A 72089-nucleotide genomic window follows, 5' to 3' on the forward strand; every position below is an offset into this window, starting at 1 on the left:
TGGCCAATGGCCAGCCAAGCTTCAGCAGGTGATCGTGGATCAACAGCGGGTAGATCAGGAACAGTAGCAGGTGGATTAGCTCCAACTAGCTTGCTCTTGATAACCAATTGCAAGCCTCAGTCCAAATGAATTTAGACATGGCTTTACAGCCAGCCAGGCTGCAACATATAATTACATGGGCTGGAGTGATTAGTTGAATACCAATCCCAAAGTAGTTTGGGTATGGCTTTACAGCCAGATATGATTCAACATATTTCATGAAACACTAGAATTCATTCTTAAAAATTCTGAAGCCATAGAATAATTTATTTTTGAAAACAAATTTTTTTTTTTTTCGAAAACAGATGAGAAATTTTTTGAAAGATTTTTGAAAATATTTTTTTTTTGAAAATAAAATAGAAAGAAAATTACCTAATCTGAGCAACAAGATGAACCGTCAGTTGTCCAAACTCAAACAATCCCTGGCAACGGCGCCAAAAACTTGGTGCTGTTGCCGGATCAAAAGGGAATATGGCACTGATGTTACCGGACCAAAAGCTTGCCGAAGACTTAAACAATCCCCGGCAACGGCGCCAAAAACTTGGTGCACGAAATTGTGATCTCCAGGCTCAAACAAATCCTGGTAATGGCTCCAAAGCTTGGTGCTCTGATCTTAATTCATAATTGTCACAACTTCGATACAACTAACCAGCAAGTGCACTGGGTCGTCCAAGTAATACCTTACGTGAGTAAGGGTCGAATCCCACGGAGATTGTTGGTATGAAGCAAGCTATGGTCACCTTGTAATTTTCAGTCAGGCGGATATAAAATAATTATGGAGTTTTCGAATAATAAATAATAGAATAGGGATAGAGATACTTATGTAAATCATTGGTAGGAATTTCAGATAAGCGAATGGAGATGCTTTTCGTTCCTCTGAAACTCTGCTTTCCTGCTATCTTCATCCAGTCAGTCTTACTCCTTTCCATGGCTGGCTGTATGCAAGGGCATCACCGTTGTCAGTGGCTACATCCCCTCCTCTCAGTGAATAATATGCTCACGCACCCTGTCACGGCACGGCTATTCATCTGTCAGTTCCCGATCATGCTGGAATAGGATTCACCCTCCTTTTGCGTCTGTCACTAACGCCCAACAATCGCGAGTTTGAAGCTCGTCACAGTCATTCAATCATTGAATCCTACTCAGAATACCACAGACAAGGTTTAGACCTTCCGGATTCTCTTGAATGCCGCCATCATTCTAGCTTACGCCACGAAGATTCCGGTTAGGAGATCTAAGAGATATTCATTCTAGCTTAATTCATGTAGAACAGAAGTGTTTGTCAGGCACGCGTTCATAAGGGAGAAGGATGATGAGCGTCACACATAATCATCACCTTCATCACGTTCTTGAGTGCGAATGGATATCTTAGAAGCGAAATAAGAAGAATTGAATAGAAAACAGTAGTACTTTGCATTAATCTTTGAGGAACAGCAGAGCTCCACACCTTAATCTATGGAGTGTAGAAACTCTACCGTTAAAAATACATAAGTGAAGGTCCAGGCATGGCCGAGATGGCCAGCCCCCTAAAACGTGATCAAAGGATCATAAGGTAATCCAATGATGCCTAATACAATAGTAAGAGGTCCTATTTATAATAAACTAGCTACTAGGGTTTACATGAGTAAGTATTTGATGTATAAATCCACTTCCGGGGCCCACTTGGTGTGTGTTTGGGCTGAGCTTAAGTGTTGCACGTGCAGAGGCCATTTGTGGAGTTGAACGCCAGTTTTTGTGCCAGTTTGGGCGTTCAACTCTGGTTTTGGCTCCTTTTCTGGCGCTGGACGCCAGATTTGGGCAGAAGGCTGGCGTTGAACGCCAGTTTACGTCATCAATTCTTGGCCAAAGTATGGACTATTATATATTGCTGGAAAGCCCTGGATGTCTACTTTCCAACGCAATTGGAAGCGCGCCATTTCGAGTTCTGTAGCTCCAGAAAATCCACTTTGAGTGCAGGGAGGTCAGAATCCAACAACATCAGCAGTCCTTTTTCAACCTCTGAATCTGATTTCTGCTCAAGTCCCTCAATTTCAGCCAGAAAATACCTGAAATCACAGAAAAACACACAAACTCATAGTAAAGTCCAGAAATGTGAATTTAACATAAAAACTAATGAAAACATCCCTAAAAGTAACTAGATCCTACTAAAAACATACTAAAAACAATGTCAAAAAGCGTATAAATTATCCGCTCATCAGGGGTGTTAACATTTAGTGAAAGTATAAATTCGAGAACGTTAGTGACACTTAATATTTTCACTAACGTTCCAATGTACCCCTTTGCCTCACGTTAGAGCCCACGTTAACTATGTTAACGTGGCTTCTAACGTGGCCTTGCCAAACTTCGAGAACGTTAGCGACACTCAACATTGACTAACGTTCCAGTGTGCCCCTTTTTGCTTCACGTTAAAGCTCCACGTTAACTAGGTTAACGTGGCTTCTAACATGGCCTTGCCAACTTTCGAGAACGTTAGTGACACTCAACATTGTCACTAACGTTCCAATGTGCCCCTAGATCTCACGTTAGAGTCCATGTTAACTAGGTTAACGTGGCTTCTAATGTGGCCATTCTTAGCCATCCCAACGTTAGTGACAATGTTGAGTGTCACTAACGTTGGCTCATCATTCATTCCTCATCGTTAGCTTCCACGTTAACTAAGTTAACGTGGAAGTTAACGTGGCTCCTTGGGGGGTTGTGTGGTTGCTTCCAACGTTAGTGACAATGTTGAGTGTCACTAACGTTGGCGACAACTCTCACTTCTTACGTTAGCTCCCACGTTAACCAAGTTAACGTGGGAGTTAACGTGGTGTGTTGCATCCTTAGGCCAACGTTAGTGACAATGTTGAATGTCACTAACGTTGGCTTCTCTTCCCCCTTTAACGTTAGAGGCCACGTTAACTAGGTTAACGTGGGCTCTAACGTGGCCACTCATGAGTGTTTGCCAACGTTAGTGACAATGTTAAGTGTCACTAACGGTAGCTCAACTTCCCTTTTCCACGTTAGAGTTCACGTTAACCTATGATATCCTATTTCCTCATGAAATAATGTAAAATGCACAATGTATGCTTGAGTCAAGGTGTAAGTGAATATCTACCCAAAACTAGCTTATTTCCTAAGGAAATGCATGAAACTATCCTAAAAACAGTAAAGAAAAGGTCAGTGAAACTGGCCAAGATGCCCTGGCATCACTTTTCGGTGGTTGTGTAATTCTTCTCTGCGTCATTTAGAACACGACTGGCATAGTAAATAACGTGCAGAAGGTTGTTATGCCTTTGTCCCAACACTGCACGTATGGCATGGTCATTGGCATCACACATTAATTCGAATAGTAATGTCCAGTCAGGTGCAAAGATGACTGGTGCTGTGACCAGCTTGGCTTTCAGGGTCTCAAATGCTTGCAGACACTCTGTGTCAAACACAAATGGCGTGTCAGTAGCTAGCAGGTTGCTTAGAGGTTTTGCAATTTTTGAAAAATCCTTTATGAACCTCCTATAGAATCCTGCATGCCCCAGAAATCTTTTGATTGCCTTAACATTGGCAGGTGGTGGTAATTTCTCAATTACCTCTACCTTGGCTTGATCCACCTCTATCCCGTTACTTGAAATTTTGTGCCCAAGGACAATTCCTCAGTCACCATAAAGTGACATTTTTCCCAGTTTAAGACCAGTTTAGTCTCTTGGCACCTTTTCAGGACAAGTGCTAGATGATCAAGACAGGAGCTGAATGAGTCTCCAAATACTGAGAAGTCATCCATGAAGACTTCCAGGAACTTCTCTACCATATCAGAGAAGATAGAGAGCATGCACCTCTGAAAGGTTGCAGGTGCATTGCACAGACCAAAAGGCATTCTTCTGTAAGCAAATACTCCAGATGGACATGTGAATGCTGTTTTCTCTTAGTCTTGAGGATCCACTGCAATTTGGTTGTAGCCTGGATAGGCATCCAAAAAGTAGTAGTATTCATGGCCTGCTAGTCACTCTAGCATCTGGTCTATGAATGGTAAAGGAAAATGATCCTTTCTGGTGGCTGTATTGAGCCTTCTATAGTCAATACACATACGCCACCCTGTAACTGTTCTTATGGGAACCAGTTCATTCTTTTCATTATGAACCACTGTCATGCCTCCCTTCTTGGGGACAACTATGATAGGGCTCACCCAAGGGCTATCAGAAATAGGATAAATAATCCCAGCCTCTAGTAACTTAGTGACCTCTCTCTGCACCACTTCCTTCATGGCTGGATTTAGCTGCCTCTGTGGTTGAACCACTGGCTTAGCATCATCCTCCAATAGGATCTTGTGCATGCATATTGCTGGGCTAATGCCCTTAAGATCACTTATGGACCACCCAAGAGCTGTCTTGTGTGTCCTTAGCACTTGAATTAGTGCTTTCTCTTCCTGTGGATTTAAAGCAGAGCTTATGATCACTGGAAAAGTGTCACCCTCTCCCAGAAATGCATATTTCAGGGATGGTGGTAGTGGTTTGAACTCTGGTTTAGGAGGTTTTTCCTCTTCCTTAGGGATTTTTAGAGGTTCTTTTATTTCCTCTGGTTCCTCCAAATCAGGCTTAACATCTTTAAAGATGTCCTCTAGCTCTGATTCAAGACTCTCATTCATATTGATCTCTTCCACCAAAGAGTCATTAATATCAGTGCTCATGCAGTCATTTGATGTGTCTGGATGCTGCATAGCTGGTATGCGAAATTGTTACTCAGAGGTTGTAAAATTTGTTGTTCGTTCTCTCCTTGCCAATGGCGCCAACAAACTGGTGCACAATACCATGGTCCAAACATAACTTCACAACTTCGCACAACTAACCAGCAAGTGCACTGGGTCGTCCAAGTAATAAAACCTTACGTGAGTAAGGGGTCGATCCCACGGAGATTGTTGGTATGAAGCAAGCTATGGTCACCTTGTAAATCTCAGTCAGGCGGATATCAAATGGTTATAGTATTTTCGAATAATAATAATAAATAAACAGAAAATAAAGATAGAAATACTTATGTAATTCATTGGTGAGAATTTCAGATAAGCGTATAGAGATGCTTTCGTTCCTCTGAATCTCTGCTTTCCCACTGTCTTCATCTAATCAGTCTTACTCCTCTCCATGGCAAGCTTTCTGTAAGGGCATCACCGTTGTCAATGGCTACATCCCATCCTCTCTGTGAAAATGGTCGCCCAGCACTCGCGAGTTTGAAGTTCGTCACAGCCATCCCTTCCCATATCCTACTCGGAATACCACAGACAAGGTTTAGACTTTCCGGATCTAAGGAATGGCCATCCATGGGTTCTAACTTATACCATGAAGATACTAATAACTCGGACTTGGTCTCCTGTATTAGATATCTAAGAGATATTCATTCAAGCTTGTTTGCATGTAGAACGGAAGTGTTTGTCAGGAACGCGTTCATGAGTGAGAATGATGATGAGCGTCACATAATCATCACATTCATCATGTTCTTGGGAACGAATGGATATCTTAGAGGCGGAATAAGTTGAATTGAATAGAAAAACCGTAGTACTTTGTATTAAATCATGAGGAACAGTAGAGCTCCACACCTTAATCTATGGAGTGCAGAAACTCTACCATTTGAAAATACATAAGTGATAATGGTCCAGGCATGGCCGAATGGCCAGCCCCCATGAAAGTCTAAGATAGCATAAAACTGATCAAAGATCTTTAATACAATAGTGAAAAGTCCTATTTATACTAAACTAGTTACTAGGGTTTACAGAAGTAAGTAATTGATGCATAAATCCACTTCCGGTGCCCACTTGGTGTGTGCTTTGGCTGAGCTTGAAGTTTACACGTGGAGAGGTCATTTTTGGAGTTGAACACCAAGTTGTAACGTGTTTTTGGCGTTCAACTCTGGTTCGTGACGTGTTTTCTGGCGTTTAACTCCAGACTGCAACGTAGAACTGGCGTTCAATGCCCTTTTGCGTCATCTAAACTCGGGAAAAGTATAGACTATTATATGTTGCTGGAAAGCCCTAGATGTCTACTTTCCAACGCAATTGGAAGTGCAGCATTTTGAGTTTTGTAGCTCCAGAAAATCCTCTTTGAGTGCAGGGAGGTCAAAATCCAACAACATCAGCAGTCCTTCTTCAACCTCTGAATCTGATTTTTGCTCAAGTCCCTCAATTTTAGCCAGAAAATACCTGAAATCACAGAAAAACACACAAACTCATAGTAAAGTCCAGAAATGTAAATTTAACATAAAAACTAATAAAAACATCCCTAAAAGTAACTAGATCCTACTAAAAACATACTAAAAACAATGCCAAAAAGCGTATAAATTATCCGTTCATCACAACACCAAACTTAAATTGTTGCTTGTCCCCAAGCAACTGAAAATCAAATAGGATAAAAAGAAGAGAATATACTATAAATTCCAAACTATCAATGAAACATAGCTCCAATCAGATGAGCGGGACTTGTAGCTTTTTGCCTCTTGAATAGTTTTGGCATCTCACTTTATCCATTGAAGTTCAGAATGATTGGCATCTATAGGAACTCAAAGTTTAGATAGTGTTATTGATTCTCCTAGTTCAGTATGTTGATTCTTGAACACAGCTACTTTATAAGTCTTGGCCTTGGCCCTAAGCACTTTGTTTTCCAGTATTACCACCGGATACATAAATGCCACAGACACATAATTGGGTGAACCTTTTTAGATTGTGACTCAGCTTTGCTAAAGTCCCCAATTAGAGGTGTCCAGGGTTCTTAAGCACACTCTTTTTTTGCTTTGGACCTTGACTTTAACCGCTCAGTCTAAAGTTTTCACTTGATACCTTCACGCCACAAGCACATGGTTAGGGACAGCTTGGTTTAGCCGCTTAGGCCAGGATTTTATTCCTTTAGGCCCTCCTATCCACTGATGCTCAAACCCTTGGGATCCATCTTATTACCCTTGCCTTTTGGTTTTACGGGCTATTGGCTTTTTGCTCTTGCCTTTTGGTTTTAAGAGCTTTTGGCTTTTTCTGCTTGCTTTTTCTCTTTTTTTTTTCTATTTTTTTTTTCGCTATTTTTTTTTTCTTCAAGCTTTTGTATTCACTACTTTTTCTTGCTTCAAGAATTATTTTTATGATTTTTCAGATTATCAAATAACATGTCTCCTTGTCATCATTCTTTCAAGAGCCAACATATTTAACATTCTTAAACAACAACTTCAAAAGACATATGCACTGTTCAAGCATTCATTCAGAAAACAAAAAGTATTGTCACCACATCAATATAATTAAACTAAGTTCAAGGATAAATTCGAAACTCATGTACTTCTTGTTCTTTTGAATTAAAAACATTTTTCATTTAAGAGAGGTGATGGATTCATATTCACTACTTTAAGGCATAGACACTTAGACACTAATGATCATGTAATAAAGACACAAACAAAGATAAACATTTAACATAAGAAAACGAAAAATAGAAAATTTAAGAACAAGGAATGAGTCCACCTTAGTGATGGTGGTGTTTCCTTCTTGAGGAACCAATGATGTCCTTGAGCTCTTCTATGTCTCTTCCTTGTCTTTGTTGCTCCTCCCTCATTGCTCTTTGATCTTCTCTAATTTCATGAAGGATGATGGAGTGCTCTTGATGTTCCACCCTTAATTGTCCCATGTTGGAACTTAGTTCTCCTAGGGAGGTGTTGATTTGCTCCCAAAAATTCTGTGGAGGAAAGTGCATCCCTTGAGGTATCTCAGGGATTTCTTGATGATGAGCTTCCTCACATGTTTCTTGAGCTCCATGAGTGGGCTCTCTTGTTTGCTCCATCCTTTTCTTAGTGATGGGCTTCTCTTCCTCAATGGGAATGTATCCTTCTATGAAAGCTCCAGCTGAGTAACATAGATGGCAAATAAGATGAGAGAAAGCTAGCCTTGCCAAGAGGGAGGGCTTTTCGGCTATTTTGTAGAGTTCAAGGGAGATGACTTCATGAACTTCTACTTCCTCTCTAATCATGATGCTATGAATCATGATGGCTCGATCCACAGTAACTTCAGATCGGTTGCTAGTGGGAATGATGGAGCGTTGGATGAACTGCAACCATCCTCTAGCCACAGGCTTGAGGTCCAGTCTTCTAAGTTGAACTGGTTTGTATTTTGAGTCAATCTTCCATTGAACTCCTTCCACACATATGTCCATGAAGACTTGGTCCAACCTTTGATCACAGTTACCCTTCTAGTGTAGGGGCGTGCATCTCCTGGCATCATAGGCAAGTCAAACGCCTACCTCACATTTTCCGGACTAAATTCTAAGTATTTCCCCCGAACCATGGTGAGATAATTCTTTGGGTTCGGGTTCTTACTTTGATCATGGTTCCTAGTGATCCATGCATTAGCATAGAACTCTTGAACCATTAGAATTCTGACTTGTTGGATGGGTTTTGTTAGAACTTCCCAACCTCTTCTTTGGATTTCATGTCGGATTTCCGGATACTCATTTCTCTTGAGTTTGAAAGGGACCTCGGGGATCACCTTCTTCTTGGCCACAACATCATAGAAGTGGTCTTGATGGGCTTTGGAGATGAATCTTTCCATCTCCCATGACTCGGAGGTGGAAGCTTTTGTCTTTCCTTTCCCTTTTTTAGAGGATTCTCTGGTCTTAGGTGCCATGGTAATGGAAAAACAAAAAGCTTTATGCTTTTACCACACCAAACTTAGAATATTGCTCGCCCTCGAGCAAGAAAAGAAAGAATAGATGAAGAAGAAGAAGAAATTGAGGAGAGGGAGAGAGAGATGTGTTTCGGCTAAGAAGAGGAGGAGGGGGTTGTGTTATGTGAAATTGTAGAAGAATGGAGGGGTTTATATCGTGAAGGGAGAGGGGTTAGGTTCGGCCATTTAGGGAGGGTTTGGGTGGGAAAGTGATTTTGAATTTTGGAGGTAGGTGGGGTTTATGAGGTAGGTTTATGGGGAAGAGTGAATGGATGTGAGTAGTGAAGGGGTAGTAGGGAAGAGAGCTTGATGTGATTGGTGAAGGGTTTTGGGGAAAGGTGTTTATTGGGAAGAGAGGATGAATGAGAAGAGGAAAGAGTATGATTGGAGGTAGGTGGGGATCCTGTAGGGTCCACAGATGCTGAGATGATCCTGTGGGGTCCACAGATCCTGAGGTGTCAAGGATTTGCATCCCTGCACCAATTAGGCATGTAAAATGCCTTTGCATGCAATTCTGGCGTTTAAACGCCGAATTGATGCTTGTTCTGGGCGTTCAGCGCCCAGATGCAGCATGTTTCTGGCGTTGAACGCCAGTTCTATGCTTGTTTCTGGCATTCAGCGCCAGCTTTCCTCAGTGTGCATTCCTGGCATCTAAACGCCAGGATGCTGCTTGTTTTGGGCGTTCAACGCCAGATCCATGCTCTGTTCTGGCGTTGAACGCCAGCCAGATGCTCCTTACTGGCGTTTAAACGCCAGTAAGTCCTTCCTCCAGGGTGTGATTTTTTTCTGCTATTTTTGATTCTGTTTTTAATTTTTCTATTTATTTTGTGACTCCACATGATCATGAACCTAATAAAACATGAAAGAACAATAAAATAAAAATAAAATTAGATAAAAAATTGGGTTGCCTCCCAACAAGCGCTTCTTTAATGTCAATAGCTTGATAGTGGGCTCTCATGGAGCCACACAGGTGATCAGGTCAATTTATAGACTTCCAACACCAAACTTAGAGTTTGGATATGGGAATACAACACCAAACTTAGAGTTTGGCTGAGGCCTCCCAACACCAAACTTAGAGTTTGACTGTGGGGGCTTTAGTTGACTCTGTACTGAGAGAAGCTTATTGTGCCTCTTTTCCATGTTTACAGAAGGATGACCTTGAGTTTTAAACACAAGGGAGTCCTCATTCAATTGAAGGACTAGTAAACCCCTGTTAACATTAATCACAGCTCTTGCTGTGGCTACGAAGGGTCTTCCAAGAATGATGGATTCATCATCATCCTTCCCATCAGTATCTAGGATTATGAAATCAGCAGGGATGTAAAGGCCTTCAACCTTTACTAATATGTCGTCTACTTGTCCACAAGCCTATTTTCTGGAATTGTCTGCCATCTCTAATGAGATTTTAGCAGCTTGTACCTCAAAGATTCCCAGTTTCTCCATTACAGAGAGTGGCATGAGGTTTATTCCTGACCCCAGGTCACATAGAGCCTTCTCAAAGGTCATGGTGCCTATGGTACAAGGTATTAGGAACTTTCCAGGATCCTGTTTCTTCTGAGGCAATCTCAGTTGATCCAATGCATTTAATTCATTGGTGAACAGGGGAGGTTCATCTCCTCAAGTCTCTTTACCAAATAAATTGGCATTCAGCTTCATGATTGCACCAAGGAACTTGGCAACTTGCTTTTCAGTAACATCTTCATTCTCTTCAGAAGAAGAATACTCATCAGAGCTCACGAAGGGCGTAAAGAGGTTTAATGGGATCTCTATGGTCTCTAGATGAGCCTCAGAGTCCTTTGGTTCCTCAGAGGAAAACTCCTTATTGATCACTGGACGTCCCAGGAGGTCTTCCTCCTTGGGATTCACGTCCTCCTCCTCTCTTGTCGGTTCGGCCATGATAGTCAATTCAATGGCCTTGCACTCTCCTTTTGGATTTTCTTCTGTATTACTTGGGAGAGCACTAGGAGGAGTTTCAGTGATCTTCTTACTCAGCTGGCCCACTTGTGCCTCCAAATTTCTAATTGAGGACCTTGTTTCATTCATGAAACTTACAGTGGCCTTGGACAGATCAGAGACTAAGTTTGCTAAATTAGAGGTATTTTGTTCAGAGTTCTCTGTCTGTTGCTGAGAAGATGATGGAAAAGGTTTACTATTGTTAAACCTGTTTCTTCCACCATTATTAAAGCCTTGTTGAGGCTTTTGTTGATCCTTCCATGAGAGATTTGGGTGATTTCTCCATGAGGGATTATAGGTGTTTCCATATGGTTCACCCATGTAATTCACCTCTGCTATTACAGGGTTCTCAGGATCATAAGCCTCTTCTTCAGCAGATGCCTCTTGAGTACTGTTGGATGCAGCTTGCATTCCATTCAGACTCTGAGAAATCATATTAACTTGCTGAGTCAATATTTTATTCTGAGCCAATATGGCATTCAGAGTATCAATTTCAAGAACTCCCTTCTTCTGAGGCGTCCCATTACTCACAGGATTTGTCTCAGAAGTGTACATGAACTGGTTATTAGCAACCATGTCAATGAGTTCTTGAGCTTCTGCAGGCGTTTTCTTTAGGTGAATGGATCCACCTGCAGAAGTATCTAATGACATCTTAGCTAATTCAGACAGACCATCATAGAATATATCCAGGATGGTCCATTCTGAAAGCATGTCAGAAGGACACTTTTTGGTCAGTTCCTTGTATCTCTCTCAAGCTTCATAGAGGGATTCACCTTCTTTCTTCTGAAGGTTTGAACATCCACTCTAAGCTTACTCAGCTTTTGAGGAGGAAAGAACTTGGCTAAGAAAGCCTTGACCAGCTTATCCCAAGAGTTCAGGCTATCCTTAGGTTGAGAGTCCAACCATATTCTAGCTCTGTCTCTCACAGTAAAAGGGAAAAGCATGAGCCTGTAGACTTCAGGATCTACTCCATTAGTCTTAACAGTATCACAAATCTGCAAGAACTCAGTTAAAAACTAAAAAGGATCTTCAGATGGAAGTCCATGAAACTTGCAGTTTTGTTGCATCAGAGCAACTAGTTGAGGCTTAAGCTCAAAATTGTTTGCTCCAATGGTAGGGATGGAGATGCTTCTTCCATGTAAATTGGAATTAGGTGCAGTAAAGTCACTAAGCATCCTCCTTGCATTATTATTATTTTCGGCTGCCATCTCCTCTTCCTTTTCAAAAATTTCTGTAAGGTTGTCTCTGGATTGTTGTAATTTAGCTTCTCTTAGTTTCCTCTTCAGAGTCCATTCAGGTTCAGGGTCTGCTTCAACAAGAATGTTCTTGTCCTTGCTCCAGCTCATATGACAAAGAAGGGAATAACAAAGAAAATATGGAATCCTCTATGTCACAGTATAGAGATTCCTTTGTGTGAGTAGAAGAAGAAAAGAATGTAATGTAAAGAAAGAGAAGGGAGGAGAATCCAAACACAAGGGTGAGGGGAGCAGAGATATGAGATGAGGAGAAGTGTTAGTAAATAAATAAATAAATAGAAGAAGATGAGAGAGAGAAGTTTTCGAAAATAATTTTTTTGAAAAAGAGTTAGTGATTTTCGAAAATTAAAGGAGAATTAAAATTAAAATTTAAACAATTAATTAATTAAAAAGAATTTTTGAAAAAGAGGGAGGTATTTTCAAAAATTAGAGAAGGATAGTTAGTTAGGTAGTTTTGAAAGAGATAAGAAACAAACAAAAGGTTAATTAGTTAGTTGAAAAAGATTTGAAAATCAATTTTAAAAAGATAAGAAGATGAGAAGTTAGAAAAGATATTTTAAAAAGATAAGATAAAAAGATATTTTTGAAAAGATATGATTGAAATTAGTTTTGAAAAAAATTTGATTTTTAAAAATCACAATTAATGACTTGATTCACAAGAAATCACAAGATATGATTCTAGAACTTAAATTTTGAATCTTTCTTAACAAGTAAGTAACAAACTTGAAATTTTTGAATCAAAACATTAATTGTTGATGATATTTTCAAAAATATGATATAAAATTAAGAAAAAGATTTTTCAAAATTATTTTTAAAATTTTCGAAAATAAATAAGAAAAATGAAAAAGATATGATTTTTGAAAAATATTTTGAAAAAGATAAGATTTTCAAATTGAAAATTTGATTTGACTCATAAGAAACAACTAGATTTTAAAAATTTTTGAAAAAGTCAATCCAAATTTTAGAAATTTATGAGTGAAAAAAGAAAAGATATTTTTTTTTATTTTTGAATTTTTAATGATGAAAGAGAAAAACATGAAGAAGACTCATAACATAAAAATTATGAATCAAAACACACAATGCATGCAAGAACACTATGAATGTCAAGATGAACACCAAGAACACTTTGAATGTCAAGATGAACATCAAGACTTTTTTTTGAAAAATTTTCAAGAAAAGAAAACATGCAAGACACCAAACTTAGAAATTTTTCATGTATAGATACTATGAATGCAAGAATGCATATGAAAAACAAGAAAAGACACAAAACAAGAAAATATGAAGATCAAACAAGAAGACTGACCAAGAACAACTTGAAGATCATTAAGAACACTATGAATGCATGAATTTTCGAAAAAAAATGCATAAAGAATTTTAGAAAAAATGCAATTGATACCAAACTTAAAAATTGACTCAAGACTCAAACAAGAAATACAAAATATTTTTGATTTTATGATTTTATTAATTTTTTTTTGGATTTTTCGAAAATTAATGTGAAAAAGAAAAATAAGGATTCCAAAATTTTTAATATGAATTCCAGGAATCTTGTGCTCTTTAGTCTAAAGCTCCAATATGAGGATTAGACATGGCTTAATAGCCAGCCAAGCTTTAGTATGCTATTACATGCATTGAAGTGATTAGTTGAATCCTCAGTCCAAAGGAATTTGGACATGGCTTTACAGCCAGCCAGGATTCTACATGCTTCATGAAACTCTAGAATTCATTCTTAAAAATTCTGAAGAATAAAAGTATATAAATTTTTTTTTCAAAATATTTTTTTGGGAAAAACGAAAAAGAAGAAAATATTTTTGAAAAATTTTTGAAAACTTTTTGAAAATAAAATAAGAAGAAAATTACCCAATCTGAACAACACGATGAACCGTCAGTTGTCCAAACTCGAACAATCCCCGGCAACGGCGCCAAAAACTTGGTATGCGAAATTGTTACTCAGAGGTTGTAAAATTTGTTGTGCGTTCTCTCCCTGGAAATGGCGCCAACAAACTGGTGCACAATACCATGGTCCAAACATAACTTCACAACTTCGCACAATTAACCAGCAAGTGCACTGGATCGTCCAAGTAATAAAACCTTACGTGAGTAAGGGTCGATCCCATGGAGATTGTTGGTATGAAGCAAGCTATGGTCACCTTGTAAATCTCAGTCAGGCGGATATCAAATGGTTATAGTATTTTCAAATAATAATAATAAATAAACAGAAAATAAAGATAGAAATACTTATGTAATTCATTGGTGAGAATTTCAGATAAGCGTATAGAGATGCTTTCGTTCCTCTGAATCTCTGCTTTCCCACTATCTTCATCCAATCAGTCTTACTCCTCTCCATGGCAAGCTTTCTGTAAGGGCATCACCGTTGTCAATGGCTACATCCCATCTTCTCTGTGAAAATGGTCTAAATGCTCTGTCACGGCATGGCTAATCATCTGGAGGTTCTCGATCATACTGGAATAGGATTTACTATCCTTTTGCGTCTGTCACTACGCCCAGCACTCGCGAGTTTAAAGTTCGTCACAGCCATCCCTTCCCAGATCCTACTCGGAATACCACAGACATGGTTTAGACTTTCCGGATCTCAGGAATGGCCATCCATGCGTTCTAACTTATACCACGAAGATACTAATAACTTGGACTCAGTCCCCTGTATTAGATATCTAAGAGATATTCATTCAAGCTTATTTGCATGTAGAACGGAAGTGTTTGTCAGGCACGCGTTCATGAGTGAGAATGATGATGAGCGTCACATAATCATCACATTCATCATGTTCTTGGGAACGAATGGATATCTTAGAGGCGGAATAAGTTGAGTTGAATAGAAAAACAGTAGTACTTTGCATTAAATCATGAGGAACAGCAGAGCTCCACACCTTAATCTATGGAGTGCAGAAACTCTACCATTTGAAAATACATAAGTGATAATGGTCCAGGCATGGCCGAATGGCCAGCCCCCATGAAAGTCTAAGATAGCATAAAACTGATCAAAGATCTTTAATACAATAGTGAAAAGTCCTATTTATACTAAACTAGTTACTAGGGTTTACAGAAGTAAGTAATTGATGCATAAATCCACTTCCGGTGCCCACTTGGTGTGTGCTTTGGCTGAGCTTGAAGTTTACACGTGGAGAGGTCATTCTTGGAGTTGAACACCAAGTTGTAACGTGTTTTTGGCGTTCAACTCTGGTTCGTGACGTGTTTTCTGGCGTTTAACTCTAGACTGCAGCGTAGAACTGGCGTTCAATGCCCTTTTGCGTCGTCTAAACTGGGAAAAGTATGGACTATTATATGTTGCTGGAAAGCCCTGGATGTCTACTTTCCAACGCAATTGGAAGTGCGGCATTTTGAGTTTTGTAGCTCCAGAAAATCCACTTTGAGTGCAGGGAGGTCAAAATCCAACAGCATCAGCAGTCCTTCTTCAACCTCTGAATCTGATTTTTGCTCAAGTCCCTCAATTTCAGCCAGAAAATACATGAAATCACAGAAAAACACACAAACTCATAGTAAAGTCTAGAAATGTGAATTTAACATAAAAACTAATAAAAACATCCCAAAAAGTAACTAGATCCTACTAAAAACATACTAAAAACAATGCCAAAAAGCATATAAATTATCTGTTCATCACAACACCAAACTTAAATTGTTTTCTAATACAATAGTGAAAAGTCCTATTTATACTAAACTAGTTACTAGGGTTTACAGAAGTAAGTAATTGATGCATAAATCCACTTCCGGGGCCCACTTGGTGTGTGCTTGGGCTGAGCTTGAAGTTTACACGTGGAGAGGTTATTCTTGGAGTTGAACGCCAAGTTGTAACGTGTTTTTGGCGTTCAACTCTGGTTCGTGACGTGTTTCTGGCGTTTAACTCCAGACTGCAGCGTAGAACAGGCGTTCAACGCCCTTTTGCGTCGTCTAAACTCGGGCAAAGTATGGACTATTATATATTGCTGGAAAGCCCTATATGTCTACTTTCTAACGCAATTGGAAGCGCGCCATTTTGAGGTTTGTAGCTCCAGAAAATCCACTTTGAGTGCAGGGAGGTCAGAATCCAACAACATCAGCAGTCCTTCTTCAAACTCTGAATCTGATTTTTGCTCAAGTCCCTCAATTTCAACCAGAAAATACCTGAAATCACAGAAAAACACACAAACTCATAGTAAAGTCTAGAAATATGAATTTAACATAAAATCTAATAAAAATATCCCTAAAAGTAACTAGATCCTACTAAAAACATACTAAAAACAATGCCAAAAAGCGTATAAATTATCCGCTCATCAAGAGCTTTGACAGCATTTAACTTGAACTCATCCTCATTGACTCTCAGGGTCACTTCCCATTTTTGTACATCAATAAGAGTTTGTCCAGTTGCTAGGAAAGGTCTTCCTAGAATGAGAGTTGCACTCTTGTGCTCCTCCATTTCCAGCACTACAAAGTCAGTGGGAAAGGCAAATGGCCCAACCTTGACAATCATATCCTCAATGATGCCTGATGGGTATTTAATGGAGCCATCAGCAAGTTGAAGACATATCCGGGTTGGTTTGACTTCTTCAGTCAACCCAAGCTTTCTGATAGTGGATGCAGGTATTAGGTTGATACTTGCTCCAAGGTCACATAGAGCTGTCTTGGTACAAGCACCCTCTAATGTGCATGGTATCATAAAGTTTCCTGGATCTTGAAGCTTTTCTGGTAAGCTTTTCAGAATGACTGGACTGCATTCTTCAGTGAGAAACACTCTTTCAGTTTCTCTCCAATCCTTCTTATGACTTAAGATCTCTTTCATGAACCTAGCATAAGAGGGTATTTGCTCAAGTGCCTCTGCAAACGGGATCTTTATTTCAAGAGTCCTGAGATAGTCTACAAATCGGGCAAATTGTTTATCCTGTTCCTCTTGGCGGAGCTTCTGAGGATAAGGCATCTTGGCTTTATATTCTTCAACCTTAGTTGCTGCAGGTTTATTCCCTACAGAAGTGGTCGGAGAAGCCTTCTTAGAGGGGTTACTATCAGCACTTGTAGGTGTCTGATCCCTCATTGGCGTTTGAACGCCAGGATTGGGTGCTGGATGGGCATTTAACGCCAGCTTCCCACCCTTTTCTGGCGTTTGAACGCCAGAACTGGACAAGGAATGGGCGTTTAACGCCAATTTTTCCCCCTTTTTTGGCGTTTGAACGCCAGAGTTATTCCTCTCTGGGCTCTTGGTGTCCTCAGAGAGATTTTGGGCAGTGGTTTGGTCATCCTCTATCATTTGTTCCTTTCTTGACTTTTTGCTACTTTGAGCTGAGTTATTCAATGTCTTTTCGCTCCTTAGTTGGACAGCTTAGCATTCTTCTGTTATCTGTTTAGATAGCTTCTGTCTTGTCTGATTCAATTGTGCTTCTATATTCTTGTTAGCATTTTTAGTGTTTTGGAGCATCTCTTTGAATTCTGCTAATTGTTTTGTCATAAGGAGTAATTGCTGATTAAGTTCAACAATCTGTTCTTGAGGATTAGGATCAGTAGTTACTGCCATAGGCTCTTCTTTTATGGAGGACTCACTGTTTGAGTACAGATGTTGATTTCTAGCAACTGTATCTATGAGTTCTTGAGCCTCTTCAATTGTTTTTCTTATGTGTATAGATCCACCAGCTGAGTGGTCTAGAGACATTTGAGCTCTTTTTGTAAGCCTATAGTAAAAGATGTCTAACTGTACCCACTCTGAAAACATTTCAGAGGGGCATTTCCTTAGCATCCCTCTATACCTCTCCCAGGCATTATAAAGGGATTCATGATCCTCTTGTTTAAAGTCTTGGATGTCCAGCCTTAGCTGTGTCATCCTTTTTGGAGGGTAAAATTGATTCAGGAATTTGTCTGATAACTGTCTCCATGTTTTTATGCTTGCTGTGGGTTGGTTATTTAACCACCTCTTAGCTTGATCTTTTACAGCAAATAGAAACAGTAATAATCTGTAGACATCTTGATCCACTTCTTTATCACGTACTGTGTCAGCAATTTGTAAGAACTGTGCCAGAAACTCAGTAGGTTCTTCTTGTGGAAGACCGGAATACTGGCAATTTTGCTGCACCATGATAATGAGCTGAGGATTTAGCTCAAAACTACTTGCTTTGATGGGAGGTATACAGATGCTACTCCCATATGCAGCTGTAATGGGGTTAGCATATGACCCCAGAGTCCTTCTGGACTGTTCATTTCTACTTATGTCCATGAGGGAGAAAAGGGGATTGATATGAATTGCAAATAAATTATATTTTTATTTTTTATTTATTTAATTAAAAGTGACCGAAATTAAAATAGAATAAAATAAAATAAATGGAAAATAAAATAAAATAAGATTTCGAAAAAAAGAAAATAAAATAAAAGCAAATTGAAGACTAAATTATTTAATTAATTAAAAATATTTTGAAATTAGCAATCAAAAAGATATGATTGAAAATTATTTTGAAAAAGATTTGATTGAGAAGATATGATTGAAGAAATTAAAAAGATTTGATTTTTTTTTTTTTGAAAAAGATTTGAAAAGATCAATTTTTGAAATTAGAATTTTGACTTGATTAAAAAGAAAAGATATGATTTTAAAAATCTTTGACTACTTTAATGCTAAATTTCGAAAACTATGAGTAAAATAAGGAAAAGATATTTTTTTATTTTTAAATTTTAATGAGGAAAGAGAAAAACAACAAAACGACACTAAACTTAGAAATTTTAGATCAAAACAAAGAGAACAAACAAGAAAACTTTGAATGTCAAGGTGAACACCAAGAACACTTTGAAGATCAAGATGAACACCAAGAACAAATTTTTGAAAAATTTGTAAGTAAATAAAAGCACAAAAACACACCAAATTTAAAATTTTTAGAAAATAAAACACAAATTTTCGAAAAATTAAAGGAAAACACAAAGAAGACACCAAACTTAGAATTTTTTTTTAAAAATCAAGAAAGAACTAAGGACATGAAATTTTGAAAAATTAAAAGAAAATAAAAGCATGCAATTGACACCAAACTTCAAATATGAAACTAAACTCAAATAAAAGACTCTAAACCAACAAAAATAAAATATTCCTAATCTAAGCAACAAGATAAACCGTCAGTTGTCCAAACTCAAACAATCCCCGGCAACGGTGCCAAAAACTTGGTGCACAAAATTACAATCACTATTTTGCAACTCCGCACAACTAACCAGCAAGTGCACTGGGTCATCCAAGTAATACCTTACGTGAGTAAGGGTCGATCCCACGGAGATTGTCGGCTTGAAGCAAGCTATGGTTATCTTGTAACTCTTAGTCAGGATATCAATAATTCTTAGATTTAATTGTAAAAAGTAAAAGAACATGAAATAAATACTTCTTCTTCATGCACGCAAGGCTCCTTCCATAGCAAGCTTTATGTTGGAAATCAACGTTGTCAATGGCTACTTCCCGTCCTCTTAGTGAAAATGTTCCAAATGCGCTGTCACCGCACGGCTAATCATCTGTCGGTTCCCGATTATGTCGGAATAGGATCCATTGATCCTTTTGCGTCTGTCACTACGCCCAACACTCGCAAGTTTGAAGCTCGTCACAGTCATCCCTTCCCAGATCTTACTCAGAATACCACAGACAAGGTTTAGACGTTCCAGATCTCAAGAATGGCCGCCAATAATTCTAGCTTATACCACGAAGACTCTGATCTGAATCTTGAGGCTAAGAGATATGCATTCAATCTAAGGTAGAACGGAGGTAGTTGTCAGGCACGCGTTCATAGGTGAGAATGATGATGAGTGTCACGGATCATCACATTCATCACGTTGAAGTGCGAATGAATATCTTAGAATAGAAGCAAGCGTGATAGAATGAAAAACAGTAGTAATTGCATTAATTCATGGAGAACAGTAGAGCTCCTCACCCCCAACAATAGGGTTTAGAGACTCATGCCGTAGAGAATACAATATGAAACGTGTAAAGTGTCATGAGGTACAAGATGAATCACTAAAAGTAGTTTTTATAGTAAACTAGTGACCTAGGGTTACAGAAAATGAGTAAGCTAGGGTGTTTAGTGTAAAAATCCACTTCTGGGGCCCACTTGGAGTGTGCTTGGCTGAGCATTGAAGCTTTCATGTGTAGAGACTTTTCTTGGAGTTAAACGCCAGCTTTTGTGTCATTTTGGGCGTTTAACTCCAGCTTTTGTGCCAGTTCTGGAGTTAAACGCCAGAATTCTTGAGCTGACTTGGAACGCCTGTTTGGGCTATCAAATCTCGGGAAAAGTATAAACTATTATATATTGCTGGAAAGCCCAGGATGTATAATTTCCAACGCAATTGAGAGCGTGCCAATTAGGCTTCTGTAGCTCCAGAAAATCAACTTCGAGTGCAGGGAGGTCAGAATCCAACAACATCTGCAGTCCTTTTTCAGCCTCTGAATTAGATTTTTGCTCAGGTCCCTCAATTTCAGCCAGAAAATATCTGAAATCATAGAAAAACACACAAACTCATAGTGAAGTCCAGAAAAGTGATTTTTATTTAAAAACTAATAAAAACATAATAAAAACTAACTAAAATATACTAAAAACATACTAAAAACAATGCCAAAAAGCGTATAAATTATCCGCTCATCACACTCCTATCTTTGATCTCTAAATCAAACTCTTGCAATAGCAATATCCAACAGATTAACCTTGGTTTAGACTCTTTCTTAGCTAACAAGTATTTCAAAGCCACATGGTCTGAATATACTATAACTTTTGTTCCAAGTAAATAAGCCCGGAATTTATCTAAAGCAAAAACAATGGCTAACAGTTCCTTTTTAGTGGTAGTATAATTAGACTGGGCACCATCTAAAGTTTTAGAAGTATAAGCAATAATGTAAGGATCCTTACCTTCGCGCTGAGCCAGCGCTGCTCCTACCGCATAGTTAGATGCGTCGCACATGATCTCGAACGGCCTAATCCAGTCAGGCCCTCTCACAATAGGAGCTTGGGTCAAGGCAATCTTCAGCTTGTCAAATGCTTCCATGCATTCTTCACTCAAGTCAAACTCTACGTCTTTCTCCAGCAGACAGGAAAGGGGGTAGTGCAACCTTACTGAAGTCCTTGATAAAACACCGATAGAAACCTGCATGATCAAGAAAATAACATACTTCTCTCACAGAGGAGGGATAAGGTAAACCATAAATAACATCAACCTTTGCAGGATCAACAAATATACCAGTATTAGAAACAACATAGCCTAGAACAATACCTTGATTTACCATAAAATGTCATTTTTCAAAATTAAGCACAAGGTTTGAACTAGCACATCTTTCTGATATTCTAGCAAGATTATCCAAACAAAGGTCAAAGGAATCACCATAGACACTAAAGTCATCCATAAAAACTTCCATATAATGCTAAAAAAGATCTGAGAAGATACTCATCATGCGCTTTTGAAACGTAGCCAGTGCATTACATAAACCAAAAGGCATTCTTTTATATGCATACGTTCCAAAGGGTCATGTAAAAGTTGTTTTCTCCTGATCTTCTGAAGCAATATGGATCTGAAAATAACCAGTATAACCTTCTAGAAAATAATAGTGTGATTTACCTGACAGGTGATCAAGCATTTGATCGATGAAAGGTAGTGGATAGTGATCCTTGCGAGTGGCCAAGTTCAAGCGCCTATAGTCGATGCACACTCTCCAGGAATTCTGCACCCTTGTAGCCATGAGTTCTCCATTTTCATTCTTCACTATCATGACGCCGGACTTCTTCGGAACCACTTGAACTAGACTAACCCACTCATTATCCGAGATTGGATAGATAATGTCAGCTTCAAGCAGTCAGGTCACTTCCTTTTTTACAACTTCTAGAATTGTGGGGTTCAGCCGCCTTTGAGGTTGAGGGATAGGCTTGGCTCCCTCCTCTAGAAAAATATGGTGCTCACAAACTTGAGGGCTTATACCAACTATATTTGCCAAACTCCACCCAATAGCTTTCTTATTTCTTCTCAGTACATTAAGCAGTCGCTCTTCTTGTTGGGAAGTAAGCTCCTTTGCGATGATCACTGGGAGCTTCTGATTTTCTTCATGATAAGTGATGCATTTGCATCTGTGCTATATTAGCTAGTTAGTTTAAGTAGTTTTAGCTTAATTTCATTCACTTTCTTTGAAATAAACAAGCATTTGTGTGAGTTTTCTCTCCATGCATTCATGAACCAAGAACTAGGTGTAATTTGGCCATATTTGCGCAAAGAATTCAAGAAGTTGACAAATGAATTAGTATGAATGAATCTCTTGAAAATTGTTGCATAGAATGGCAAAACTTTGAAGCAAATTCTTTGGTTAATGATAGGTGATGAAACAAGAAGGCATTGAAGTAAGAATGAAGCAAGCAAGTGGCTAACAACTCCTTCAAGAAAAGCAATATGCACGATGCTAACTTGGGATTCAAGTTGGCAACGCCAATGAAGCCCCACTTGAGGAAGAGCACAAGCAACTTTGCAAGAAAGTGGTTTCCTATGAAGACTATGCACGTTGCTAACTTGGAGTTACATTGGAGTGTTTGGCAACAACTCAAGAAGCAAGTTGGGCAAGAAGAAGAGTAAATGTTGGCGTTGCCAACTTGGAGAAAGGGTGAGTTGTTGAAGGCAACGCCAAGCACCCTGGAGAGCAAATGTTGGCGTTGCCAACTTGGAGAAAGGAGTGAGTGTTTAATGGCAACGCAGGCAAGCAAGGAGCTGAGCCAAGGAGAAGGTCGAGGGCATTGCCAACGCCAGAAACAAGGGACGTGTTCCTTGGCAATGCACACAAGCAAGGCTTGGCCCAGGAGGAAGAGGAGCTGGCGTTGCCAACGCCAGGAACCATAGGCGTTATCCAAGGCAACGGCAAGCAACAAGAATGGAGCCTTGAAGAGTAGTCGAGCACGTTGCCAACTCCAGGGAGAGCTAGAGTGTTTGGTGACAATGCCCAAGCATGGAGGATGTCCAAGAAAAGGAAGCTGGCGTTGCCAACTTGGAATATAGGGGCGTTACCCACAACAACTCCAACAAGGCAGCCTGACCTTACCTCCTTCAATGGAGTATATCTTGAGTTACAAAACTCCAAATGAGGTGATTCCAACGGCATTTGAAAGTAGACATCCAGAGATTTCCAACCATATATCATAGTATGGGGTTGGAATTCATTTTGAAGCTTCAAAAGCTGGCGTTACCAACGCTGGAAACAAGGGCGTTTTCACCAAAAACGTGTGCGATTTTGGCAGCCTGACCCTGTCTCCTTCAAACGAGCATAACTTGAGCTACAGATATCCAAATTGAGTGATTCTAGTTGCGTTGGAAAGCTGACATTTAGAGCTTTCCAACCATATATAATAGCCTATAGTGAAGCATGAAATGGAAGCTCGAATCAGAGTCATCTTTAGGCCCCAAAAACAAGAAAATGAGGTTGGAATTGGAGGAAGCTAGAAAGCACCCTGGAGAGGAGCACGAGCACGTTGGCAACGTGCTAACAAGGAGGCGTGTTTGAGGACAACGCCAGCCCATTGTTGCTGCCTTGGGAGGCTTGGCACGTTGCAACTTGGGAAGAAGGGGGCGTTTTTAGCAACAACTTGGCAGCTTGACCTTACCTTCTTTGAGGAAGCATAACTTGAGCTAGAAAAATCCAATTGAGATAATTCCAAGTGCATTAGAAAGAAGACACTCTGAGCTTTCCAATGATGTATGATAGTATATATTGAAGCAGAGGATTGACACTCAAATTCTGGGCAACATTAGGCATGAGAGAAGAGTCAAGAAGAAGAAGAGCAAGTTGTTAGCAACAACTTGGGCCAACAACGCCCAAGTCTCAAAGCTCACTCCCAGGAAAACCACATGCACGTTGCCAACGTGCATTAAGCCTGGAGTTATTGCCAACAACGCCCCTCAATGGGCCAGAATTGATGACAACTTGCTCTGCTTCCTCTGTTCCTCACAAAGGCCAGCAACTTCTTCCATTGAGCCAAGAATTCAACAATGAGAAAGCCCACATTGCTAGCCCAAATTGAAGATCTCTGAAGAAGTTTTAGGAGTAGTATAAATAGAGAAAAGTTTGGTACTTAGAAGGACTCTTTTTACACTCCTTTTTGCTTGTAACTTGTTTTGAGATTTTTGGACACTTAGACATTTTCTCACCGGTTTTCTATTTTGTTTTTCTTGCAACTTTGAATTACGGTTTTAAGATCTTCTTCTTCTTCATCTTCTTCATTCTTCTCTACTCAATTCTCATGTTTACTTTTGCATTTGTTGTTGTATTTAGAGCTATGATTCACTAAACCCCATTTTCATTAGGGGGAGGAGCTCTGTTTATTGGATTGAATTGATAACTCTTCTTCTCCTTCTTAATTCAAGTGGTTGATCTAAGAGGAGACTCTTGTTCTTTAAAGATTCAATCACCATCAAGAGAGGGATTAATCTATGTGATTCATGTGGTGAATTTGGACAAGGAGCCACATAATTCAGTTTAGAGTTCATCCTCTCATGATTTCCTTAATCAATACACCTTGGTTGGTATGTGAGATGTAACCTCCTTTGGTTGAGATTATGGAAGTTGTGTGGCTTGGTTAAGGAAGTGAACTTCATCTCTTCTCATGAACAATTAGATCACGAGAGTGGCAATTGGTTGTGTTGAGAGAAATTGAGTTACCAAGAGATTGGGACTCAATTACCCACAATTTGCCATGGATTTATACCCATGATTGAGAAGGAATTGATCAACATCAATTCATGAAAATTTGCATCTCTGATCCCTAATGATCTCTCTATCATTACTTCTCATCTCTTTTGCTCTTTAGTTGTTTTGAATACCCATTACCCAATCCCCTTTTATCTTCTTGCAATTTATCATTCTTACCATTTACATTCTGTTTATCTAATTCTTGCAATTTACTCTTCTGCTCTTTATAATTCTGCAATCTTTACTTTCTTGCAAGCTATCTTTAATGTCATTTAAGTTTCTTGTATTTTAAATTTCAGTTATCTACTTTCATTGTTCGTCTTTATTATAGTTCTTTAAATTCTTTGTTATTTAACTTTCCGCAATTACATTCAAAAATCAAATCTCATGAATTCAAAACCATGTTTGCTTGACTAAATCTACCATTTAACTAAAGTTTCTTAATCTAACAATCTCCGTGGGATCGACCTCACTCTTAGTGAGTTTTATTACTTGATACGACCCGGTATACTTGCCGGTAATTACGTGAAATTAATTTTTTACGTATCAAGTTTTTGGCGCCGTTGCCGAGGATTGGCAAAGATTAACAATGATTAAGTGAATTGAAGATCTAGATCTAGCACTTTTTATTTTTTTTCTTTAACTTTTAACTAACACACTAACTGTTTGAATTTTTGCTTAAGCCAACTAACATTTCACTTCAGCCATGGATTGAAGTGTTATTGCCTTTCTGGCGTTGTGTGATTCTTATGCTTTGGTTGTATGTCAGGTACAAGGAGAATTATACCCACCTTTTGTGAACAAGACGAAAGAACCCTCAGAAGATTAAGAAGAGCTGAAAGAGGGAAAAACATAATTGGTGAGGGGGATTCAGAAGGAGAAGACCAAGTCATGGAGGGCAATTCACATAACCATGCTGAGGGAGTTGCCAACAATAACAACCCAGAGGGAGTTGCCAACAATAACAACCCACCTCAAAGAAGAGTTCTAGCTTCTTACACTCTCCCAAATCCAAGACACTATGGGAGCAGTATACTCGCTCCCAATGTTCATGCAAACAACTTTGAATTGAAGCCTCAGCTCATCACTCTCGTGCAAAATAATTGTTCCTATGGAGGAGGCCCCCTTGAGGACCCAAATCAACACCTATCTGTCTTCCTAAGAATTTGTGAAACTGTCAAGACAAATGGTGTGCATCCAGATGTTTACAAGCTGCTATTATTCCCATTTTCGTTGAGAGACAAGGCATTTCAATGGCTAGAGACATTCCCCAAGGAAAGTATCAACACTTGGGATGATCTGGTGAATAAATTCCTATCCAAGTTTTATCCACCTCAGAGGATCATCAGGTTAAAAATAGAGGTGCAAACATTCACTCAAATGGATGGGGAATCATTGTATGAAGCATGGGAAAGATACAAAGCCCTGATTAGAAAATGTCCACCTGAGATGTTCACTGAATGGGATAAACTTCAAAATTTCTATGAAGGGTTGACTGAAAAATCTCAAGAGTCTTTGGATTACTCTGCAGGAGGCTCGCTACAATTGATGAATACAGCCGAAGAAGGTCAGAATCTCATAGACATGGTGACAAATAACCAATACTTCTTTGCTCATCAGAGGCAATGCCAACCTATTCAAAAGAAGGGTGTATTGGAACTAGAAGGAATAGACACAATCTTGGCACAAAACAAGTTGATGCACCAGCAACTCCAGCAACAAATGGAAATGATGGCTAAGAGAATAGATGGCCTCCAACTAGCTTCAGTGAGCACAACAAATCATTCAATTAAATGGGGTCAAAATGAAGTGAGCAATGTTGAGCAGCAACAAGAACAGGTTCAATATATGCATAATACCTCAAATCCCTCTCAAAATGATTTCCATGGTGACACATACAACTCATCTTGGAGGAATCACCCCAACCTAAGATGGGGTGACAATCAAAATTCATGGCAGAGAAACCACAATTTCAATAACTCCCGCAACACAAACAACCAAAATCATTCACCCAGTAACACTAACCAATACAAAAACTCACAAAACACATATCATCCACCTCATAACAACTCACAAACTCACCAAAATAACTTTTCCACACTTCCATTCAACTCACAAAATAACCACCTCGATGCTCCAAACAACCTCCACCAGCAACCATCACCTACCATACAACCGCATCCAGACTCTCAGAGGATCTCTAACTTAGAGATGTTAATGGAGAAACTCATCAAGACTCAAGAGATGGCAAGACAAGATCAAGCCCTGACACTCAAAAACCAAGATGCATCTATGAAAAATCTTGAAAGACAAGTGGGACAAATGGCCAAACATATCACAGAGATAGGTGAGAAGCGAGCACTCCCTAGTACCACTGAAGACAACCCAAGGGACACAGGAAAAGCCATAAAATGGGAGGAGTGTAAAGCAATCACCCTGAGAAGTGGTAAGAAGGTGGAGACAGAAGCCATCACTTAGGAAGAGCACAACAAAGAAGGCTTGAAAGAAGAGGTGAAGGAGCAAAAGCATGAGCAAGAAACCTCTACACAAAGTGATAAGTCAACTAAGAAAGAGGCAGTGAGAGCATATCAACCAATGCTACCATATCCTCAAAGATTCAAGGGAGAGAACAAAGAGAAGCAATACTCCAAATTTCTGGAGATATTCAAGACACTGCACATCAATATCCCCTTCATAGAAGCACTTGAACAAATGCCATTGTATGCAAAGTTCATGAAGGAATTGTTAACAAAGAAAAGATCCTTGAAGGAGGGACAAATGGTTGTAATGACCACGGAGTGTAGTGCCATTATCCAGAAAGGATTACCAAGGAAGAGGAAGGACCCAGGGAGCTTTCATATCCCCTGCACCATAGGCAACATGACAATTGAGAAAGCATTTTGTGATCTTGGTGCAAGCATCAACTTAATGCCTTTATCCCTGATAAGGAAGCTTCAGATTCATGAATTGAGACCCACAAAAATAGCCCTTCAAATGGCAGACAAATCCATTCAGCAAGCACTTGGTGTTGTGGAGAATGTATTGGTAAAGGTGGACAAATTTTTCCTCCCAGCTGACTTCGTCATCCTAGATATAGAGGAAGATGACAACACTCCCATTATCCTAGGGAGACCTTTCTTAGCTACTGCCAGGGCATTGATAGATGTTAAAAAAGGAGAATTGATGCTAAGGGTGCATGAAGAGCATATAGTGTTCCATGTCTTCAAGAATTTGCAAGATTCTACCCAAGAGGAGGAGTGTATGAAGATTGATTCCATAAATCCAAACTTGAAAGAAGCACCTGATGAAACGCTTCCAATGCACCTAAGCTCATGCTGGAAAAGAAAGGAAGAGGTAGAAGTGTTGCAACAAGCTCAAAGAATAGAGGAGAAGCTTCAATCAAAGCATGCATTTGAGATTCTCAGCAAGGACATTCTAAAAATTGAGCCTCCAAAACCTGAACTACCTCCTGAAAAAGAAAAGAGCCTCAAGAAGAAAGTGCCAAGAGGATGGAGAAACAAGAAAATCCCCACGGAAGATTTCTCACCAGGGGATAAAGTGATGCTAACTTACCAACCAATGGAAACATCTCCACACTTTTCTGGATATTACACAGTGAACAAAATCCTATCACTTGAACATGTGGAAATCATCAAGAAGGATACTGGAAGGAAGCTCACGGTGAGAGGGGAAGGATTAAGGCACTATGATCATCACCCTCCCTAAAGAAGGACAACCGTCAAGCTAATGACGATAAAAGAGCGCTTGTTGGGAGGCAACCCAACCTTAGGTAACTATTTTTTTATACTCTTCTCAGAATAAATGGTTAGTTCAACTTCTATGTATTGTAAGGAATTAAGTTTGGTGTTCCACACCAATGTGATTGTATCAACAAAAAAAAAAAATTTAAGGGTGAATGCATGGTACTAAGTTTGGTGTTCCACCAACATTCATGAAAAACAAAGTAACCCTTGAGACAATTATGAATAATCACAAATCCCAAACAAGCATAGAAATTGACTAAGCCTGCAATTTCATTTGTTTACCTTTTAGTCCTGCATTTTATTTACTCATAGACTTAAAGCACATGATGTATTATGCATGCATGAAAGAAGCGTTCTGTGTTAGCATATAGAAGTAGGCAAGGAACTAAGTTTGGTGTTCCCACACTAACTTAAGTTCAAGAACTCACAAGCATAATTGCATGCTAACCATTTCTCAAGTGCTTGGGGACAAGCAACTTTCAAAGTTTATTATAGGCAGTCACTTCAATCTTGGGAAGGATTAAGCATCGTCAACCAAAGAGACAAAGAGGGATGTAAAGACCAACAATGATGATGATAAGGAGTAAAGCAAGTGAACTCCAAAAGGTTGTATTGTTAAGTGATTGTCTTGTACTTAAAACTGTTATGATTGAAAGTGATATTGTACCCCTGTTTATCTGCTTAGTATGACTTCTTTGTAGTTCAATAACTAAGACGTTTGATATATCATAACACCATACTCTTGAAATTGCTTGCACTCAATATCTATAAGAATGAAAACAGAGAACATTTCTTTGAAAAAGAATGATTGAGGAATCAAAAATTTGTTTTGAGGCAAGCAAAAGATTAAGAGAAGTGGTGGTTCTAGTTGTATGATTGTGTAATGAGGTTGCATGTTTGTGAAAACCTGCATGGGAGCTCATAGGCAGGAAATAGAGTTCAAAGAAGTATTATGGAGATTCTCAAATATCTTTTGATCCAAGAAGCAGCAAAAAAAAAAAAAAAAGAACATGGCAAAAGGCTCTGAGCATCAATTACTAGGAAGAAAAAGAAAGAAATAAGAACTCAAAGAGTTATTATCCTAGTTAAATGCTTGTGGTAGAATTGTGTCAGAGAGAGAGGCTTGAGCAAGTAAATCCTAAGGGGTGCTTCAACACCTAATACCTTAAAACCAACTGGTTTGGGAGTATTGATTGAAAGCTTATCTAAAGAGCCGCTTTGAGACATGACACTTAGAGTCAAGGCCAAGACACAAAAACTATAAGACTGCTTCAAGGTGATTACCCATAGAGAGATTTCCATGATATCATTTGAATAAAAGTCCTAAGATCTAAGACTTCCAAAATGTAGGGACTAATAAGCACTGGAATCCTTGCATGAGCATATAATTCAGAGTTCACCCCACTATCACTTAATCACTTCACTCACCAAGGCATTACAAGCTATCCCTCAACTTGTTCCAATTAAAAGAAACCTTTGTGCATAGTTCTTTTCTTGCTTGAGGACAAGCAAGGTTTAAGTTTGGTGTTGTGATGCATTTGCATCTGTGCTATTTTAGCTAGTTAGTTTAAGTAGTTTTAGCTTAATTTCATTCACTTTCTTTGAAATAAACAAGCATTTGTGTGAGTTTTCTCTCCATGCATTCATGAACCAAGAACTAGGTGTAATTTGGCCATATTTGCGCAAAGAATTCAAGAAGTTGACAAATGAATTAGTATGAATGAATCTCTTGAAAATTGTTGCATAGAATGGCAAAACTTTGAAGCAAATTCTTTGGTTAATGATAGGTGATGAAACAAGAAGGCATTGAAGTAAGAATGAAGCAAGCAAGTGGCTAACAACTCCTTCAAGAAAAGCAATATGCACGATGCTAACTTGGGATTCAAGTTGGCAACGCCAATGAAGCCCCACTTGAGGAAGAGCACAAGCAACTTTGCAAGAAAGTGGTTTCCTATGAAGACTATGCACGTTGCTAACTTGGAGTTACATTGGAATGTTTGGCAACAACTCAAGAAGCAAGTTGGGCAAGAAGAAGAGTAAATGTTGGCGTTGCCAACTTGGAGAAAGGGTGAGTTGTTGAAGGCAACGCCAAGCACCCTGGAGAGCAAATGTTGGCGTTGCCAACTTGGAGAAAGGAGTGAGTGTTTGATGGCAACGCAGGCAAGCAAGGAGCTGAGCCAAGGAGAAGGTCGAGGGCGTTGCCAACGCCAGAAACAAGGGACGTGTTCCTTGGCAACGCACACAAGCAAGGCTTGGCCTAGGAGGAAGAGGAGCTGGCGTTGCCAACGCCAGGAACCATAGGCGTTATCCAAGGCAACGCCAAGCAACAAGAATGGAGCCTTGAAGAGTAGTCGAGCACGTTGCCAACTCCAGGGAGAGCTAGAGTGTTTGGTGACAACGCCCAAGAAAAGGAAGCTGGCGTTGCCAACATGGAATATAGGGGCGTTACCCACAACAACTCCAACAAGGCAGCCTGACCTTACCTCCTTCAATGGAGTATATCTTGAGCTAAAAAACTCCAAATGAGGTGATTCCAACGGCATTTGAAAGTAGACATTCAGAGCTTTCCAACCATATATCATAGTATGGGGTTGGCATTCATTTTGAAGCTTCAAAAGCTGGCGTTACCAACGCTGGAAACAAGGGCGTTTTCACCAAAAACGTGTGCGATTTTGGCAGCCTGACCCTGTCTCCTTCAAACGAGCATAACTTGAGCTACAGATATCCAAATTGAGGGATTCTAGTTGCGTTGGAAAGCTGACATTCAGAGCTTTCCAACCATATATAATAGTCTATAGTGAAGCATGAAATGGAAGCTCGAATCAGAGTCATCTTTAGGCCCCAAAAATAAGAAAATGAGGTTGGAATTGGAGGAAGCTAGAAAGCACCCTGGAGAGGAGCACGAGCACGTTGGCAACGTGCTAACAAGGAGGCGTGTTTGAGGACAACGCCAGCCCATTGTTGCTGCCTTGGGAGGCTTGGCACGTTGCCAACTTGGGAAGAAGGGGGCGTTTTTAATAACAACTTGGCAGCTTGACCTTACCTTCTTTGAGGAAGCATAACTTGAGCTAGAAAAATTCAATTGAGATAATTCCAAGTGCATTAGAAAGAAGACACTCTGAGCTTTCCAATGATGTATGATAGTACATATTGAAGCAAAGGATTGACACTCAAATTCTGGGCAACATTAGGCATGAGAGAAGAGTCAAGAAGAAGAAGAGCAAGTTGTTAGCAACAACTTGGGCCAACAACGCCCAAGTCTCAAAGCTCACTCCCAGGAAAACAACATGCATGCTGCCAACGTGCATTAAGCCTGGAGTTATTGCCAACAACGCCCCTCAATGGGCCAGAATTGATGACAACTTGCTCTGCTTCCTCTGTTCCTCACAAAGGCCAGCAACTTCTTCCATTGAGCCAAGAATTCAACAATGAGAAAGCCCACATTGCTAGCCCAAATTAAAGATCTCTGAAGAAGTTTTAGGAGTAGTATAAATAGAGAAAAGTTTGGTACTTAGAAGGACTCTTTTTACACTACTTTTTGCTTGTAACTTGTTTTGAGATTTTTGGACACTTAGACATTTTCTCACCAGTTTTCTATTTTGTTTTTCTTGCAACTTTGAATTACGGTTTTAAGATCTTCTTCTTCTTCATCTTCTTCATTCTTCTCTACTCAATTCTCATGTTTACTTTTTCATTTGTTGTTGAATTTAGAGCTATGATTCACTAAACCCCATTTTCATTAGGGGGAGGAGCTCTGTTTATTGGATTGAATTGATAACTCTTCTTCTCCTTCTTAATTCAAGTGGTTGATCTAAGAGGAGACTCTTATTCTTCAAAGATTCAATCACCATCAAGAGAGGGATTAATCTATGTGATTCATGTGGTGAATTTGGACAAGGAGCCACATAATTCAGTTTAGAGTTCATCCTCTCATGATTTTCTTAATCAATACACCTTGGTTGGTATGTGAGATGTAACCTCCTTTGGTTGAGATTATGGAAGTTGTGTGGCTTGGTTAAGGAAGTGAACTTCATCTCTTCTCATGAACAATTAGATCACGAGAGTGGCAATTGGTTGTGTTGAGAGAAATTGAGTTACCAAGAGATTGGGACTCAATTACCTACAATTTGCCATGGATCTATACCCATGATTGAGAAGGAATTGATCAACATCAATTCATGAAAATTTGCATCTCTGATCCCTAATGATCTCTCTATCATTACTTCTCATCTCTTTTGCTCTTTAGTTGTTTTGAATACCCATTACCCAATCCCCTTTTATCTTCTTGCAATTTATCATTCTTACCATTTACATTCTGTTTATCTAATTCTTGCAATTTACTCTTCTGCTCTTTATAATTCCGCAATCTTTACTTTCTTGCAAGGTATCTTTAATGTCATTTAAGTTTCTTGCATTTCAAATTTCAGTTATCTACTTTCATTGTTCGTCTTTATTATAGTTCTTTAAATTCTTTGTTATTTAACTTTCCGCAATTACATTCAAAAATCAAATCTCATGAATTCAAAACCATGTTTGCTTGACTAAATCTACCATTTAACTAAAGTTGCTTAATCTAACAATCTCCGTGGGATCGACCTCACTCTTAGTGAGTTTTATTACTTGATACGACCCGGTATACTTGCCAGTAATTACGTGAAATTAATTTTTTACGTATCAATAAGCATATTTTAGGTGAGGTGGAATGGGCTTCAACTCTATGTTCAGCTCATGGCGTGGCACTTGATCATCTGGAACCATTGGAGGTGGCAATGTGTCTTTAGTATACTCATGGGGCTTCCCCACACTTGAACCCTTCACCATGTTCTTCTCATCAACTGTCTCTTGGTGAATTTCAGCCACAGTTTCATAAAAAATATCACACTGGAAGATAGAGTGGTCTTCCAGTAGATACTTCATAGCTTCATCAAGGTTAAAACTCATTGCTCTTCCATCAATCTCAAAGGAGTAGGTACCCGAGAAGGCATCCAATTTAAACCGAGAGGTCTTCAAGAACGGCCTTCCAAGCAAGATAGATGACGGTCTTCCTGAGTCATTAGGGGGCATCTCAAGAATGTAGAAATCAATAGGAAAAATCAACCCATTAATGGTCACCAAGACGACTTTCGCAATTCCAACTACTGAGATTATGCTCTTATCTGCCAAAACAAATTGGGCTGCCGACCTTCTCAATGGTGGAAGCTTCAAAGCATCATAAATAGATAATGGCATAATACTGACACATGCACCTAAGTCACACATGCAATCAACAAACTGTACACCACCAATAGTGCATGTAACCATACATGGACCGGGATCACCATATTTCTCCGGTATAGCACCCATCAAAGCAGAAATCGAGCTACCCAAAGAAATAGTTTCTAAGTCATGAATCTTCTCCTTATTCATGCACAAATCCTTTATAAACTTAGCATACATAGGAACTTGATGAATAGCATCAAAAAGGGGAATAGTTACTGATGAGCGGATATTTTATACACTTTTTGACATCATTTTCATATAGTTTTTAGTAGTTTTATTTAGTTTTTATTAAGTTTTTACAGGTTTTTGTGTTAAATTAAAATTTTTGGATTCTACTATGAGTTTTTGTGTTTTTGGGCAATTTCAGGTATTTTTTGGCTGAAATTGAGGAGCTGGAGCAGAAGTCTGATTCAGAGAGAGAGAAAGCACTGCAGATGCTATCTGAATCTGACCTGCCTGCATTCGCAAGAGCTTTTCTGGAGCTACCGACGTCCAAATTGAATGCTCTCAATGGCTATGGAAAGCTGACTTCTAGATCTTTCCAAAAATATATAATAGTCCATTCTTTATTTTGGATTAGAAGGCACAAAACTAGCATTCAACGCCAGCCTCCTGCTCCCTTCCAGGTGTCCAGCACCCAAAGAGCAGAGCCCAGCGTCCAAAGGCCAAAAGAGGACCCCCTAGCTGGCGTTCCACGCCCAAGGAGCCTCATAGCACGTGGATCTCATCAAAGCTCAGCCCAAACACTCACCAAGTGAGCCCTAGAAGTGGATTTTAGCACTAAATAAACTGTTTTACCCTTACTAGTCATCTGTTTTGTTTTAAAGTGTATTTTACATGATTTTGAGAGACATCATACACCAACCAGCCCTATTTTCATTTTCACCATTGTATTTTACTTTCAGTATGAGTTTCTAAACCTCCTAGGTTGAGGGGAGGAGCCTTGATGAGTCCTATGAATTAATAAATGTATTACTGTTTCTCATGGATTAGTGTTTGATTAATTCAAAGATGTATATTCGTTCTTCATCAATATGAATGTGTTGAACTGGCATAAGGTTATCACATTCTACATGAGTTCAGAGTGCGTCTTTCATCGGACAATGATGAACCACCAGCTTGAATACACGTCTCTCAGACGGCTAATACACGACTTCATTGGAGACTTCTCGAGACATTAGTTCAGCCGATTTATGGGGAGATTAGGGTCTCTGTGGTAGAGGCTAGAATCCTAAGAAGCTTCACCCTCAATTAGAATGGAACCGCACTAAACCTGGGGTTCAGATCTGGAGGAGTATTGGCAGCTGCTCAAACCAGTGTCAATCACATACAACTTGCCATTGAAGAAATCACACACAAGCAAAGGAAGCAGTAATACCAGAGTTAATTTAGAAAGACAAAGCAACTCCAACTCTCAACTCTATTCCTTTTACTTAATCCAATTGGTCTTACACCTTTCGGACATTATTCTTACAACTTTATTCATATTCCTATCCTTAAACTTTATTACAATTCGGTATTCCTTTTACAATCAACAACCTTCTGATTGCTTGACTAAGACCTGCAGAATAACCATAGATTATTTCAAGCCACAATCCTCGTGGGATCGACCCTGACTCACTCAGGTATTACTTGGACGACCTAGTGTACTTGCTGGTACACTAGTACGAAGGTGTGGGGATTTGTGCTACCAAGTTTTTGGTGCCATTGCCGGGGATTGTTGAGTTTGGACAAATGAAGGATTGTCTTGCTCCCTAGATCAGGTAATTTTTAATTTTGTTAGCTTTTCTACTTTTTGCTTCTTCTCAATTTTTCGAAAAATTTTAAAATTCTTTTTCAAAAATATTTTTCTTTTCTTTGTTCAATTTATGTTCTTGTTGAGTCTCTGATTTTTGTAAGAGTATAACTTTGATTTGAGTCTTTCAATTTTTGTTTTCTTCTTCCTTAAATTTTCAAAAACTTTAAAACTCTTTTTTAAAATATTTGTCTTTTCTCTGTTTGAGTCTTTGTGTTCGTGGTTTGAGTCGTTGAGTCTTTTATTTTTTATTTTCTTCTTTTATAATTTTCGAAAATCATAAAAACCTTTTCAAAAATATTTTTATTTTCTTTATTTAATTTTTGTTCTTTGTTTGAGTCTTATGTTCTTGTTTTTGTTGAATTTTTTGTGTTCTTGGAGTCTTTTTTTCTAATAATTTCCAAAAATAATTTTTCTTTGGTTAAATCTTGTTCAAATTTTTAAGTCTGGTGTTTTCTTTTTATTTTTCTTTCAATTTTTGAAAATCCTTGTTTAGTTTTCTAAAGATTTTAAGTTTGGTGTTCTTTATGTGTTATTGTGTTCTTTAAATTTCTTTGAGTCTTGTTCTTCGTGTTCTTGTTAGTCTTCAGAGTGTTCTTGTGTTTTATATGTGTTTTGATCTTAAAATTTTTAAGTTTGGTGTCCAATTTTGTTTTCCCTCCAAATTTTCGAAAATTTGGGTACACTAGATCTAAAAATTTTAAGTCTGGTTTCTTTTACTTGTTTTTCTCATTCCTCATTAATTTCAAAAACAAAAAATATCTTTTCTAACCAACTTTTAACTTAATTTTCGAAATTTCTTTTAAAAATTCAGATTTTTATTTTTAAATTTTTATCTTATCATATCTTAGTTGTCAAGTTTTCAAAAATTAAATCTTTTCAAAATTAAAAATCTTATCTTTTTCAAAAATCATATCTTTTTCAAAATTCTTATCTTATCTTATTTCAAATTTAAAATTTTAACTTTCAAAATTCAAAAATTTAAAATTTCAAAATCTAAAATTTCAAATTTCAAATTTCAAATCTTTTTCAAAATTTAAATTTCAAATTTCAAAATTCAAAATTCAAATTTTCAATTTTCAAATTTCATTTTCAAATTCAAATTTCAAAATTCTAATTTTTTATTTTTTCAAATTTCAAATCTTAAATTCAAATCTCTTTTAAATTAATTATATATCTTCTCTCTCTTCTTTTTCAAAACTACCTAACTAACTCTTCTCTCTCTAGTTTTTGAAAATTCTTTTCTTCTTCTCTCTCTTCCTTTTTTAGAATTAAATTTTTTTAATTAATTAATTTTAATTTTTGTTTAATTAAAAAAATAAATAAATAAATAAATAAATATTTTAATTATTGTTTATCCTCTCTACTTCTATCTCTTCTTATACTCCTTCTATCTTCTACCTATCTTAATCATGAACCCAAGTGGGAATGAAGAGTTCAAGAGAAGACTGGGATCTTATACAAATCCCTCTGCTGACTTCTATGAAAGAAGTATCAGCATACCTCATATCAGAGCTAGTAGCTTTGAAGTGAACCCTCAGCTTATTACGCTAGTGTAGCAAAACTGCCAGTATTCTGGGCTTCCTCAAGAGGAACCTAAAGAATTCCTGGCAGATTTCTTAAAGATTGCTAACACAATACACAGTGAGGGAGTAGACCAAGATGTCTATAGATTATTGCTTTTTCCTTTTGCAATAAAAGACCAAGCAAAAAGGTGGTTGCATAACCAGCCTAAAGCTAGTTTAAAAACTTGGAAACAGTTAGTGGACAAGTTTTTAAACCAATACTTTCCCCCAAGAAAGATGAACCAACTGAGACTGGACATCCAAGGCTTCAAACAAGGAGATGGTGAATCTCTTTATGATGCCTGGGAGATGTATAAGAGGACGCTATGAAAATGTCTCACTGAAATATTTTCAAAATGGATACAGTTAGACATCTTCTACTATGGGTTTTCAGAATGGTGGTTCCATGCACATGAGAAAAACCATTGGAGATGTTCGAGAGCTTATTGAGACAGTTGCCATTAATCAGCATCTGTACTAATCTCCTGAGACTTCTATAAAAGGAGAGGTTAAGGCAGTAGTTGTTGAACCTAACCCTCCAAAGCAGGATGGCCCATTGACTCAACAACTGTAAGTCCTTGCCCAACAAATGCTGGAACTACAAGAGGCTCTGCGAGAAACTCAGGCTTCTAACAGAAATGTAGAGGCCTAGTTGAGTCAAATAAGGCAGCAGTTATCTAAGCAGATAACAGATGAATGCAAGCCATTAGACTGAGGAGTGGGAAAACCTTAAGCTCCCAACCTCAGCCTAATAAGAACGAAAAGCCCATAGAGGATAACCAGATCTCTGCACAATATAGTTCTGGGCGTTCAACCACCCAGAGAGGTATCCCTTTTGGCGTTGAACGCCATGAATGGGCAGAGACTGGGCGTTCAAACGCCCAAAGAGGTATCCCTCTTAGTGTTGAATGCCAGGAAAGGGCAGAGAGTGGGCGTTTAAATGCCCAAGGGGGCAGCAGCCTGGGCGTTGAACGCCCATGCAAAGGAGGTCAGTCATAGACTAATAATAACCCTCCAAAGCAAGCTAGTAACCCCCCTTCCAACTCACATGGCATTCGGCCTTCATCAACCAAGGTTGATGAATACAAAGCTAAGATGCCATTTCCTCTAAAACTCTGTCAAGAGGAAAGGGATAAACAGTTTGCCAGCTTTACGGAGTGTCTCAGAACATTAGAGATAAAGATCCCTTTTGTAGAAGCTCTTGAACAGATACCTTCTTATTCAAAGTTCATGAAGGACATTTTAAGTTATAAAAAGGATTGGAGAGAGACAAAAACAGTCCTCCTCACTGAGGAATGCATTGCAGTCATTCAGAACAGTTTACCAGAGAAGCTTAAAGATCCTGGAAGCTTTGTGATACCATGCACTCTAGGTGATGCTTGTACAAGGACAGCTTTATGTGTCCTTGGAGCAAGCATCAACTTAATACCTGCTTCACTAATAAAGAAGCCTAGTTTGACTAATGAAGTAAAACCAACCTACATGTGCCTTCAACTTGCTGATGGTTCTATTAAGATACCATCAGGAGTAGTTGAAGACATGATTGTCAGGGTTGGACCCTTTGCCCTTCCCACTAACTTTGTGGTATTGGACATGGAGGGGCACAAGAGTGCATCCCTTATCCTAGAAAGACCTTTCCTAGTTACAGTTCGGACCTTCATTGATGTTGAAAAAGGGGAAGTAACCCTGAGAGTCAACGAGGAAAAGTTCGTACTGAATGCTGTCAAAGCTATGCAGCATCCAAACATTCCTAAGGAATGCATGAGCATTGACCTCATTGATTTCCTGGTGGAAGAGGTCAACATGGCCGAAAGCCTCAAGGAAGGGCTAGATGATATCCTTGATGATACTCATCCTAATTCAGAAGAACCTTTTGAAACCTCTGAGAAAAAAGAGAAGCCTCCAAAGCTTGAGCTTAAGCCACTACCATCCTCCCTGAAATATGCATTTTTGGGAGATGGAGATACATTTTCTGTGATCATAAGTTCTACCTTAGAGCCACAGGAAGAAGAAGCACTCATTAAAGTGCTCAAAGCAGATAGGACTGCCCTTGGGTGGACTATAAGTGACCTTAAGTGCATTAGCACTGCCCGATGCATGCATAAAATCCTTTTGGAGGATAATGCCAAACCAGTGGTACAACCATAGAGGCGTTTGAATCCAGCTATGAAGGAAGTAGTGCAGAAGGAAGCCACTAAGCTCTATGAGGCTGGGATTATTTATCCCATTTCTGACAGCCCCTGGGTGAGCCCTGTCCACGTTGTCCCTAAGAAAGAAGGGATGACAGTGGTTCATAATGAAAAGAATGAGCTGATTCCAAAAAGGACAGTTACAGAATGGCGCATGTGCATTGACTACAGAAGGCTCAATGATGCCACCAGGAAAGATCACTTTCCTTTACCCTTCATTGACCAAATGCTAGAAAGACTAGCAGGTCATGTTTTTTATTGTTTCCTGGATGGATATTCCGGGTACAATCAAAAAGCAGTGGATCCACAGGATCAAGAGAAGACAACATTCACATGTCATTCTGGTGTGTTCGCCTGTAGAGGAATGCCATTTGGCCTGTGCAATGCGCTTGTCGCCTTTCAGAGATGCATGTTATCCATCTTCTCTGATATGGTAGAGAAATTCCTTGAAGTATTCATGGATGACTTCTCTATTTATGGAGACTCATTTGACTCCTATTTTGATCATCTGACCTTGGTCCTCAAAAGATGCCAAAAAATAAACCTTGTTCTAAACTGGAAGAAATGCCATTTCATGGTAACTGAAGGCATTTTTCTTGGACATCGGATCTCAAATAAGGGTATAGAAGTTGATAAAGCTAAGGTGGAAGTAATAGAATGCTTACCTCCACCTACTAATGTCAAGGCAATCAGAAGTTTCCTGGGACATGCAAGATTCTACAAGCGGTTCATAAAAGATTTTTCCAAAATCGCCAAACCCCTGTGTAATCTCTTGGACACTGATGTTCCATTCGTCTTTGACCAAGAGTGCCTGCATGCATTTGAAACTCTGAAATCCAAGCTTGTCACTGCTCCTATCATATCTGCACCCAATTGGGACTTGCCATTTGAGCTAATGTGTGATGCAAGTGATCATGCAATTGGTGCAGTCCTAGGTCAGAGACATGACAAGCTTCTCCATGTCATTTATTATACTAGTCACATGTTAAACGATGCGCAGAAAATCTACACTACTACAGAAAAGAAGCTACTTACAGTAGTTTATACCATTGACAAGTTCAGATCTTACCTAGTAGGATCTAAGGTTATTATTTATACTGACCATGCTGCTCTAAAGTATCTACCCAGTAAGCAGGAGTCTAAACCCAGACTTATAAGATGGGTATTACTCCTGCAAAAGTTTGATATAGAAATTAGAGACAGAAAAGGGACAGAAAATCAGGTGGCTGATCACTTGTCCCGGATTGAGCCAGTAGCAGGGAGTTCTTCTCCCTCCATTGACATATTCGAATCATTTCCAAATGAGCAACTCTATGCCATCTGGACAGTACCTTGGTTTGTAGACATTGCAAACTACAAGGCTATACAGTTCATTCCAAAGGAGTTTACCAAGTAGCAGGCCCGAAAACTCATGCATGATGCAAAGTATTACCTATGGGATGAGCCATATCTCTTTAAGAGATGCTCGGATGGAATAATCTGACAATGTGTGTCTGAAGAAGAGGCACAGAGAATTCTATGGCATTGCCATAGCTCTGACTATGGAGGACACTTTGGAAGTGAGCGGACAGCTGCTAAGGTGCTCCAAAGTGGCTTTTACTGGCCTACTATCTTTAAGGATTCAAGAGAGTTCGTCCATAACTGTGATAATTGCCAAAGGGCTAGCAATCTTCCTCATGGCCATATCATGCCTCAGCAAGGAATCATAGAGATTGAGTTATTTGACGTATGGTGTAACACCCCAATTACCCTAAGCCTTACCTCTAGCCGTAAAGCAAAGGTTAATAAGAGATTACGACAGTCCTAAGGCTTTTACATATTTATATATAGAAGGAAATAACATATTCTAGAAGCTTGATGAAGAATTAAGCTCAAAAATAGAATTTCAGAAGTGCGAAACGTTCACACGAAACTAATGCACAAGACTCAGGGTTTAGATGAAAGAATAAAACATATATATAGGTACAATATTATTATAATCATAGAGAACTAGCCGCAGCTTGCGGAGTTTAAGCTGACTAGTTACAAATAGAAAGATACAGAGGTTTAGAATTAAAATAGCTTATAAAACCTATCTCTCAAATAAGCCTCTAAGGCCATAAAGATAAATACATAAAAGGTGAGAGAATACTATGACGAAAATAAAACAGAAATAAACAAGGAACGAACCATACTATGCTCTGTCACCATATCCGCAATCTCACCGAAGTAGATTACGACCTGCATCTAAAAAATAACGACAAAGTATGGAATGAGAACCGGAGGTTTTCAGTATGGTAACAGTGCCCAATGACGTAAGATGTAAGGCTCTGGGACTCCGAAGGCAATCCTAGAACTTCACATCACATACGGATATTCAAGCTTAGGATAATTATAAGTAAATATATACAGAACTTAAACCATAAACCACAAGCAGGGTTATCTAACTTAGGGGATTTCTAACTAATACTAATCACACCACTGTATCCCACAGCCCTTACCAACCTAACCTCCGTGCGATCCCATCGCCACCGCCTACCTAACCTCCTCAGCACCAGACAATCACAATTAATACAAACAAGTAAAACACAAATAATATTCATATACGAGAAGTAGTTCAAGAAGCAGAAAGGCATGTTATTCAATTAGGCAAGCCATTACAAGTAAACACAGCATACAAACAGATAAGAAATGCATATGATGAATGCCTGCCCTACTAGCTGTGATATCACATTGTCGGTTCAACTGCCAACCCGACACATCTCCGTCGAGACGTCGCCCTTCGGATTTTCTCATATAGGAACCCCCGAGATATAGTGCTCGGATCACTGTCCAGGTACCGGCGCCTGCACGCCCTATAGATCCGAAGGGATGCGAGCGGGATCTCTTGCCTCTGTCCTCACATCTAAGCGCAAGCGGGATTAACCACCGTCCTTATGCCACCGCCGCTACCTCGACAGGCGGGATTAACCACCGTCCCTGCCGAGCGCATAGCGTCTCATAATCACAGTAGAAATGACATATCAGTGGTTTTAGAAAACACTTTCAGTATACATAGATCCATCATCTCAATCCGAGTCCTCGACTCATCTCAACCACTGTCCATTCATAACTCAGTTTCCAAATATCAAAGTTCATCATTCCTCATCTCAGGTATCAATCATCCTTCACCTAACGTCAACCATTCTCAGCACACCAGAAACCTAGGCCTCCGTTTTCTAATCTATCATAAAATCATGTACAAGAACCCTTAAGTTATATCCCATGTTCTAATACTCAAAACTAGGCCCAAAAGTCTTTAAATAGTGTTATAGAAGCTTACAACCTTGTTGGGGAAGTAGAATAGTTGAAAACAAAGCAAAATTTGAAAAACAAGGCGTGTGCGTCCGTACAAGGGTGTGCGTGCGCACGCCCAGGAAATTTTTAAAGGTGTACAGGGGTGTGCGTACGCACAGGTGCCAAAACACAAAAGGTCTATTCACTCGCACAACCTGTGCCAGCGCTTTGATCTTTAGTTTTTCTTGTTTTGTGATTTTTCTTGTTTTTCTTGTTCATTTTCGAATTATTAGTTTCCAAAAAAAAAATATTTATACATTAAATACCTTTATTAAAACACTTTAAATTTATAACTCAATTGGCTAGAGCGTTGTGCCTATGTTCTTGGTAATTGGGTATCTTCCTTTTAAAAAACTTTTTCAAAAATAATTTTTCTTTGATTAAATATTGTGTCAATTTTTAAGTTTGGTGTTCTCTGGTTAATTTTCCTTTAGTTTTCAAAAACTTCATTGTGGTTTTCTAAAAATTTTAAGTTTGGTGTTCTATCTTCATGTTCTTGTTGTTCTTGTGAGTCTTCAAGGTGTTCTTGAGTCTTCCTTGTGTTTTTATCTTAAAATTTTTAAGTTTGGTGTTCCTTGGTGTTTTCCCTCCAAAATTTTCGAAAATAAGGAGCATTAGATCTAAAAATTTTAAGTTGTTTGTCTTTTGTGTGTTTTTCTCTTTCATCATAAAATTCAAAAATAAAAAAAAAATTATCTTCTCTAACTATTTTTTAGCAAAAATTTTGAAATTTTTCAAAAAAAAAAAATTCAGATTTCAATTTCAAAATTTTACCTTTTCATATCTTAGTTGTCAAGTTTTTAAAAATCATATCTTTTCCAAATATTTTCTCTTACTTATTTTCCTACAAATATATTCAATTTTAAGACATATCTTTTCCTCATTCCACTCATAATTTTCGAAAATTTAGCATTAAATTAGTCATCAATTTTAAAAATCATATCTTTTTCAATCATATCTTTTTCCAATCAAATCTTTTCAACCATATCTTTTTCAAAAATCAAATCTTTTTCAAAACCTCCTAACCACTTTTTTTCTCTCTTCATTTTTCGAAAATCCTCACCCGTTTTTCATTTTATTTTATTTTATTTTTTAATTTCTGTTTTCTAAAAGAAATAAAAAATAAAAAAATAAAATTTTAATACTATTTGAATCTCCAATTCACAACATCTCCCTTTCTCCATCATGGACGTAAGTGGAAATGAACAGTCCAGAAGGACTCTGGGTCATATGCTAACCCCACTACTACTTCATATGGGAGTAGTATCTATATACCCTCCATCGGAGTCAGTAGTTTTGAGTTGAATTCTCAGCTCATTATCATGGTGCAGCAAAGTTGCCAGTATTCCGGTCTTCCACAGGAAGAACCTACAGAGTTTCTGGCACAGTTTTTACAAATTGCTGACACAGTACATGATAAGAAAGTAGATCAGGATGTCTACAGATTATTACTGTTTCCGTTTGCTGTAAAAGACCAAGCTAAGAGGTGGTTAAATAACCAACCTAAGGCTAGCATAAGGACATGGAAACAGCTGTCAGAATAATTCCTGAATCAATATTTCCCTCAAAAATGGATGACATAGCTAAGGCTGAACATCCAAGGCTTTAAACAAGGAGATAATGAATCTCTTTATGATGCCTGGGAGAGATATAGAGAGATGCTATGAAAATGCCCCTCTGAAATGTTTTCAGAGTGGGTGCAGTTAGACATCTTCTATTATGGGCTTACAGAGAAAGCTCATATGTCTTTGGACCACTCAGCTAGTGGATCCATATACATGAGAAAGACAATTGAAGAAGCTCAAGAGCTCATTGATACAGTTGCCAGAAATCAGCATCTGTACCTAAGTAGTGAGTCTTCCATGAAAGAAGAGGCTAAAACAATAACTGCTGAACTCAGTCCTGCAGAACAAGTTACTGAATTCAATCAGCAATTAGATTTTTTAACAAAACCGCTAGCCGAATTCAAGGAGATACTACAAGACACAAGAATGGCTAACATGAATATGGAAGTACAGTTAAAGCAAACAAAACAGCAGTTATCAAAACAAATAACAGAAGAGTGCCAAGCAGTTCAATTAAGAAGTGGGAAAACATTAAATACCTCACTTCAAAGTAGCAGGAAGCCAAGAAATGAACAAACTACTACCCAAAATCCCTCTGAGGACAGTAAGATCCCAGAGAGGAATAATTCTGGCGCTCAAACGTCAGAAAAGGGTGAAGAGCTGGCGTTAAACGCCCAACCCATGCTCAGTTCTGGCGTTCCAACGCCACAAACAGGCAAGGAGTTGGTGTTAAACGCCCAATGGAAGCTCAGTTCTGGTATTCAAACGCCAGAAACAGGTAAGAAATTGGCGTCCAACGCCAATCCAGCTTCTAACCCTGGCATTCAAACGCCAGTAAGGGATCAGACACACATAAGTGCTGATAGCAACCCCTCTAAAAAGGCTTCTCCAACCACCTCTGTAGGAAATAAACCTGCAGCAACTAAGGTTGAGGAATACAAAGCCAAAATGCCTTATCCTCAAAAACTCCGCCAAGAGGAGCAGGATAAGCAATTTGTCCGTTTTGCAAACTATCTCAGGACTCTTGAAATAAAGATTCCGTTTGCAGAGGCACTTGAGCAAATACCCTCTTATGCCAAGTTCATGAAAGAGATCTTGAGTTATAAGAAGGATTGGAGAGAAACTGAAAGAGTTCTCCTCACTGAAGAATGCAGTGCAATCATTCTGAAAATCTTTCCAGAAAAGCTTAAAGATCCTGGGAGCTTTATGATACCATACATATTAGAGGATAATTGCACCAAGACAGCTTTATGTGATCTTGGGGCAAGCATCAATCTAATACCTGCGTCCACTATCAGAAAGCTTGGTTTAACTGAAGAAGTCAAACCAACCCGGATATGTCTCCAACTTGCTGATGGCTCCATTAAATACCCATCAGGCGTGATTAAAGACATGATTGTCATAGTTAGGCCATTCGCCTTCCCCACTGACTTTGTAGTGTTGGAAATGGAGGAGCACAAGAGTGCTACTCTCATTCTAGGAAGACCTTTCCTAGCAACTGGACGAACTCTCATTGATGTCCAAAAGGGAGAAGTAACCCTGAGAGTCAATGAGGATGAGTTTAAGTTGAATGCTGTTAAAGCCATGCAGCATCCAGACACACCAAAAGATTGCAAGAAAGTTGATCTTATTGACTCTTTGGTAGAGGAGATCAACATGGCTGAGAGTCTCGAATCAGAGCTAGAAGACATCTTTAAAGTTGTTCAGCCTGATCTGGAGGATTCAGAGGAATTGAAAGAGTCTCTGAAACTTCCTCAGGAAGAGGAAAAACCTCCTAAACCCGAGCTCAAACCATTAGCACCATCCTTGAAATATGCATTTCTGGGAGAAGGCGACACTTTTCCGGTGATCATAAGCTCTGCTTTAAATCCCCTGGAAGAGGAAGCGCTGCTTCAAGTGCTAAGGACACACAAGACAGCTCTTGGGTGGTCCATAAGTGATCTTAAGGGCATCAGCCCAGCAAGATGCATGCACAAGATCCTATTGGAGGACGATGCTAAGCCAGTGGTTTAACCATAGAGGCGGCTAAATCCAGCCATGAAGGAAGTGGTGCAGAAAGAGGTCACCAAATTACTAGAGGCTGGGATTATTTATCCTATTTCTGATAGCCCCTGGGTGAGCCCTGTCCAAGTTGTCCCCAAAAAGGGAGGCATGACAGTGGTTCATAATGAAAAAATGAACTAGTTCCTACAAGAACAGTTACAGGGTGGCGCATGTGTATTGACTACAGAAGGCTTAATACAGCCAAAAGAAAGGATCATTTTCCTTTACCATTCATAGACCAGATGCTAGAAAGACTAGCAGGTCATGATTATTACTACTTTTTGGATGGCTATTCAGGTTACAACCAAATTGCAGTAGATCCCCAAGATCAAGAGAAAACAGCATTTACATGCCCATCTGGAGTATTTTTCTACAGAAGGATGCCATTTGGGCTGTGTAATGCACCTGCAACCTTTCAGAGATGCATGCTCTCTATTTTCTCTGATATGGTGGAAAAATTTCTAGAAGTCTTCATGGATGACTTCTCAGTATATGGAGACTCATTCAGCTCCTGTCTTGATCACCTGACACTGGTTCTGAAAAGATGCCAAGAGACTAACCTGGTTTTAAACTGGGAAAAATGTCACTTTATGGTGACTGAAGGGATTGTCCTTGGGCACAAGATTTCGAACAAGGGAATAGAGGTGGATCAAGCTAAGGTAGAGGTAATTGAAAAATTACCACCACCTGCCAATGTTAAGGCAATCAGAAGCTTTCTGGGGCATGCAGGATTCTATAGGAGGTTTATAAAGGATTTTTCAAAAATTGCAAAACCTCTAAGCAACCTGCTAGCTGCTGACATTCCATTTGTGTTTGACACAGAGTGTCTGGAGGCGTTTGAAACTCTGAAAGTTAAGCTGGTCACAGCACCAGTTATTTCTATACCAGACTGGACATTACCATTCGAACTAATGTGTGATGCCAGTGACCATGCCATTGGTGCAGTATTGGGACAGAGGCATAACAAGCTTCTGCATGTCATTTATTATGCTAGCCATGTTTTAAATGATGCCCAAAAAAATTACACAACCACACAAAAAGAATTGCCTGCGGTGGTTTATGCCATTGACAAGTTTAGATCATACTTAGTAGGATCAAAAGTGATTGTGTACACTGATCATGCTGCTCTTAAATATCTACTTACAAAGCAGGATTCAAAACCCAGGCTCATGAGATGGGTGTTGCTTCTGTAAGAGTTTGATATAGAAATAAGAGACAGAAAAGGGACAGAGAACCAAGTGGCTGATCATCTGTCCCGGATAGAACCAGTAGAAGGGCATTCTTTCCCTCTATTGAGATCTCTGAGACCTTTCCGGTTGAGCAATTATTTGCCATTCAGGAAACACCATGGTTTGCAAACATCACAAACTATAAAGCTGCAAGATTCATACCCAAGGAGTACAGCAGGCAACAAAGAAAAAAATTAATTACTGATGCAAAGTACTACCTGTGGGATGAACCATATCTCTTTAAGAGATGTGCAGACGGAATAATCCGTAGGTGTGTGCCTACAGAAGAAGCACAGAAGATCCTATGGCATTGTCATGGATCACAATATGGAGGACATTTCGGAGGTGAGCGAACAGCCACAAAAGTCCTCCAATGTGGCTTCTACTGGCCCACTCTCTATAAAGACTCCCGAGAGTTTGTGCGTAACTGTGACAGCTTCCAGAGAGTTGGTAATCTGCCTCATAGTTACGCCATGCCTCAGCAAGGGATCTTAGAGATTGAGTTGTTTGACGTATGGGGTATTGACTTCATGGGGCCTTTCCCACCATCATACTCAAACACTTATATTCTGGTGGCAGTCGACTATGTATCCAAATGGGTAGAGGCCATTGCAACACCCACCAATGATACTAAGACAGTGCTAAAGTTCCTCCAGAAACATATCTTTAGCAGATTTGGTGTCCCTAGAGCACTAATCAGTGATGGGGGCACTCACTTCTGCAACAAACAGCTTTACTCTGCTATGGTCCGATATGGAATTAGCCATAAGGTGGCAACTCCATATCATCCACAGACAAATGGGCAAGCTAAAGTCTCTAATAGAGAACTAAAAAGAATCCTGGAACATACTATAAGTACCCGTAGAAAGGATTGGGCAAGAAGCTTGGATGACGCTCTGTGGGCATACAGAACAGCATTTAATACTCCTATAGGGACCTCTCCATACCAGCTTGTGTATGGTAAGGCCTATCATCTGCCCGTGGAACTGGAGCATAAGGCCTACTGGGCAACCAGATTCCTAAACTTTGATGCCAAATTAGCTGGAGAAAAAAGATTGCTCCAGCTAAATGAGCTAGAGGAATTCAGACTCACTGCTTTCGAAAATGCCAAGCTTTACAAAGAGAAAGCAAAAAGGTGGCATGACAGAAAGCTGTCATCTAGAGTCTTTGAACCAGGACAGAAGGTTTTGCTGTTTAACTCTAGGCTCCAGCTATTTCCCGGGAAACTGAAATCCCGGTGGAGGGGACCATATATGATTACAAGTGTGTCACCATATGGCTATGAGGAGCTTCAAGACATTGATTCTAATAAGAAGTTCATTGTTAATGGACAGAGAGTCAAGCATTATCTTGAAGGCAATCTTGAGCAAGAATGCTCAAAGCTGAGACTAGATTAAAAGCTCAGCAAGGTCCAGCTAAAGACAATAAAGAAGCGCTTATTGGGAGGCAATCCACTTTTTACTTATCTATGTTAATTTTCTGTTTTCCCTTTTTATTTTATGTTTTCTTTAGGATGATGATCATGTGGAGTCACAGAAATCAAAGCAAAATCAAAAACAGCATTAAAAACAGCTCACCCTGGAGGAAGAGCTTACTGGCGTTTAAGAAGCATCAGACTGGCATTTAACGCCAGAAAGAAGCATCAAGCTGGCGTTAAATGCCAGAAACAAGCACCAAGTTGGCGTTCAACGCCAAGAAAGGGGGAAAAGCTGGCGTTTAACGCCAGAAACAAGCAGCATTCTGGCGTTAAACGCCAGGATTGCACTCTAAGGGCGTTTTTGCACGCCTCAATGGAGCAGGGATGCTAAGTCCTTGACCCCTCAAGATCTATGGACCCCACAGGATCCGTACCTACCCCACCTCTTCTTCTCTCCTCTTCACACATTTTCATAACACTCTTCTCCATACTCTCTTCACCACTCACATCCATCCATCATAAACACCTCATACACACTATCACCCTCCCTTGGCCGAACCCACCACACATCTCCATCTCCTCCTTTCTTTCTTCTTTTGCTCGAGGACGAGCAAACATTTTAAGTTTGGTGTGGAAAAAGCCCCACTTTTTCATTTTTCATAACCATATGGCACCTTCCATGAAATTAGCGAAGATCAAAGAGCTATGAGGAAAGAGCAACAAAGGCAAGGAAGAGACATAGAGGAGCTCAAGAGTACCATTGGTTCTTCAAGAAGAGGAAGACGCCACCCTCACTAAGGTGGACCCGTTCCTTAATCTCCTTGTTCTTATTTTCCTGTTTTTCGATTTTTGAGCCTTATGTTTTATTTATGTTTGTGTCTTTACTATATGATCATTAGTGTTTAAGTGTCTATGTCTTAAAGCTATGAATGTCCTATGAGTCCATCACCTCTCTTAAATGAAAATTGTTCTAAAAACAAAAGAACAAGAAGTACATGATTTCGAATTCATCCTTAAAATTAGTTTAATATTTTGATGTGGTGACAATACTTTTTGTTTTCTGAATGAATGCTTGAACAATGCATATGTATTTTGATATTGTTGTTTATGAATGTTAAATATGTTGGCTTCTGAAAGAATGATGAAAAGGAGAAATGTTATTTGATAATCTGAAAAATCATAAAAATGATTCTTAAAGCAAGAAAAGCAATGAAGAACAAAGCTTGCAGAAAGAAAAATGGAAAAAAAAAAGAGAAAGAAAAAGAAAAAGCAAGCAGAAAAAGTCAAAAGCTCCTTAAACCAAAAGGCAAGAGCAAAAAGCCAATAGCCCTTAAAACTAAAAGGCAAGGGTAATAAAAAGGATCCAAGGCTTTGAGCATCAGTGGATAGGAGGGCCTAAAGGAATAAAATCCTGGCCTAAGCGGCTAAACCAAGCTGTCCCTAACCATGTGCTTGTGGCGTGAAGGTGTCAAGTGAAAACTTGAGACTAAGCGGTTAAAGTCGAGGTCCAAAGCAAAAACAGAGTGTGCTTAAGAACCCTGGACACCTCTAATTGGGGACTCTAGCAAAGCTGAGTCACAATCTGAAAAGGTTCACCCAGTTATGTGTCTGTGACATTTATGTATCAGGTGGTAATACTAGAAAACAAAGTGCTTAGGGCCAAGGCCAAGACTCATAAAGTAGCTGTGTTCAAGAATCAACATACTGAACTAGGAGAATCAATAACACTATCTAAATTCTAAGTTCCTATAGATGCCAATCATTCTGAACTTCAAAGGATAAAGTGAGATGCCAAAACTATTCAGGAGGAAAAAAGCTACAAGTCCCGCTCATCTGATTTGAGCTAAGTTTCATTGATATTTTAGAATTCATAGTATATTCTCTTCTTTTTATCCTATTTGATTTTCAGTTGCTTGGGGACAAGCAACAATTTAAGTTTGGTGTTGTGATGAGCGGATAATTTATACGCTTTTTGGCATTGTTTTTACATAGTTTTTAGTATGATTTAGTTAGTTTTTAATATATTTTTATTAGTTTTTAAATAAAAATCACATTTCTGGACTTTACTATGAGTTTTTGTATTTTTCTGTGATTTCAGGTAATTTCTAGCTAAAATTGAGGGACCTGAGCAAAAATCTGATTCAGAGGCTGAAAAAGGACTGCAGATGCTGTTGGATTCTGACCTCCTTGCACTCAAAGGCTGAAAAATCTTTTTCCTTTTGCTGTAAGAGACAGAGCTAGAGTATGGTTGGACTCTCAACCTAAGGATAGCCTGAACTCTTGGGATAAGCTGGTCAAGGCTTTCTTAGCCAAGTTCTTTCCTCTTCAACAGCTGAGTAAGCTTAGAGTGGATGTTCAGACCTTCAGACAGAAAGAAGGTGAATCCCTCTATGAAGCTTGGGAGAGATACAAAGGACTGACCAAAAAGTGTCCTTCTGACATGCTTTCAAAATGGACCATACTAGACATATTCTATGATGGTCTGTCTGAATTAGCTAAAATGTCATTGGATACCTCTGTAGGTGGATCCATTCACCTAAAGAAAATGCCTGCAGAAGCTCAAGAACTCATTGACATGGTTGCTAATAACCAGTTCATGTACACTTCTAAGAGGAATCCTGTGAGTAATGGGACGCCTATGAAGAAGGGAGTTCTTGAAATTGATACTCTGAATGCCATATTGGCTCAGAACAAAATATTGACTCAGCAAGTCAATATGATCTCTCAGAGTCTAAATGGAATGCAAGCTGCATCCAACAGTACTCAAGAGGCTTCTTATGAAGAAGAAGCTTATGATCCTGAGAACCCTGCAATAGCAGAGGTAAAATACTTGGGTGAACCTTATGGAAACACCTATAATCCCTCATGGAGAAATCACCCAAATCTCTCATGGAAGGATCAACAAAAGCCTCAACAAGGCTTTAATAATGGTGGAAGAAACAGGTTTAGCAATAGCAAGCCTTTTCCATCATCCACTCAGCAACAGACAGAGAACTCTGAACAAAATACCTCTAATTTAGCAAACTTAGTCTCTGGTCTATCTAAGGCCACTGTGAGTTTCATGAATGAAACAAGGTCTTCCATTAGAAATTTGGAAGCACAAGTGGGCCAGCTGCGTAAAAGGGTCACTGAAATCCCCCCTAGTACTCTCCCAAGCAATACAGAAGAAAATCCAAAAGGAGAGTGCAAGGCCATTGAATTGATCACCATGGCCGAACCTGTAAGGGAAGGAGAAGACGTGAATCCCAAGGAGGAAGACCTCCTGGGACGTCCAGTGATCAATAAGGAGTTTCCCTCTGAGGAACCAAAGGAATCTGAGACTCATCTAGAGACTATAGAGATTCCATTAAACCTCCTTATGCCCTTCATGAGCTCTGATGAGTATTCCTCTTCTGAAGAGAATGAGGATGTTACTGAAGGGCAAGTCACCAAGTACCTTGGTGCAATCATGAAGCTGAATGCCAAATTATTTGGTATTGAGACTTGGGAAGATGAACCTCCCTTGTTCACCAATGAACTAAGTGATCTGGATCAACTGACATTGCCTCAGAAGAAACAGGATCCTGGAAAGTTCGTAATACCTTGTACCATAGGCAACATGATCTTTGAAAAGGCTCTGTGTGACCTTGGTTCAGGGATAAACCTCATGCCCCTCTCTGTAATAGAGAAACTGGGAATCTATGGGGTACAGGCTGCTAAAATCTCATTAGAGATGGCAGACAATTCAAGAAAACAGGCTTATGGACAAGTAAAGGACGTGTTAGTAAAGGTTGAAGGCCTTTACATCCTTGTTGATTTCATAATCTTTGATACTGGGAAGGATGAGGATGAATCCATCATCCTTGGAAGACCTTTCCTAGCCACAGAAAGAGCTGTGATTGATGTTGACAGAGGTGAATTAGTCCTTCAATTGAATAAGGACTCCCTTGTGTTTACAACTCAAGATTACCCTTTTGTAAACATGGAGAGGAAGCATAAAAAGCTTCTCTCAAAACAGAGTCAACCAGAGACCCCACAGTCAAACTCTAAGTTTGGTGTTGGAAGGCCACAACCAAACTCTAAGTTTGGTGTTGAACTCCCATATCCAAACTCTAAGTTTGGTGTTGGGGAGTCTCAACAATGCTCTGAACATCTGTGAGGCTCCATGAGAGCCCACTGTCAAGCTATTGACATTAAAGAAGCGTTTGTTGGGAGGCAACCCAATTTTTATTTAATTATATTTTTATTAGTTATATGTCTTTGTAGGTACATGATCATGTGGAGCCACAAAATAAATAAAAAAATTGAAAACGGAATCAAAAACAGTAGAAGAAAAATCACACCCTGGAGGAAGACCTTACTGGCGTTTAAACGCCAGTAAGAAGCATCTGGCTGGCGTTCAACGCCAGAACAGAGCATGGTTCTGGTGCTGAACGCCTAAAATGGGCAGCATCTGGGCATTTGAACGCCAGAATTGCACCCTGGAGAAGAGCTGGCGCTGAACGCCCAGAACAAGCATGGTTCTGGCGTTCAACGCCAGAAATGGGCAACAAATGGGCGTTCAACGCCCTGAACAAGCACCAATCTGGCACTGAACGCCCAGAGTTGTGTGCAAGGGCATTTTGCATGCCTAATTTGGTGCAAGGTTGTAAATCCTTGAACACCTCAGGATCTGTGGACCCCACAGGATCCCCACCTACTTCCACTCACTTATTCTCACCCCTCTTTCACACAATCCCATAAACACTCTTCCCCAAAACTCTTCACCAATTACCCCAATCTCTCTTCCCTATCACCACTTCACCACTCACATCCATCCACTCTTCCCTATAAACCTACCTCATAAACACCACCTACCTTTAAAATTCAAAATCAATTTCCCACCCAAACCCACCCTATTTGGCCAAAACCTTAACCCCCTCCCTTCCCTATATATAGCCCTCCATTCCTCCTCATTTTCACACAACACAACCCTCTCTTCCCCTTCTTGGCCGAAACACATCTCTCTCCCTCTCCTCCATTTCTTCTTCTTCTTCATCTCTTCTTTCTTCTCTTGCTCGAGGACGAGCAATATTCTAAGTTTGGTGTGGTAAAAGCATAAGCTTTTTGTTTTTCCATTACCATTGATGGCACCTAATACCGGAGAATCCTCTAGAAAAGGGAAAGGGAAGACAAAAGCTTCCACCTCTGAGTCATGGGAGATGGAAAGGTTCATCTCCAAAGCCCATCAAGACCACTTCTATGATGTTGTGGCCAAGAAGAAGGTGATCCCCGAGGTCCCTTTCAAGCTCAAGAGAAATGAGTATCCGGATATCCGACATGAAATCCAAAGAAGAGGATGGGAAGTTCTAACAAAACCCATCCAACAAGTCGGCATCCTAATGGTTCAAGAGTTCTATGCCAATGCATGGATCACAAGGAACCATGATCAAAGTAAGAACCCGAACCCAAAGATTTATCTCACTATGGTTCGAGGGAAATACTTAGATTTTAGTCCGGAAAATGTGAGGTTGGCGTTCAACTTGCCTATGATGCAAGGAGATGCACGCCCCTACACTAGAAGGGTCAACTTTAATCAAAGGTTAGACCAAGTCCTCATGGACATATGTGTGGAAGGAGCTCAATGGAAGATTGTCTCCAAAGGCAAGCCAGTTCAATTAAGAAGACTGGACCTCAAGCCTATGGCTAGAGGATGGTTGGAGTTCATCCAACGCTCCATCATCCCCACTAGCAACCGATCTGAAGTTACTGTGGATCGGGCCATCATGATTCACAGCATCATGATTGGAGAGGAAGTAGAAGTTCATGAAGTCATATCCCTTGAACTCTACAAAATAGCCGAAAAGCCCTCTCCTGGGGCAAGGCTAGCTTTTCCTCATCTCATTTGCCATCTATGTTACTCAGCTGGAGCTTTCATAGAAGGAGACATTCCCATTGAGGAAGAGAAGCCCATCACTAAGAAAAGGATGGAGCAAGCAAGAGAGCCCATTCATGGATCTCAAGAGACGCATGAAGCTCATCACCATGTGATCCCGGAGATGCCTTAAATGCATTTTCCTCCACAAAACCATTGGGAACAAATCAATACCTCCCTAGGAGAATTAAGTTCCAACATGGGACAATTAAGGGTGGAACATCAAGAACACTCTATCATCCTTCATGAAATTAGAGAAGATCAAAAAGCAATGAGAGAGGAGCAACAAAGACAAGGAAGAGACATAGAAGAGCTCAAGGACATCATTGGTTCCTCAAGAAGGAAACGCCACCATCACTAAAGTGGACTCATTCCTTGTTCTTATTCTCTGTTTTTCATTTTCTCTATGTTAAGTGCTTATCTAAGTTTGTGTCTTATTACATGATCATTAGTATTTAGTAACTTTGTCTTAAATGAAAAAATGTTTTAATTCAAAAGAACAAGAAGTACATGAGTTTTGAATTTATCCTTGAACTTAGTTTAATTATATTGATGTGGTGACAATACTTTTTGTTTTCTGAATGAATGCTTGAACAGTGCATATGTCTTTTGAAGTTGTTGTTTAAGAATGTTAAATATGTTGGCTCTTGAAAGAATGATGACAAGGAGACATGTTATTTGATAATCTGAAAAATCATAAAAATGATTATTGAAGCAAGAAAAAGCAGCAAAGAACAAAGCTTGCAGAAAAAAAAATAGGCGAAAAAAAAAAGAAAAAGCAAGCAGAAAAAGCCAAAAGCTCTTAAAACCAAGAGGCAAGAGCAAAAAGCCAATAACCCTTAAAACCAAAAGGCAAGGGTAAATAAAAACGATCCTAAGGCTTTGAGCATCAGTGGATAGGAGGGCCTAAAGGAATAAAATCCTGGCCTAAGCGGCTAAACCAAGCTGTCCCTAACCATGTGCTTGTGGCGTGTAGGTGTCAAGTGAAAACTTGAGACTGAGCGGTTAAAGTCAAGGTCCAAAGCAAAAGAAGAGTGTGCTTAAGAACCTTGGACACCTCTAATTGGGGACTTTAGCAAAGCTGAGTCACAATCTGAAAAGGTTCACCCAATTATGTGTCTGTGGCATTTATGTATCCGGTGGTAATACTGGAAAACAAAGTGTTTAGGGCCACGGCCAAGACTTATAAAATAGCTGTGTTCAAGAATCATCATACTGAACTAGGAGAATCAATAACACTATCTGAACTATGAGTTCCTATAGATGCCAATCATTCTGAACTTCAATGGATAAAGTGAGATGCCAAAACTATTCAAGAGGCAAAAAGCTACAAGTCCCGCTCATTTAATTGGAGCTATGTTTCATTGATAGTTTGGAATTTATAGTATATTCTCTTCTTTTTATCCTATTTGATTTTCAGTTGCTTGGGGACAAGCAACAATTTAAGTTTGGTGTTGTGATGAGCGGATAATTTATACGCTTTTTGGCATTGTTTTTAATATGTTTTTAGTAGAATCTGGTTACTTTTACGGATGTTTTTATTAGTTTTTATGTTAAATTCACATTTCTGGACTTTACTATGAGTTTGTGTGTTTTTCTATGATTTCAGGTATTTTCTGGCTGAAATTGAGGGACTTGAGCAAAAATCAGATTCAGAGGTAGAAGAAGGACTACTAATGCTGTTGGATTATGACCTTCCTGGACTCAAAGTGGATTTTCTGGAGCTACAAAACTCAAACTGGCACGCTTCTAATTTCGTTGAAAAGTAGACATCCGGGGCTTTCCAACAATATATAATAGTCCATACTTTAGCCGAGTTTAGACGATGCAAATGGGCGTTGAACGCCAGTTCTACACTGCTGTCTGGAGTTAAACGCCAGAAACACGTCACAAACCAGAGTTGAACGCCAGAAACACGTTACAACCTAGCGTTCAACTCCAGAAAGAGCCTCTGCACGTGCAACATTTAAGCTCAGCCCAAGCACACACCAAGTGGGCCCCGGAAGTGGATTTATGCATCAATTACTTATTTCTGTAAACCCTACTAACTAGTTTAGTATAAATAGGACTTTTTACTATTGTATTTGACATCTTTGGACGCCTCGTTCTTAGATCATGGTGGCTGGCCATTCGGCCATGCCTGGACCTTTCACTTATGTATTTTCAACGGTAGAGTTTCTACACTCCGTAGATTAAGGTGTGGAGCTCTGCTGTTCCTCAAAGAGTAATGCAAAGTACTACTGTTTTTCTATTCAATTCAACTTATTCCGCTTCTAAGATATTCATTCGCACTTCAACATGAATGTGATGAACGTGACAATCATCATCATTCCCTATGAACGCGTGCCTGACAACCACTTCCGTTCTACCTTAGATTGAATGAGTATCTCTTGGATCTCTTAATCAGAATCTTCGTGGTGTAAGCTAGATTGATGGCGGCATTCATGAGAATCCGGAAAGTCTAAACCTTGTCTGTGGTATTCGGAGTCGGATTCCGGGATTGAATGACTGTGACGAACTTCAAACTCGCAAGTGCTGGGCATAGTGACAGACGCAAAAGGAGGATGAATCCTATTCCAGTATGATCGAGAACCTCAGATGATTAGCCGTGCTGTGACAGAGCATTTGGACCATTTTCACAAGAGGATAGGATGCAGCCATTGGCAAGGGTGATGCCTCCAGACGATTAGCCATGCAGTGACAGCGCATCGGACCATTTTCCAGAGAGGAATAAAAGTAGCCATTGACAACGGTGATGTCCTTACATAAAGCCAGCCATGGAAAGGAGTAAGACTGATTGGATGAAGACAGCAGGAAGGCAGAGGTTCAGAGGAACGAAAGCATCTCTATACACTTATCTGAAATTCTCACCAATGATATACATAAGTGTTTCTATCCCTATTTTCTATCTATTTATTATTTATTTTCGAAAACTCCATAACCTTTGATATCCACCTGACTGAGATTTACAAGGTGACCATAGCTTGCTTCATACCAACAATCTCCGTGGGATCGACCCTTACTCACGTAAGGTTTATTACTTGGATGACCCAGTGCCCTTGCTGGTTAGTTGTATCAAAGTTGTGAATGAAAAATGATTTATTAGGACGTGCGTACAGAGTTTCTAGCGCCGTTGCCTGAGATCACAATTTCATGCACCATGACCCTAACCCACATCCACCATACCAACCACCCTATGAACCAAATGAACCATACATAGAACCACCCCAACCTCCATTAGATAACAATACGCTCATCTCTAACACCATTGGTCTCACCTCTACACTCCAAACTCTTATATCCCGCATGAACAAACCCTCTACCTCCAATATTTAACCTTCAAGCTCTAGTGCACTTCCTTTTCAACCACATAATGATCTTTTCATCCCATCACCACCCTCCATGGAAGAGCACCGACATCCATCAATCCAAGAGCAAGATGATCCCAATTATGCTATTGATATGGAACAGGAAAGAAGGAATCATCTTCGTGAATCCATACTTCATAAAGAGCTAGAGGAGGCCCTACGGGTAAAGGTAGGAGAGACCCTTGAAGATGAAGGAGTAGTTGAAAGGAGTTGTCATGGAAAGAAAATCATCGAGGATGAGTACGATTTTGTACTTAAAAAACTGGACAAGGCAGAAATTATTAAAAAGGAAGAAGTAGTTGCAGACTTAAGAGATGCTGTACCTCCGTTGGAAAGTCCAGTCATAGATCCTCCTTCCAAGACGGTTGCATTTGATGTTAAGGAGAGCGTACAACCTCCAAGGTAGATCATGGTTGAAGATTTTGTAGAGGTTGATCAAGAGATGAAGATTAAAGAAGAAGAAGCACAGCCTCCCATGCCCTTGGCGAGCAATGAAAAAGAGATTGAATTGGAAGAAGGCTACCAAGAGGAAGAGGTTGATATTGAAGAAGCTTGCAAAGAGGTGGAAGTTGTCAAAGAGCACAAGGAAGTGGAGCTTGGAATCACCTTGCCAAAGTTATTGGAGACCCCTCCCCCTAAGTTGCCATCATCCTTCACAACATTCAAGTGGGTAAAATTCATATCCCTTAGCTTTCTAATCCCACTTGAATATGGGCTACTGGAGACGGATGGTCAACTTAGAGCTCTTTGTGGCATTAAGAGTAAGAGAAAGATGGTCAGTGGTAAGAATTATCTTGCAAGGTTCATTATGGTTGGAAGCTTTAAGTTTAAACGCAAAGGTTGGTGTAGAGCTCAACTGAATGGGTCTAGGAAGTTGTTTGGCCACTTTAGTGAGAATTCATATTGCTTGCTACCCGGATGGAACCATAATGATCAACAAAAAAATGGGTGCAAAGGCAAGGTCTGGGACCCCGGAATTCAGCCTAGAAATCAACACTCTTGGGGCCTTGTCACTTCTTTCAACCTGCTAGAAGGCTTTCTGCGCCTAGTTTGGGATCCCGGAGGCCATTGGAATCACAAACATTGGTGGAGATTCCTAGATGAGTTCAAGCACAAGCCACCATAACAGGGAGCTCACCAAATGTCCAACTTAAGGACTTTAACTAAAAGTGCTAAGTGGGAGACAACCCACCATGGTATGATCATTCCTTTTTCATTTTTTTATTTAGTTTTATTTGTTTTCGAGTTTTATTTTATTTTATTATATTGAACCTGGAGTTTTGCATCACATTCATATTAACACTGCATTATGCATTTTTTTTAGATTATATAAAAAAAAAAAGCACGCGACCGCGTCACCAGTGCAATTGGAAGAAAAGAAAACGAACAGAAAGTCACGCGAGAGCGTGGCTGGAGGCACGCCTTTATCATAATTTGACCCCACGCGACCGCGTCGCTGACGCGTCTGCGTCAGATGGGAACATTGGCCTCCCACGCGGCCGCGTGCCATGAAAATCGACGTAAAAAGGGTGCATAGCCGAAAGTTATGCTGGAGTGGTGCTAGACTGGTGCTGAAAGCACAACCTTACCACGCGGACGCATGGCTCACGCATCCGCGTCATATCCTCATATTGGCCACTCACGCAATTGCGTCGATTACACGATCGCGTCACCCAAAATTTGGCAAAATAAGATTTTGAACAGAGAGTTGTGCGAGCGCGAGGCTGCCCTCGCGCCAGTAGCATAAAACGTGTCACGCGACCGCGTGACCGACGCGACCGCGTCGATTAACTTAAAGCGCAAGTCACGCGACCGCGTGCCCCACGCGTCCGCGTCGCTTGCGCCGTACAGCCTATCCTAATTTGCCAAATATCTTATCTTTTCTTCCCCAATCCTAATTTTTCCTCCCTCCTTTCCTACTTACTTCTTCTTCCTTTCTTATTTTCTTTAAACTTCTCATCTTCTTTTTTTTCATTCTATTTCACTTAATTTATTTGCATATTTCATTCATTGCATTTTAATTTTGTGCATATTTTTCTTTTCTAAATTTATTATTGGTGTTCAAATGTTCTTATTCAACTGTTATCTCTTTTCTAGTATTATCTTGGTGCTTCATGACTTGTTTTATTCTAATTGGATATTATTATTCATAAGTCAATGCTAATTTTTATAATACTGATATTCCTTTTGCATTGATATGTACTTACACTATTTTGCATTACCCACACCCTCTTTCCCCATTGTTTCAAATCTTGCACCACTGGCATGCCATGGCTTCTATTGTTTTCTCACGTACATGTTGTAGCTACCATGTAAATGAGACCCTTATCATTTGGCATTAACCCAACCATACTTCATTTATTTTCTTATTTTTTATTTCTGGGTTACTTTTCTTCCCTTTTTCTTTCAGGATGGCCACCCAGAAGGGAACCGGAAGACGTTTACATGGGGAGACAAGACAAGTCCACCTGCACAATCTTTGGAGAAAAGCATCAGTTGGAACAACCCATCCACTTGCACGTCTTAGCATGCACCGAGGACGGTGCAATCTTTAAGTGTGGGGAGGTCGATACCGATCTCCATGGGTTAGTTATTTTCTTCTCAACACCAATATTTTATTTTTCTTGTTAGTTGTTGCATTTGCATATTTAATTGCATGTTTATTTGATTTTGTGCATTTAGTTACTACTTGGTTGAAATAATATTTTCTTTTTCAAGAAATTTTTATAGTATTTCATTAATTTAAATTGAAAAAAAACTTTTCTATTAAAACTTGTTTGGAAGTTGTATTTGGAACATGGTTTTTGAGCTAAAGAACACACAACCTGTGAGATTTGAGCTTATTTACATGGTTATATTATTTAACCATAAATTTTTATTCTTGTGTGTTTTCTTCTTTATGATTGCAATCTTTGCTTTGTTCCATTCTATATGTCCACTATTTAGTGTATTTAAACGCTTGCATATGATTGAGGCCATTATTTGATTCTAGCTCGCTTATCCCAAATTAGCCTACCTTTTACATCATCCTTGTTAGCCTCCTTGAGCCTTTAAATCCCCTCTTATTCTATAAACAACATTACTAGCCTTAAGCAGAAAAATAAAATAAAAATCTCAAGTTAAATCTTTGGTTAGCTTAAGATAGAAATTGAGTATTGTTTAAGTGTGGGAAACCTATTGGGAACATGGATGATAAAAACAAAGGGTAGAAAGTTAAAAAGAATAAAATAATTCAAAATAAAAATTTTGGGAAGCATGCTCATGTGAAATCAAAATAATTAAATCACCATGTACATTGAATATATATATATTAAGTAATTAAATAAGGGGATACAAAAAAAAGAGAAGAAAAGAAAAGAGAAAAAAAATATTACCCCAAATGCAAAATAAAAAGGACCAATGCACATGGGACAAAATTCAAAAATAAGTTTGATACTTGAGCATGTAATACAAAAGTGGAAAAAATTTGGGTAGCTAGGTAAAGTATTTTAAAATTATATAAAGTATGTATATGTTAGGTGAGATCTTAGACTAATCAAGGATTCACTTTATAAAGCTCACTTGGCCATATATATATCCTTACCTTTACCTCAGCCCCATTGCAACCCTAAAAAGACCTCATGATGTTTCCATTGATATGCTAAATATTTGTTGATTGGTTAGATGAAGAACAAAGTTTTAGAAAGCATGACTAGAGAAGAGTAGAGTGAATTATCCTATACACTTGAGAGACTAGAGTGATATACACTACCAGTGAAGGTTCAATGCTTGATTCTATGTTCCCTGCTTTCATGAGCTATCTTCTAACAAGTTTACTTGTCTTTCATTGTATGATTTGAATTAGTGAAATCTGATTTATGTTTGTCTTGGAAGATTTATTTACTTTTAACCAAGTAGGAAAAAGCATTCTGCATTTAGTTACATTCATAGGTTGCATTTCATGCATTCTACCATTCCTCTTCATTCCTTTATAGCTTCTCTTGAGCTTAGCATGAGGACATGCTAATGTTTAAGTGTGGGGAGGTTGATAAACCACTATTTCATGGTTTATCTTGTACTCAATTGAGTGGTTTTTATCAACTCTTTATCCACTTATTCATACTATTTGCATGGTTTTACATTTGCCTTCCTAATTATGTGCTTTGATTGAAAACATGCTTCTTTGGCCTTAAGTTTCCTATGTTTAATCCTCTCTTATTTCCATTAGATGCCTTGATATGTGTGTTAAGTGATTTTAGATACTACAGGGCAGGAATGGCTCAGAGGATGCAAAGGAAGCATACAAAAGTGGAAGGAATACAAGAAGTTGGAGAAATTGCTAAGCAGTCCAGCCTGACCTCTTCGCACTCAAACAGCTATAACTTTAGCTACAAAGGTCCAAACGACACGGTTCCAGTTGCGTTGGAAAGCTAACGTCTGGAGCTTCGATTTGATATATAATATGCCATAGTTTCCCTGACGTTAGATGGCGCGAACGCGTGCCCCACGCAGCCGTGTCGCAGTGACAGAAATTCAGCATGTTTGAATTCGCAACCAGCGAATTCTGGGTTGTTTCTGACCCATTTCTCGGCCCAGAAAACACAAATTAGAGGCTATAAAGTGGAGGAATGCATCCATTCACAATCAGGCTTTCATATTCACAATTTGAGGAGTAGATGTAGTTTTTAGAGAGAGGGGTTCTCTCCTCTCTCTTAGGATTTAGTTTTAGAATTTAGGATTATTTCTACTTCATGACAGGTTCAATATTCTTTTGATTTATTTTCCTAATTTAATTTGTGAACTCTTCCATGTTACATTTGATATCTTTATTAGTGCTAATTGAGGTATTTCAGAATTATGATTGCTTTCTTTTATTTATTATATAAATAATTTGGATTTTTCCCTTTTGGCTTTGGTTGAGTCATTGGAGACTCTTGAGTTATCAAACTCATTGTTAATTGAAAATTGAAATTCTTCAAGAATTAATTCGAGTTCCACTAACTCTAACTTTTTCCAAGGAAAGACTAGGACTTGAGGAATCAGAATTAATTCATCCACTTAACTTACCTTCATAGTTAGAGGTTAACAAAGTGGGAGAAAAATCCAATTCTCATTACAATTGATAAGGATAACCAGGATAGGACTTTCAGTTTTCATACCTTGCCAAGAGTTTTATTATCTATTTAATTTAATACAATTTACTTTCTTTCCATTTACTATTCTTGCTTTTTATCTTATACATTAAAAACCCCCCAATTTACAAACTCATAACCAATAATAAGAACACCTCCCTGCAATTCCTTGAGAAGACGACCCAAGGTTTAAATACTCGGTTATCAATTTTAAAAGGGGTTTGTTACTTGTGACAACCAAAAAGTTTGTATGAAAGGACTTTTGAAGGTTTAGAAACTATACTTGCAACGAGGATTTATCCGCAAATTTCTAGACCACGCAAAAGTTCCTCTCATCACTAGCCACAGCAAGAGCTGTGATTGATGTGGACAGAGGAGAGTTGGTCCTCCAACTGAATGAGGACAACCTTGTGTTTAAAACTCAAGGATCTCCTTCTGTAACCATGGAGAGGAAGCATGAAAAGCTTCTCTCACTGCAGAGTCAACCAAAGCTCCCACAGTCAAACTCTAAGTTTGGTGTTGGGAGGCCATAACCAAACTCTAAGTTTGGTGTTGAACCCCCACATTCAAACTCTAAGTTTGGTGTTGAGAGGTTCCAACAATGCTCTGAATATCTGTGAGGCTCCATGAGAGCTCGCTGTCAAGCTATTGACATTAAAGAAGCACTTGTTGGGAGGCAACCCAATGTTATTTAATTATATCTATTTTATTTTATTTTATTTTATTTAGGTTGATGATCATGTGGAGTCACAAAAACTACTGAAAAATCCAAAACAAAATGAAAAACAGCTTTAAAAACAGCTCACCCTGGAGGAAGAACTTACTAGCGTTTAAACGCCAGTAAGAAGCATCAAACTGGCGTTTAACGCCAGAAAGAAGCATCAAGCTGGCATTAAACGCCAGAAACAAGCACCAGACTGGCGTTTAATGCTAGAACAGAGCATGGAAGTGGCGTTAAACGCCAGAAACAGGCTACATTTGGGCGTTTAACGCCAAAAACAAGCAGCAAGCTGGCGTTTAACGCTAGACATGCATGCTAAGGGCTGAAAGAACTGAAGATTGATGGTTTAGAAGTTATAGTAAACTCTCGTTGCAAGTATAGTTACTAAACCAAGCAATCAACCTTTCTTTCAAACATTTTGGTTGTCACAAGTAACTAACCCCTAAATAAATTGATAACCGAAGTATTCAAACCTCGGGTCGTCTTCTCAAGGAATTGCAGGAAAGTATGTTCTTATTATTGGTTATGAGTCTTGTAAATTGGGGGTTTTGAAAGTAAGGAAGCAGTATGTTGAATGATAAGAAGAATAAAATAAATAAATAACTATAAAATAGACTCTTGGCAAGGTATGAAAACTGGAAGTCCTATCCTGGTTATCCTTATCAATTGTAATGAGAATTGGATTTTTCTCACACTTTGTTAACCTCTAACTATGAAGGTAAGTTAAGTGAATGAATTAATTTTTATTCCTCAGGTCCTAGTCTTTCCTTGGGAAAAGTTAGAGTTAATGGAACTCGAATTAATTCTTAAAGAATTCCAATTTTCAATCAACAATGAGTTTGATAACTCAAGTGTCTCCAATGACTCAACCAAAGCTAATAGGGAAAAATCCAAATTATTTATATCATAAATAGAAGAAAGCAATTATAAATCTGAAATACCTCGTATTGTATTGAATCAAATTAAACATAGGAATCTATAAACCAAATTGGCAACATCTAATAATCAACTGAAGTAATAGAATGAATAAAAGTAGAAGAAAATATAAATTAAAGGAACATAGAACATGGAATGAAGAAATAATCCTAAAATTAAAAGAAATCCTAAATCCTAAATCCTAATCCTAAGAGAGAGGAGAGAACCTCTCTCACTAAAACTACATCTAATCCTAAAATTATGAATTATGAGCATATTCTTATGAATGGATGCATTCCTCCACTTTATAGCCTCTAATCTATGTTTTTTGGGCCGAGAACTGGGTCAAAAATAGCCCAGAAATCGCCCCCAGCGTTTTCTGGTACGTACTGGTCGCGGGAAAGTAACGCGGAGGCGTCATCCACGCGTTCGCGCGGATTGCAATTCGCACATGCGACGTGGGCGCGTCATTCACGCGTTCGCATCACCTAACTTCGGGACAGCTATAGCAAATTATATATCAAATCGAAGCCCAGACGTTAGCTTTCCAACGCAACTGGAACTGCATCATTTGGACCTCTGTAGCTCAAGTTTTGATCGTTTGAGTGCAGAGAGGTCAGGCTGGATAGCTTTAGCAGTTCCTTCAGTTTCTTGTATTCCTTCCACTTTTGCATGCTTCCATTCCATCCTCTAAGCCATTCCTGCCCTGTAATCTCTGAAATCACTTAACACACATATCAAGGCATCTAATGGTAATAAGAGAGGATTTAAACATAGGGAACTTAAGGCCAAAGAAGCATGTTTTCAATCAAAGCACATAATTAGGAAGGCAAATGTAAAACCATGCAAATAGTATGAATAAGTGTGTAAAGAGTTGATAAAATCCACTCAATTGAGCACAAGATAAACCATAAAATAGTGGTTTATCAACTTCCCCACACTTAAACAATAGCATGTCCTCATGCTTAGCTCAAGAGAAGCTATCAAGGAGTGAAGAGGAATGGTAGAATGTATGAGATGCAACCTATCTATATGAATCCAACTACATGCAAAATGTTTTTATCTACTTGGTTTAAAAATAAATAAGTTCTCCAAGACAAACAGAAATCAGATTTCACTAATTCAAATTATACAATAAAAGACAAGTAAAGTTGTAAGAAGATAGCTCATGAAAGCAGGGAACATAGAATTGAGCACTGAACCCTTACTGATAATGTATTTCACTCTAACTCTCAAGTGTCTAGGGTCAATCACTCTACTCTTCTCTAATCATACTTTCTAAAATTTGTTCTTCACCTAACCAATCAACAATATTTAATATACCAATGCAAACATCATGAGGTCTTTTCAAGGTTGTAATGGGGCTAAGGTAAGGGTAAGGGTATATGTATATGGCTGAGTGAGCTATATAAATTGAATCTTTAATTAACCTAAGCTTTCACCTAACATACATATACTCTATATAACTCTAGAATCATGCCTAGCTACCCATAGGCTTCACTTTTGCATTACATACTCATGTATCAATTTTTCTTTAATTTTATCACATATGCATTGATCTTTTATTAACTTAACATTGGGGTAATTTTGTCCCCTTATTTTTTTATTTATATTATATATTTTTTTCTCTTTTTCTTTTTCTCTTTTTTTCTTCTTTCTTTCTTTTTTTTTAGAGAGACATAAAAACTAGAATAACATATCAATGCATATGGAATTTTTTTAATTTTCTGTTTTACATGAGTAGGTACCCAAATTTTCCAATATTCAAAATTAGAAACATGATACATTCCCTTATTAACCCAAGTTCCCACAGTTTCCCCACACTTAATTGTTGCACAATCCCTATCTTAAGCTAACCAAAGATTCAATTGGGATATTTAATTGTTTTTATGCTTAAGGCAAGTGATGTGGTAAAATACAGAACAAATGGGGATTAAAAGGCTCAAAGTGGCTGACAAGGGTGATTTAAAGGGTAAGCTTATTTGGGATAAGTGAGCTAAAATCAAACAATGGCCTCAATCATATGCAAGCATGTAAATACACTAAATAATGGACATATAGATTGGAACAAAATATAGATTACAATCATAGAGAAGGAAACACACAAGAATAAAATATTTATGGTTAAATAATGTAACCATATAAATAAGCTCAAATCTCACAGGTTGTGTGTTCTTTAGCTCAAAAACCATGTTCCAAATACAACTTCAAACAAATTTAACACAAAAGTTTTAATTTAAATTAGTGAAATACTATAAAAATTTCTTGAAAAAGAAAATATTACTTCAACCAAGTAGTAACTAAATGCATAAAATCAAACAAATATGCAAAATATGCAAATGCAACAATGAACAAACAAAGAAAATATAGTATTGGTGTTGGAAAGAAGGTAACTAACCCCTGGAAGTCGGTATCGACCTCCCCACACTTAAAGATTGCATCCTCCTCGGTGCATGCTAAGATGTACAAGTGGATGGGGGTTGTGGTTCCTCAGCTGGAGCTCTTTTTGTTCCTTTCCTTGCCGGTGGTTTGGGAGTAGCTTTCTCTTTACCCTTCTTGGTGGCCATCCTGAAAAGGAAAAAAAAAAAGAGAAAGTAATTTGAATTCAAAGGGATAAAGCAAGGAAGAGAGCGGGAAAGGTGGTAATCAATGCACAATAAAGAAGAATGACGTTAACACATGGTCATGACTACATGTGAAAAGTTCATCAATGGAAATATAGCAAGTGCATGTAATGACAATTAAATGCAAGATGTTTATTGGCATGCTGGCAAAGGCATGAGTCGCATAGATCAAGCATTCAATGTCCAAGTTAGATTACCAAGTCTTTCAAACTAACAACGTGTGTGTAATAATAATTATATTTAAACAATATAATATAAAAAGGGTTTTGTGAAAAGCAAGCATTTAAAGTGGTAGATAGAAAAAAATCGAAAAATAGTACACAATGCCATACGGGCTTTTTCACAAACACATAGCAAGCATGGTAAATAAGCTATTGAAAGTATTAAATTGAGCATGCAAGCAACCCTTTAAAAAGTAATATATATTTGTCAAACAATTCCTTTAATAATCCACAGGTAAAGTAAATAAATTTCCAACACCAATGAAAATGATGCAATGAATGAAGGTATGCAAATAAATTAAATAAAATAGAATAGAAGAGAAAGAAAATAAAAAAGGAAGAAGAACAAAATAAGAAAAGATAAAAAATAAGGATTTGGAAAAGAAAAATATAAGATATTTTGGCAGAGTTGGATGAGCTGTGCGGCGTGAGCGACGCGGACGCGTGGGGTACGCGGTCACGCGACTTGCGCTTATTCGGATTGACGCGGTCGCGTCGGTCACGCGGTCACGTGACTCGTTTATGCTACTGGCGCGAGGGCAGCCTCGCACTCGCACAACTCTCTGTTCGAAATCTTATTTTGCCAAATTTTGGGTGACGCGATCACGTAGGTCATGCGATCGCGTGAGTGGCCAATATTAGGATATGACGCGGTCGCGTCAGTCACGTGGTCGCGTCGTAGGGCTTGTGTGTTTAGTACCATTCCATCACCACTCCAGCACAACTTTCGGTTAAGCACCCTTTTCACGTCGATATTCAGGTCACACGGCCGCGTGGGTGACGCGGTCGCGTGGGAGGCCAATGTTCCCACCTGATGCGGACACATCAGCGACGCTGCCGCGTCGCGTGCGTGCTTTTTTTTTTTATGCATGAAAAATGAAGAATGCAATGCTAATATGAATGTTATGCAAACCTCCAGGTTCAATACAATAAAATAAAATAAAACTCGAAAACAAATAAAACTAAATAAAAATTGAAAGAGGAACAATCATACCATGGTGGGTTGTCTCCCACCTAGCACTTTTAGTTAAAGTCCTTAAGTTAGACATTTGATGAGCTCTCTGTTATGGTGGCTTGTGCTTGAACTCATCCAGGAATCTCCACCAGTGTTTGTATTTCCAGTAGCCTCTGGGATCCCAAATCTTGTTTCTACACCCGTCTTCAAGTTGATTATCATGATTCCATTCGGGTGGTTCAGCCTTAGAATTCTCACTGAAGCGTCCAAACAACTTCCTAGACCCATTCAATTGAGCTCTACACCAACCTTTGTGTTTAAACTTAAAGCTTCCAACCATAATTAACCTTGCAGGACAATTCTTACCACTGACAGTCTTCCTCTTACTCTTAATGCCACAAAGAGCTCTAAGTTGACCATCCGTCTCCAGTAGCCCATATTCAAGTGGGATTAGAGAGCTAGGGATATGAATTTTACCCACTTGAATGTTGTGAAGGATGATGGCAACTTAGGGGGAGGTATTTCTAACGAATTAGCAAGCTCCACTCCCTTGTCCTCTTCTCTGACAACTTCCACCTCCTTATAAGCTTCTTCAATTTCAACCTCTTCCTCTTGGTAGCTTTCTTCCAATTCAATCTCCTCTTCACTGCTTTCCAAGGGCATGGGAGGTTGTGCTTCTTTTTCTTGAATCTCCATCTCTTGATCGACCTCTTCTAAGTCCTTAACCATGACATGCCTTGGAGGTTGTACACCCTCCTAAACATCAAATGCAACCGTCTTATAAGGAGGCTTTATGTTTTGACTTTCCCATGGAGGTACAACATCTCTTAAGTCTGCAACCACTTCTTCCTTTTTAATAATTTCTGCTTTGTCCAGTTGTTTATGTATAAAATCGTACTCATCCTCGATGATTTTCTTTCCATGACAACTCCTTTCAACTACTCTTTCATCTTTAAGGGTCTCTCCTACCTTTACCCATAGGGCCTCCTCTAGCTCTTTGTGAAGTATGGATTCGCGAAATGATTCCTTCTTTCCTGTTCCATATCAATAGCATAATTGGGGTCATCTTGCTCTTGGATTGATGGATGTGGGTGCTCTTCCATGGAGGGTGGTGATGGGATGAAAAGATCATTATGTGGTTGAAAAGGAAGTGTACTAGAGCTTAAGGGTTGAATTTTGGAGGTAGAGGGTTGATTCATGTGGGATATAAGATTTTGGAGTGTAGAGGTGAGACTAATGATGTTAGAGATGAGTGTATTGTTATCCAATGGAGGTTGGGGTGGATCTATGTATGGCTCATTCGGTTCATAGGGTGGTTGGTATGGTGGATGTGGGTTTGGGTTATATGGAGGTAAATGGTGTAAAGGGGCTTGTGAGTTTGGTGGTCCAAAGTCATGTTGAGGAAAGGGTTCATAGGCATATGGTGGTGGTTGTTGATAGTCCATTGGAGGTGGTTGTCGCCAAGAGGGTTGATCAAATCCTTGTGGCTCCTCCCATCTTTGATTGTTTCAACCTTGATGCCTGTTCTCATTGTAATTTCTTCTTCCTGCAACATAATTGTAACCAAACTCATAGCGATGCGGGTGAGAACTCATGATAACAAATAAAAATTTCAAAACGAAAAATAAAAACAAATTGAAATTAAAAGGTTATTGAAATTTAAATTTTTAAATTTGAAAATTAGATTTTGAAATTTTGAATTTTAAATTATTGAAATATGAATTTTGAAATTTGAAATTTGAAATTTGAAATTTAAATATTGAAATTTGATTTTTGAAATAAGATAAGACAAGATTTTGAAAAAGATATGATTTTTTTGAAAAAGATTTAAATTTTGAAATTTAAATTTTGAAATTTTAAATTTTTAAATTTGAGATTTTAATTGTAATTTTTAAATTTGAATTTTGAAAATTGAAATTTGAAATTTGAAATTTGAGTTTTAAATTTTTTAATTTTTGAATTTTAATGAGGAAAGAGAAAAACAATAAAATTACACCAAACTGAAAATTTTTAGATTAAAATGAAGAAAACAACTAAGAACAACTTGAAGGTCAAGATGAACACGAAGAACAACTTGAAGATCAAGATGAACACCAAGAAAAATTTTTTGAAAAATTTTTAATAACTAAATAAAAACCAATAAACTCTTAATTTACGAAAAAGAAAAAAATAAAAACAAATAACAAGTAAAAGCAAATATTTATAATAACCAATAATAAGGCACACGTTTGCAATTCCCCGGCAACGACGCCATTTTGAAAAAACTGAAGATTGATGGTTTAGAAGTTATAGTAAACTCTCGTTGTAAGTATAGTTACTAAACTAAGCAATCAACCTTTCTTACAAACGTTTTGGTTGTCACAAGTAACTAACCCCTAAATAAATTGATAACCGAAGTATTCAAACCTCGGGTCGTCTTCTCAAGGAATTGCAGGGAAGTATGTTCTTATTATTGGTTATGAGTCTTGTAAATTGGGGGTTTTGAAAGTAAGGAAGCAGTATGTTGAATGATAAGAAGAATAAAATAAATAAATAACTATAAAATAGACTCTTGGCAAGGTATGAAAACTGGAAGTCCTATCCTGGTTATCCTTATCAATTGTAATAAGAATTGGATTTTTCTCCCACTTTGTTAACCTCTAACTATGAAGGTAAGTTAAGTGAATGAATTAATTTTTATTCCTCAGGTCCTAGTCTTTCCTTGGGAAAAGTTAGAGTTATTGGAACTCGAATTAATTCTTAAAGAATTCCAATTTTCAATCAACAATGAGTTTGATAAGTCAAGTGGCTCCAATGACTCAACCAAAGCCAAAAGGGAAAAATCTAAATTATTTATATCATAAATAGAAGAAAACAATAATAAATCTGAAATACCTCGAATTTTATTGAATCAAATTAAACATAGGAATCCATAAACCAAATTGGAAACATCTAATAATCAACTGAAATAATAGAATGAATAAAAGTAGAAGAAAATATAAATTAATGGAACATAGAACCTGGAATGAAGAAACAATCCTAAAACTAAAAGAAATCCTAAATCCTAAATCCTAATCCTAAGAGAGAGGAGAGAACCTCTATCTCTAAAACTACATCTAATCCTAAAATTATGAATTATGAGCTTATTCTTAAGAATGGATGCATTCCTCCACTTTATAGCCTCTAATCTGTGTTTTCTGGGCCGAAAACTGGGTCAAAAACAGCCCAAAAATCGCCCCCAGTGTTTTTTGGTACGTACTGGTCGCGGAAAAGTGACGCGGAGGCGTCATCCACGCGTTCGCGCGGATTGCAATTCGCACATGCGATATGCGATGCGAGCGCGTCATTCACGCGTTCACGTCGCCTAAATTCAGAGCAGCTATGGCAGATTATATATCAAATCGAAGCCCCGGACGTTAGCTTTCCAACGCAACTAGAACCGCATCATTTGGACCTCTATAGCTCAAGTTATGACCGTTTGAGTGCAGAGAGGTCAGGCTGGACAGCTTTAGCAGTTCCTTCAATTTCTTGTAATTCTTCTACTTTTGCATGCTTCCTTTCCATCCTCTAAGCCATTCCTGCCTTGTAATCTCTAAAATCACTTA

The 72089-nt window shown here is 38.8% G+C and overlaps 1 protein-coding gene and 2 non-coding genes across 3 annotated transcripts; 1 reads left to right on the plus strand and 2 right to left on the minus strand.

Annotated features, from left to right (window-relative positions):
* Nucleotides 1–11344: 11344 nt before the first annotated feature.
* Nucleotides 11345–11451, plus strand: LOC112725318 (small nucleolar RNA R71). The gene has a single exon (XR_003164434.1). It is a non-coding gene; the product is annotated as a small nucleolar RNA R71 (small nucleolar RNA).
* A 21543-nt stretch (nucleotides 11452–32994) lies between these two features.
* LOC112721507 (uncharacterized) lies at nucleotides 32995–33756 on the minus strand. Its single transcript, XM_025772565.1, has one exon. It carries the CDS (start codon nucleotides 33754–33756, stop codon nucleotides 32995–32997), a length of 762 nt encoding a protein of 253 aa, XP_025628350.1.
* A 17279-nt stretch (nucleotides 33757–51035) lies between these two features.
* Nucleotides 51036–51143, minus strand: LOC112725978 (small nucleolar RNA R71). The gene has a single exon (XR_003165053.1). It is a non-coding gene; the product is annotated as a small nucleolar RNA R71 (small nucleolar RNA).
* Nucleotides 51144–72089: the final 20946 nt, after the last annotated feature.

The sequence above is a fragment of the Arachis hypogaea genome, chromosome 11 (genome assembly GCF_003086295.3).
Source record: "Arachis hypogaea cultivar Tifrunner chromosome 11, arahy.Tifrunner.gnm2.J5K5, whole genome shotgun sequence".
Taxonomy (NCBI): Eukaryota; Viridiplantae; Streptophyta; class Magnoliopsida; order Fabales; family Fabaceae; genus Arachis; species Arachis hypogaea.

Coding starts and splice junctions, on each gene's coding strand:
- LOC112721507 (XM_025772565.1), bottom strand. CDS start 33,756: ATGTATGCTAAGTTTATAAAGGATTTGTGCATGAATAAGGAGAAGATT.